General features: G+C 34.4%; 1 protein-coding gene across 1 annotated transcript; it reads left to right on the top strand.

Moving 5' to 3' along the window:
• The first annotated feature begins 29,801 nt into the window (after positions 1-29,801).
• Positions 29,802-57,429, top strand: NUS1 (NUS1 dehydrodolichyl diphosphate synthase subunit). The gene is made up of 5 exons (XM_074310014.1): positions 29,802-30,470; positions 45,487-45,612; positions 46,038-46,187; positions 52,894-52,993; positions 54,498-57,429. The coding sequence occupies exons 1-5, from the start codon at positions 30,023-30,025 to the stop codon at positions 54,586-54,588; spliced, it is 915 nt and encodes a 304-aa protein (XP_074166115.1). The 5' UTR covers positions 29,802-30,022; the 3' UTR covers positions 54,589-57,429.
• The last annotated feature ends 14,660 nt before the right edge of the window (positions 57,430-72,089 follow it).

The following is a 72,089-nucleotide window of genomic DNA, read 5'->3' as shown; positions in this document are numbered from 1 at the left end:
GGTGTGAGGACTCGGGACTACTCACCCTTTGTTGCTTGTCTGATTCACCCAGTTCTCAGTTTTGACTCCAAGAAGCTACAGTGTGCACAGCACCCTGGTAAACCATCATAGCAGAGAAGCTATACCAGCTGGGGAATAACCAACAAGCTTAAAACCTATTGGTGAATTTGATTTCCCAGCATGTGAAGACAATCGGTTCAACAGCCATGAAAGCAGCTGAAGAATATGTTATAGAGTGCTTACAACTTGGTCCAGCATCAGTGAAATCTTTGATTTTCTGAAATGATTGCCTTCTCTCTTCCATTCTTAGCCAAACTTCTAGAAAAAAAATAAATTGCCACCTTACTTTGATCTTCTCACCACTGGGATATGCTAGTAAATATTTAACAACTGGCTCTCTGAGGGAGAGGGAGGGAGAGGGGAAGAGGGGGAAAAAAAGAATATATAAACATTTTTTAAAAATCTAATAATCAGTTTTTAAAATTTTAAGTTTCAAATTCTCTTCCTTCCATCCATCTTATACCCATTAAGAAGACAGGCAGGGGACAGCTAGGTGGCGCAGTAAAGAGAGCACCAGCCCTGAAGTCAGGAGGACCTGAGTTCAAATCTGGTTTCAGACACTTAACACTTCTTAGCTGTGTGACCCTGGGCAAGTCACTTAACCAGAGCCTCAGGAAAAATAAATAAATAAATGAATTTCTAAAACAAATAATAATTTTAAAAAAAATAAGAAGACAGGCAGTATGTGATGGGATCTGGGTAGTAATTCCTAGTTTGAAATATGAGGTAAAGCACATGTGAAGAATTTACAATAGTGTTCTTGTGTGGGACAGGTATTAGACCTCTCTTTCCCAAATTAACTAATCAGAGCACCATCAGGTACAAAAAGAAAGCATTTATTTAGTCCCTGCAGGGAGAGGCCCAGCACATCCTGGAGACATCCCAGGTCCTGCCATGTGCTCCACCTGACCAGCAGGAAATAGAACCCTTGATTAAATAGGAAAAGCCCCAAACCTTTTCATTGGATAGACTAAAAGGACAAAACTATCCTTGACCAATGGTCACCAATGTTGTCTGTTTCCCACAGGTGACATCACTTCCTATAACTTCCTGAGGGTCTGATCTTTAGAGACCATATGACTCCTTGCAACCCAAGGTCCAAGACCTGATCTTCTGGCTCTGGGAATAGAGATCATGTGACTTAGTCTCAAACTGAAAAAATTTCATCCAGTCATCAGTCCCACTCATTCTCTTTGCCAAAAGGTATCTTTATTTTTTAAAAAGAAATTACAGACAAAATGAAGAGGTAAAATAGACACCAGGATTTGTAAATATGAAATGGATTCAAGAGAGCAATAGAAAGAGTGTTATAATTAAGAATATATCGATTGAAAGGCGAATCCTAAATGGAATTTAGCAAAGATAGCACAGGCTATGGGCAGATTTATTATTTTTTTTAAAAAAACTTGTGATCCACAACATAGTATTTTCACCTTTTTTTGTTGTTTGCTTGCATTTTGGTTTTTTTTTTTCTCATTTTTTTCCTTTTTTATCTGATTTTTTCTTGTGCTAGAATGATAAATGTGGAAATATGTATCGAATTGCACATGTTGAACATATATTGAATTTGCCATTTAGGAGAGGGGAGTGTTATAATTAGAATATTAGGAAAGGGAGGGAGGAACAAATTTGGAACACAAGGTTTTACAAGGGTGAATGTTGAAAATCATCTATGTATATGATTTGAAAATAAAGTTTTTTTAAAAAATAAGTTTCTAAAGACCTCCACAGGAGGTGACACTGTAATCCAAAATTCCACCTGGACAAAAGACCTACTTAAGAACAAAAGGCTTATTCTGGAGAGCAATTTGGAACTATGTTCAAAAAGTTATCAAACTGTGCATACCCTTTGACCTAGCAGTGTTACTACTGGGCTTATATCCCAAAGAGATCTTAAAGAGGGAAAGGGATGCACATGTGCAAGAATGTTTGTGGCAGCTCTTTTTTGTAGTGGCCAGAAACTGGAAATTGAGTGGATGCCCATCAGTTGGAGAATGGCTGAATAAACTGTGGTATATAAATATTATGGAATATTAATGTTCTGTAAGAAATGACCAGCAGGAGGATTTCAGAAAGGCCTGAAGAGACTTACATGAACTGATACTGGGTGAAATGAGCTGGACCAGGAGATCATTATATACTTCAACAACAATACTATATGATGATCAATTCTGATGGACATGACTCTCTTCAACAATGAGATGAACCAAATCAGTTACAACAGAGCAATAATGAATTGAACCAGCTACACCCAGCGAAAGAACTCTAAGAGATGACTATGAACCTCAACATAGAATTCCCAATCCCTCTATTTTTGTCTGCCTGCATTTTTTATTTCCTCCACAGGTTAATTGTACATTATTTCAAAGTCCGATTCTTCTTGTGCAGCAAAATAACTGTATGGACATGTATACATATATTGTATTTAATTTATACTTTAACATATTTAACATGGAGGGGCAGAGCCAAGATAGTGGAGAAGATACACGAGAATCTGTAAGCTCCCTTCTTCCCTCAATACCAATTAGTTAAATCAGCCTCAAAAATAATGCTGGACTGATAGAAACCACAAGGACTAGTAGCACAACTTACCAGCTGAAGAGAATCTGGAGTTTCAACAGAAAAGGTCAGTTCCAAGGGGAGGAAGAAAAAGGCCAGCACAGACGGTTAGGTGTTAGCACACTGTGCCGATTGGGCTGGGGAGAAATCTGGGATCAGAGAAGCCTCTATCAGAGATAGAGGAATCTGGCATAGGCTGTTAGCTCTTCTCTGCTTATAAAACAGCAGTTCAGAAGAGAAATCAAGCCACTTTAAAATATAAAGCCAGATCCTAGAACCACCCCAATCTGGAAGTTGTTAGGTTCTTACTAAGTGCTAAGTCGGTACTTAACAATTCTCTAGTTCTAGCCTTTACTGGGAGTTTTACTTGTGAACTCCTGGGGAGGAGCAAGTTCATTGGTTGAAGTAATTTTTCCCAGAAGCCCTTGTATTATCCCACGCCCATTCTCTGGAAAGATAAAAGAGGGTGGCACTCCAGAGATAGAGAGTCTCTGTTCTAGGTCAGAGTTAGAGCGACTCTTTGGAGGAGAGAGAGTCTCTGTTCTAGATCAGAGTTGTGGCAGCTCTCTGGAGGAAGAAGTCTCTCCTCTAGACCAGAGAGTGATCGGCAGTTTCTGGAGACAACAGCACATTACATATTGGCGTCCACAACGTGGGACAAGGACTTTTGCTTATCCTGACAAAGACTTATTCTGAGCCCATCAGAGGAGCTAGCCCGGATCATCGCAATTTGGAGCCCAAACAGGGACAGACAGGATCCTGATTCCAGTGGAAAAACCTCCGATTCATATTCCAGTGGAAAAGACTTTCTGATGCAGAAATAACTGTGAGTAACAAGGAAACTTTGTTAAAGATTAAGTGAGCATTCTAATAGACAAATAAAGAACTTAACTTGTTAAGGGCTAAACCAGCAATCTCTTATAGTGAAATGGGGCAAATGCCTTCTGTTCAAGGAAAATGTTTAGAGAGCATTATCAAGGTTATGAAAAGCCAAGGATTGATTATAATTTTGGAGGAGATTACTGAACTTTTAAAAACTGTGAAGGTCATATGTCCTTGTATTTCTCTGGAAGAAGAATTGGATCCAGATGAATGGAAATTAGTAGGAGAGCAATTAGGTGAACACTACAATTCCAGACCAGACTCAATTTCCAAAGATACACTTTACACTTACAACTAAATCCAAATGGCTTTAAAAATTGTTATTCTAAAGGAAGAGAAGAAGGAGCAAAATGGGGAAGTGTCAACTAAACTAGGTGAAAAGGATGAATCAGATAACAATGAAGTTAAGTACAATTCTGAGCAACAGGAGCATTTCCCATCTCCTCTCTCAATTAACCCTTCAGGGGTGGAGCAAGAAGGAGGAAGGGAAGAGGTAGAAACACAAACAGAATTGCCTGTGAAGCAGCCTAAGCCTATGACAAGATTAGAAAAAGCATTGGTTAAAGCTAAGAGAGAAGGACAGGATATAAGTGATTTTATACATGCATATCCTGTGATTGAAGATATTGACTCTGTAGGTCAAAAAAGGAGAAAATATACACTTTTAGATTTGAATAAAATTAAAGATTTGAAAAAAAGGTTGTACCCTTTATGGGGCTACATCAGCTTATGTTAAAATGTTACTAGATGGTTTGTCTTATGAAGTCCTAACCCCGAATGATTGGAAATCCATAGCAAGGACATGTCTAGAACCTGGACAAAATTTCTTATGGCTTGCGGAGTTTCATGAATTATGTAAAATCCAAGTCAGATGCAATTTGGAAATAGGAGTTAACATACAATTCACTTTTGAGCACTTAGCTAGTAAAGGCCTGAACTGGAGAATTGTTAAGTACCGAACTAGCACTTAGGAAAAACTTAATATCTCATTATCTCATTAGCACTTAGTAAGAACCTAACAGGAAGTGACCTAACAGATCTCAGCATGGCTGTGAAGCGGCCTTCTGCTGTCTGGGGCTTCACCTTGGGGTAGTTAAGAGCCTGAACAGTGGGACACAGCTGAGGCAATATCTAATCCACATAGTGCCCAGCTTAGCCTGAGGCAGTGGAACTCTAGCAGCTGCAGAATTCCCAGAGAAGTGGAACCTTTGAAATAGGGACCTCGGTTTCCGGGCAGACACTTCTAGTTTGAGAGCAGGGGATTTTCACGTCAGCTGCTGATATCCACGCCCCACAGGAAGCATTGGCTGGGGTTTGTGACTTCACTGTTCAGCCTTAAACCACAGGGCAGTCACTAGGCCACACAGCGGAGTGCTTCACTGGGCAACCCTCACAGCACAGCCATATCACCTCTGAGGCATTTCCAGGGAGGGGAAGGGGAACTCTCTCCCAGAGCTCTCTCTTAGCTCAGGCACAGGAGCCACTGCATCCATTTGGTCTGGGAGGAAGCTGCTAAAAAAATAAACAAATAAACTTCTTACCCCAAGGGCAGACCCCAACAGATTTTTAACAATGAATAAAAAGCTGAAGAGAACTATTGATACCTTCTACACAGAGAAAGAGCGGGTATCCAACCCCTAGGAAGTTAACAGCAGAGAGTCAGCAGATAACAGCCTAAAGGGGAATGATATCTGCCTCCCATGACATAACTCTCTCCTAGAAGAGACTATTAAAAAGTTAAGAGAGTTTGAAGAAAAATGGGAAAAGGAAAGAGAAGCTAGGATAGAGAATAACAACGTCCTGAAATTTGAGTTGGAAAAAATAAAGAATTCACAGGATATGCAGGGAAACAAAATTTGTGAATTAGAAAAGGTTAAAAAATCACAGGAAAGTAGGATTTCTGAATTGGAAAAGATAAAAAATTCTCAAGAAAGTAGGATTTCTGAATTGGAAAAGATAAAGTCTCAAGAAAGTAGGATTTCTGAATTGGAAAAAGAAAATAACTCTAAAAAAATTAGGGAAATGGAAAAAAATTCAATAGAGCAAAATAATTCATTTAAAAACTCAATTGGGCATATATAAAAAGAACTAAAAAATGTGAATGAAGAAAATAACTCATTAAAAATCAGTACGGAACAAATAGAAATGAATGATTCATTGAGAACCCAAGAATCAGTCAAACAAAAAAAAAATGAAAAGCTGGAGAATAACGTCAAATATTTACTGGGAAAATCTATAGACCTGGAAAATAGATCTAGAGAGATAATCTGAGGATCATTGGACTTCCCAAAAACTATGATCAAAAAAAGAGCCTACATTCTATTTTACAGGAAATCATCAAAGAGAACTGTCCAGAGATAATAGAAACAGAAGGGAAAATAGGCATTGAAAGAATTTATCGAACACTTTCTGAAAAAGACCCTAAAAAAAGAACTCCACAGAACAATGTGGCTAAGCTGCAGAACTACCAAACAAAGGAAAAAATATTGCAAGCAGCTAGAAAAAAAAAATTCAAATATCAAGGGGCCACAATAAGGATCACTCAAGATCTGGCTGCCTCCACATTAAAAGATCGAAGGGCCTGGAACCTGATATTCTGAAAGGCAAAAGATCAAGGATTGAAACCAAGAATAAACTACCCAGCTAAGTTTAGCATTTTCTTCCATGGAAGAAGATGGTCATTTAATGAAACAGAGGAATTCCATTTGTTTCTAAGAAAAAAACCAGACTTAAACAAAAAATTTGATCAACATCCACAAGACTGAAGAGAAACAGAAAAAGGTAAAAAGAACTCTTGAGAACTGTACCACTGTTGTGGATATACAGAAAGTCCGCATGGATAATTTGATTTTACTGATATAAAAAAAAGGGGAGTAGTAAAGGGAAGGGGGTAGTATCAGAAAAAGGGGAAGGAGTGATAAAAAGAGGGAAACTACATCCCAGGAAGAGGCATAGAAAATCTACCACATCTGAGGGAATTTAGAGAGGGGGAGAAACATTGTGTGAATCTTACTCTCATCAGAGTAGGCTCAAAGAATAAATAATTCACATATTTGTTTTTCAGAGAATTCTCTCTCACCTCATTAAGAGGGGGGAGAGGAAAAGGGAAAAGGAAAAGGGGAATAAGGGAAGGGTAGAACAAAAGGGAAGGGACTTGGAAGGAGGGGGAAGGGATACTAAAAAGGGAGGGCTGTGCGAAACAAGTGGGGTCTATAAATTAAATATTGGGGAAGGGGTTCAGGGGGAGTCAAGGGAAAAAAGCATAATCTGGGGATAATATGATGGCAGGAAATACAGAATTAGTAATTTTAACTGTAAATGTGAATGGGATGAACTCTCCCATCAAACGGAGACAGATAGCAGACTGGATCAAAGGTCAGAACCCTATAATATGTTGTTTATAGGAAACACACTTAAAGCAATATATTGAAAGTAAAAAAAAACTATTGAATTAATAAATAAAACCAAGAGTTGGTTTTATGAAAAAGCCAATAAAATAGATAAACCTTTGGTAAATCTGATCAGAAAAAGGAAAGAGAAAAATCAAATTGTTAGTCTTACAAATGAAAAGGGGGATCTTTCCACCAATGAAGAGGAAGTTAGAGAAATAATAAGGAGTTACTTTGCCCAACTTTATGCCAATAAATTTGATACTTTAAGTGAAATGGATGACTTCCTCCAAAAATATAGGCTTCCTAGATTAACAGAGGAGGAGATGAATTGCTTAAATAGTCCCATTTCAGAAAAAGAAATAGAACAAGCTATTAATCAACTCCCCAAGAAAAAATCCCAGGACCAGATGGATTTACATGTGAATTCTACCAAACATTTAAAGAACAACTAGCCCCAATGTTATATAAACTATTTGAAAAAAATAGGGGATGAAGGAGTATTGCCAAACTCCTTTTATGATACAGACATGGCACTGATACTTAAACCAGGTAGATCGAAAACTGAGAAAGAAAACTATAGACCAATTTCGTTAATGCATGTTGATGCTAAAATCTTAAATAAGATATTAGCTAAAAGACTTCAGAAAATCATCCCAAGGATAATACACTATGATCAAGTAGGATTTATACCAGGAATGCAGGGCTGGTTTAATATTAGGAAAACTATTAGTATAATTGACCATATTAATAATCAAATTAACAAAAACCATATGATCATCTCAATAGATGCAGAAAAAGAATTTGATAAAATCCAACATCCATTCTTACTAAAAACGCTTGAGAGTATAGGAATAAATGGACTATTCCTTAGAATAGTCAGGAGCATATATTTAAGACCATCAGTAAGCATAATATGGAATGGAAATAAACTGGAATCTTTCCCAATAAGATCAGGAGTGAAACAAGGTTGTCCACTATCACCCTTACTATTCAATATTGTATTAGAAATGCTAGCCTCAGCAATAAGAGTTGAGAAAGAGATTAAAGGAATAAGAGTAGGTAATGAGGAAATCAAACTGTCACTCTTTGCAGATGATATGATGGTATACTTAGAAAACTCCAGAGATTCTAATAAAAAGTTATTAGAAATAATTCACAACTTTAGCAATGTTGCTGGGTACAAAATAAATCCACATAAATCCTCAGCATTTTTATACATCACCAATAATTTGCAACAGCAAGAGATATAAAGAGAAGTTCCATTCCAAACAAATCTCGAGAGCATAAAATATTTGGGAATCCATCTACCAAACAAAAGTCAGGAATTATATGGACATAATTACAAAACACTTGCCACAAAAATAAAGTCAGATTTAAATAATTGGAAAGACGTCCAGTGCTTGTGGATAGGCCGAGCAAATATAATAAAGATGACAATACTCCCCAAACTAATCTATTTATTTAGTGCTATACCAATCAGACTCCCAAGAAACTATTTTAGTAACCCAGAAAAATAACAATAAAGTTCATATGAAAGAATAAAAGGTCGAGAATTTCAAGGGAATTAATGAAAAAAAAGTCAGATGAAGGTGGTCTAGGTATACCTGATCTAATATAGCAGCAGTCACCAAAACCATTTGGTATTGGCTAAGAAAATAAACCGGTTGATCAGTGAAACAGATTAGGTACAAAGGACAAAAAGGGGTACAACTGTAGCAATCCAGTGTTTGATAAACCCAAAGATACCAACATTAGGGATAAAAATTCATTATTTGAAAAAACCTGTTGGGAAAACTGGAAATTAGTATGGCAGAAATTAGATATGGATCCACACTTAACACCATATACCAAGATAAGATCAAAATGGGTCCATGATTTAGGCATAAAAAATGAGATCATAAATAGATTAGAGGAACAGAGGATAGTCTACCTCTCAGACCTTTGGAGGAGGAAGGAATTTATGACCAGAGGAGAACTAGATCTCATTATTGATCACAAAATAGAAGATTTTGATTACATCAAACTAAAAAGTTTCTGTACAAACAATACTAATGCAAACAAGATTAGAAGGGAAGTAACAAATTGGGAAAATATTTTTACAGTTAAAGGTTCTGATAAAGGTCTCATTTCCAAAATATATAGAGAATTGATCCTAATTTATAAGAAATCAAACCATTCTCCAATTGATAAATGGTCAAAGGATATGAACAGACAATTCTCAGATAATGAAATTGAAACTATATCCACTCATATGAAAGAGTGTCCCAAATCACTACTGATCAGAGAAATGCAAATTAAGACAAATCTGAGATATCACTACACACCTGTCAGATTGGCTAAGATGACAGGAACAAATGATGAATGTTGGAGGGCATGTGGGAAAACTGGGACATTAATACATTGTTGGTAGAGTTGTGAAAGAATCCGGTCATTCTGGAGAGCAATTTGGAACTATGCCCAACAAGTTATCAAACGGTGCATATCCTTTGATCCAGCAGTGCTACTACTGGGCTTATATCCCAAAGAAATACTAAAGAGGGGAAAGGGATCTGTGTGTGCCAAAATATTTGTAGCAGCTCTTTTCGTAGTGGCTAGAAACTGGAAGATGAATGGATGTCCATCAATTGAAGAATGATTGGGTAAATTATGGTATATGAAGGCTATGGAATATTATTGCTCTGTAAGAAATGACCAGAAGGATGAATTCAGAAAGGCTTGGAGAGACTTGCATGCATTGATACTGAGTGAAATGAGCAGAACCAAAAGATCACTATATACTTCAAGAACAATACTGTCTGAAGATGTATTCCGATGGAAGTGGATATCTTCAACATAAAGAAGATCCAACTCATTTCCAGCTGATCAATGATGGACAGAAACAACTAAACCCAGAGAAGGAACACTGGGAATGGAATGTAAAATATTATCACTACTGTCTATCTACCCAGGTTACATATACCTTCAGAATCCAATACTTAATGTGCAACAAGAAAATTGGATTTACACACATATATTATGTCTAGGTTATGCTGTAACACATGTAAAATGTATGGGATTGCCTGTCATCTAGAGGAGGAAGTAGAGGGAAGGAGGGGAAAATCTGGAAAAATGAATACAAGGGATAATGTTATTAAAAGATTACTCATGCATATATACTGTCAAAAATTATAATTATGAAATTAATAAAAAAAGAGATTAAAAACATTTTTTAAAAAAGAGAAAATTGAATGGGAATAGAGAGGATAGCACCTACATAAAATTGACCATGTATTATTACAGCATAAAAGCTTCACAACCAAAGTCAGAAAAGCAGAAATATTAAGTGCAATAAAAATTATATTCAATAAAGGACAGTGGAAAGATACATTATAAACTAGTTAAAACTAATAATGTAATCCTAAAGAATAAGTGGGTGAAAGAACAAATACTAGAAACAACAATTCCAATAACAAAAATGAGACAGTATATTTATGGAATGCAGACAAAGAAAAACTTGAAAGAAAATTTATATCTGTAAATAGAGAAAGAGCAGATTAATGAATTGAGAATGCAACAATAAAATCAAGCCTAAACCTAGGGGAAAAACCACATAACCCCCCCAAATAAACAGCAAATTAGAAATCCTGAAAACCAAGGTGAAAATTAATAAAATTGAAAATAATAAAACCATTGAATTATGAATTGGTTTTTATGGGGAAAAATAAGATAGAGAAACCATTTGTTAATTTGATTTAATAAAAAGAAAGAAGGAAAGCAAGATACCAGTATCAAAAAATGAGAAGTAAGTTCATCACAAAAGAAACAATTAGGAGCTTTTTTGTACAATTATATGCCAATAAATCTGATAGTCTAATGGATGTTTACAAATTTTGCTGATTAACAGAAGTGGAAATAGAATACTTAATTAAGCTACCTAGAAAAAAGAAATTGAACAATCCATCAATGAACTCTCTAAGAAAAAATCCTCAAGGCCAGATGGATTCATAAGAAAATTGTACCAAAAAATTAAAGAACAATTAATCTTAATATTTTATGCTCTTATTTGGAAGAACAAAGAAGGAGCCCTGCCAAATTCCCTTTATTATTATTATTATTATTTATTTATTGGAGATTATATTCATTTTTTTAATTAAAGCTTTTTATTTTCAAAAACATATGCAGAGGGGCAGCTAGGTAGTGCAATAAATTGAGCATCAGCCCTGAAGTCAAGAGGACCTGCGTTCAAATCTGGTCTCAGACACTTAACACTTCCTAGCTGTGTGATCCTGGGCAAATCACTTAACTCCAATTGCCTAAGAAAAAAAAAAATCATGGATAATTTTTCAACATTGATCTTTGAAAATCTTTGTGTTCTAATTTTCCCTCCTTTCCACTACCCTCTCCCCTTAATGGCAAGTAATCCAATATATGTTAAATATAGTAAAAATATATGGTCAATCTAATATAGACATAGATGTTTATACAATTATCTTGCTACCCAAGAAAAATCATATCAAAAAGTTTTGAAAAATGAGAAAAAATAAAATGCAAGCAAACAACAACAAAAAGAATGAAAATACTATGTTGTTATCCACACTCAGTTCCCACACTCTTGTAAGTCTCTCCAGGCCTTTCTGAAATCATCCTGCTGATCATTTCTTATAGAACAATAATATTCCATAGCATACATATACCATAATTTATTCAGCATTCTCCAATTGATGGGCATCCATTCAGTTTCCAGTTTCTTGCCACTACAAAAAGGGCTACCATAAATATTTTTGCACATATAGATCTCTTTCTCTCCTTTAAGATCTCTTTGGGATGTAAATCCAGTAGAGACACTGATGGGTCAATGGGTATTCACAGTTTGCTAGCCCTTTGGGCATAGTTCTAGATTGCTCTCCAGAATGGTTGTATCAGTTGACCACTCCACCAACAATGTATGTGTCCCACTTTTCCCACATCTCCTCCAACATTCGTCATTATCTTTTCTTGTCATTTTAGCCAATCTGAGAGGTATGCAGTGGTACTTTAGAGTTTTCTTAATTTTCATTTCTCTGATCAATAGTGATTTAGAATACCTTTTCATATGACTAGAAATTTTTTCAATTTCTTCATTTGAAAATTATTTGTTCATATCATTTGACCATTTATCAGTTGAAGAATGACTTGAATTTTTATAGATCTGAATCAGTTCTCTATATATTTAAAAAATGAGGCTTTTATCAGAACCTTTGAATGTAAAAATGTTTTCCCAGCTTATTGCTTCCCTTCTAATCTTGTCTGCATTAGTTTTGTTTGTACAAAACCTTTTTAACTTAATATAATCAAAATTATCTATTTTGTTTTCAGTAATGAACTCAGTTCTTCTATGGCTACAAATTGTTTCCTTCTCCACAGATCTGAGAGGTAAACTATCTTTTTTTCTTCTAATTTGCTCATAACATCACTATGCTTAAATCATGAACTCATTTCAACCTTATCTTGGTAGAGGTGTTAGATGTGAGTCAATACCTAGTTTCTGCTTAGTTTTTCCAATTTTCCCAGCAGTTTTTGTCAAATAGTGAGTTCTTATCCCAAAATCTGGGATCTTTGGGTTTGCTAAACACTAAAGTACTATAATCATTGACTATTCCACTGATTAACTATTCTATTCCTTAGCCAGTACCAAAGGATTTTGATGACCACTGCTTTATAATATAATTTTAGGTCTGGCACAGCTAGATTGCATTTTTTTCATTAATTCCCTTGAAATTTTTGATCTTTTGTTCTTCCAAATCAACTTTGTTATTATTTTTTCTAGCTCTGTAAAATAATTTCTTGGGAGTTTGATTGGTATAGCATTAAATAAGTAGAATAATTTAGGTAGTATTGTCACCAAATTCCTTTTATAACACAAATATGGTACTGTTACCCAAGCCAAGAAGAGCCAAATCAGAGGGGAAAAAAGATCAATTTTCCTAATGAATATTGATGGAAAAGTTTAAATAAAAAGCTAAAAAAGAAATTACAGCAAATAAGAATCAAGCCTTATAACCATGTAGAATTTATACTAGAAATGCAGGGCTGATTCAATATTAAGAAAACTATCAGTATAACTGATCATATCAATAACAATATTAACAGAAATAATATGATTATTTCAACTGTTTCAGAACAAGACTCTGACAAAATACAACATCTTTAAAATTAAAGGATTTTTAAAAATCCTTGTTAAACTATTAAAAACACTACAGAACATATGAATAAATGGAGCTTCCCTTAAAATAATAAGTAACATATATCTAAAAATATCAGTAAACATTATCTGTAATGGAAATTAGTAGAAGTCTTCTCAATAAGATCACGGTGAAACAAGGATGCCATTATTACCCCATTATTCAATATTATATTAGAAATATTAACTATAGCATTAAGAAAAGAAAAAAAATTGAAGAAATTAGAATAGGCAATGAGGAAATGAACTTATCATTCTTTGCAGATGATATGATAGTATATTTGGAAATTCCTAAATAATCAACAACAACAAAAAAGAATCAACCAAAAAACTAGTTGAAATAATTAACAACTTTAGAAAAGTTGAAGATATATAGTTAATCCCCATAAATCATCAGTATTTTTATATATTACCAACAAAGTCCAGCAGCAAAATATAGAAAGAATTTCATTTAAAATAACCATAGACAATATAAACTATTTAGGAGTCTACCTACCATGAAAAAACTCAGGAATGAGCATAATTATACAATACTTTTCAAGCAAATAAGGTCAGATTTAAAAAAAAAAAAATATATATATATATATATATATATATATATATATATGTATTTGTGGGGGGGGTTGTGAATCTATTATTGTGCATCTATTATGCTTAATTATAGCTTTCTTGGGAGAGGTGAAGGCAGATAAAATGGAAAAAAGAATAAAGTAAAAAATAGTACACAGCAGAGATCAAAAGAATAACCTACAAGAAAGAAAAAAAAAAGATGAACACTCATGAATAACTAATTGGGAATGCAAATGCAAATACACATATATAAATGACGATTTGGTAGAGGATAAAAAACAATAACATTAAAAGAAAATATGATTTCTCTACAAGCAAATGCAATTGATTTTCAAGACAAGATATATAGAAACAACTAAAGGATTAATGGTGGAACTAAAGGATTAATGGTCTCCTAGATAGAAGAACATAAGTTAAAAAACCGGAACATCATAATGCAAGAAAACTACACAAAACTTCTAAGTACAGAAAAGAAAATATCAGTTGAAAAAACATCTATAATTCACCTCTAAGGGAGAAAAACAAAACTCTGCAACATTAGAAACAATCATGACTCTGAATAAGAGATATCTGAAAACACATTTAACCTTTTGTAGAGGTAAGGAGTTCACAAATGTGGTATAATGCACATATTTTCAGTCTTTTTTGTTATGTCATTCAGTTTTGCTGATTTTTTTCTCTCTCTTTTTTAAATTGTTATATGGAATAATTGTGATGGAGAAGGAAAAGTATACTGGGGAAATTTTTGCTGTTTAAAAATTTAATATATCAACAAAAATATTTTTTAAAGAAGAATGACAGATATAAAATTTATAGGAACTACAAATTATTTAATGTGAAGAGAGTATAGCAGATAGAATAATTTTTCATAATGTTTGAGGCTGAGCTTCTCTCATTTGGAGACATTTCTTTAATAATATGTCTCAGAAGGTAAATGGTCTATGAGCCTAAAAAGGAGGGGGGGAAATCACATGACAAGGTGAGCACTTTGATTAATATAGAATATTTTACTTGAAAATAGGCTTGAAAAGCAGAATTTAACAGAACTAATACATAAGTGTAAAGATACTGAAATGGAATGACCAGTTCATAATATTCCGGAACCACGGTAAGAAATTGCAGTTTTTCTACTACTTTACTGCACGTTACTTCTGGGAAAGAAACTCCAATAGGCAAATAATAATATAATCTAATTATTTGCTTCCACAGTTATGACTCTTTCAGCTAGTTGGAAAATCTAGTGGAATTAAATTTGAATTAGACAAAACCCTCTAAAAGCATAGGAGATTGCTCCCTTTTGTGTGAAAAAAAAAAGTTTATAATTATTACTTGGTTTCCTTCTTTATTATTTATTTTTCTTCATTTCTAAATTGAATGCTTTTGTTATTGGAACCATGTTTTGCTTTTGTAGCTTATCAATAAAGAGGAAATACATGTTAGATAGCAAGTTGAGTAGTTGATAACCAAATCAGATATAATGAGCCCACCTGGAAATGGTGAGGGGCACTACACTTTTTGTGTTTAGCCTGTAATGTCTTGTCTCCTCAAATCTGCTGAATTCTTATCCATTTTTAAAGTTTAACTTAAATAATACTATCTGTAGAAAGGATCCCTTGATGTTCTCTGTAGTAACTTTGTTTCCCAAGCATGTTACGGCATTTTGTTTTGTACTTCTTTGTTTTCACATAATAATGTATATTAATCTTTATTGAAAAAGACCATGACATCAAAGAGTGATGTCTTGTTGGATATGAGCCATTATGCTGGACATTGGGGAAAAGACAGTTTAGATCAGATGTACCTTTTGCTCTCACAATTTTCAGCCTACTAAGGGAATCACGCATAGGATATCTTACTCTTAGTGGGCGCTCTGCTCAAATTAATGTAAATTTTATTTTATTTTTAATGCTGAAACCTTTTTATCTTGGGTTTAATTGCCAGATTTTTTCTTTTTTTAAAATTTTTATTTATAATTTTTTGACAGTATATATGCATGAGTAATTTTTTTTTTACAAAATTATCCCTTGTATTCATTTTTCCAAATTATCCCCTCCCTCCCTCTATTCCCTCCCCTTGATGACAGGCAATCCCATACATTTTACATGTGTTACAATATAATCTAGATACAATATATGTGTGTAAATACCATTTTCTTGTTGCACATTAAGTATTAGATTCCAAAGATATAAGTAACCTGGGTAGATAGACAGTAGTGCTAACAATTTACATTCACTTCCCAGTGTTCCTTCTCTGGGTGTAGTTGTTTCTGTCCATCATTGATCAACTGGAAGTGAGTTGGATCTTCTTTATGTTGAAGATATCCACTTCCATCAGAATACATCTTCATACAGCATTGAAGTGTACAGCGATCCTCTGGTTCTATTCATTTCACTCAGTATCAGTTGATGGAAGTCTCTCCAAGCCTCTCTGTATTTCTCCTGCTGGTCATTTCTTACAAAGCAATAATATTCCATAACCTTCATATACCACAATTTACCCAACCATTCTCCGATTGATGGACATCCATTCATTTTCCAGTTTCTAGCCACTACGAAAAGAGTTGCCACAAACATTTTGGCACATACAGGTCCCTTTCCCCTCCTCAGTATTTTTTTGGAATATAAGCCCAATAGCAGCAATGCTGGGTCAAAGGGTATGCAGTTTGATAACTTTTGGGGCATAGTTCCAAATTGCTCTCCAGAATGGCTGGATTCTTTCACAACTCCACCAACAATGTATTAGTGTCCCAGTTTTCCCACATCCCCTCCAACATTCATCATTATTTGTTCCTGTCATCTTAGCCAAGCCAGATTTCTTCTTAAGGATCAAATCTTAAATTCAAATCACTTATTCTCTCATGGATTGACTAATAGGTCCTAGGCCAAGCCCCAGTTAGTCATTTTTTGGGCCCTGATTGATTCAGAGTGAGTATAAATAGAAACTATTTTGTTTTGGCCAGAAACTCCAAGAGTCCTTCTCTCGCAGTTGGATTTTTTCTTTCTGAGTAGGTAAAAGATGCCATTCTTCTCCTCAGTTCTTACTATTTTTAATCACTGAATGGGTGTTGCCTGAGTGAAATAGACCTGTTAGAGACCTTAGCTTAAAAAGGTCAAAGTCTCTCAAGGCATCCAGAGCCATCCTCTGGGTCATCCCCATATGTTTCTTGCCACTGGACCTAGGTGGCTCTGGAGAGGAAAGTGGACTGGTGACTTTGTACAGTCCTCCCTCACTGAAATCCAACTCATTTTCATGTCATGGTAGTACATCTCTGCTGGCATAATCCTTTTTGGGAATGAAGGACAACAATCACATACAAAATAGCACATGTTTAACAAATGTTTGCTGGTTTATTTATCCAACTTTTGTTATTTCAAAGTGATGTATGAAAAAAAAATCCAGTTTTGTCCCTAAGAGAAAAATACTTTATAGAAATCTTGATTAATATTTGATCAACATTTAATCATCAGTTTCAAAGCAGCTTTTAAAATGACCCAAAGTAAAAAAGAATTAAACTACTCAAAGTGACAGTTTTGAGGTTCCTCAGGCAATTTATGAACTATCCCTGACAAGTCATCAGAATATAGTGAATCACCTTTTAAAGCAGTCTCTAAATCTTTTTTTTTCTTTTTTGCTAGCTTTAGGAACCTGAATAACCACTAAGTCACAGTAAAAAGAATTGTTTTATGAGGTGTCATAAGTTAGTTATACCACTCAACAAAGTGTCAGTTTCCTTTGCTAATTAGACATATCTCCTTAACTAATTAACTTATATCAAACATATATGCAAATGATTGGCACAGTTAGGTGCTGGTGTTTTTGTTTGGTTGGTTTTTTGGGAGTATGTAATTTTAACAAGTCAGCTATCAACTAGATGTGGCTTTTTATGCATATTTGGCTCAATACAGGTAACATTACTGGATCCTTGTCAAGTCACCAGTCAAAATGTCAGCACATTGTAAAAGAGTCTGAAACCAGTTTTTGCATGAATGGACTAATGGTTATAATCATTGTCAATCACAGCTGCAAGAGTGAAATCTTTCTATAATTTATTCCAGGTATCTGCCTAGACTCCCAGATTGTCATTCCTTTAAATATATTCTTTGACATGTAAGGACTAGTATGACAGATTTTTCCATCTTTTTTGCAATATGCTTCTCAAAATTCTTATAGATTTCTATAAAGAATTGTCATTAGAAATCCAAAATAGGAATTCAGTTATTAGTTAGTTGAAAGGAAGCATTGTGTCAAAATCCTCACTGTTTTTGTCTTCAAAGTTATATGATGAATTAATTTCTCCAACTTTGTCCCCAAAAAAGCACTCTTCTGAGGACAGCTTTTTCTACATAATAAGTCAGTTTTAAGGTCAGAGATTGGAGGACTATTTCTGCTTCATATATTAAAGCTCAAACTAGCTCAAACTCATACTAGAACTGGAGTTTTAACATGTGTCCCCATTTACAATATCAGATGATTCTGTACTTCCTTACTGGCAATAGAATAGCTTGACTGCAATCCATCATAGCTTCATCTGAAGCAATATTATGAAAATTAAAAAAAAAATAAATGAGGCAAAGTTTACGTACAACTTCAACATAAGGTATAAAGGAATATAATGGAAGTGTTAAGGAGTTTTCTTATAACAAGCCTCATTGCCCCTCTACGGGGGTCTCATTCTATGATTTCTGTGAGCTTTGACTAATCTTATTCTTTAATTCCTGGAGACATTACTTTTTTATATAGGATAGAGTAGCATGAATACTTCTCTTAGGCAAACACAAAATGGATCTTTTCTGGTTGTCTTCAATAACTAAGGCTCTATAATTTTCTCAACTTTGTTAAGGAAATTCCTCAATTTAAGAAAAAATTCTGGACTTAACACTAATAAAATGTTCATTTACATATAAATACAAGAGTTGAAAAAAAGATTATATATAAAATTGTATATAGCTTGTTTTTCAATTATATGCTTTACATATTACATATAACATATATATAATACTTATATTTAATATTATATGCATATATACTAAGGATATTAAAAATATGGAATAGTATAGTCATCTTATACAACTATATCTTATTACCACATATATAATCCATCATAACACTTTTTTGTTATATGTATAATAGTATTATACATATACATATATGGCTTGTGAATGTAATATATTCACCATATAAATTTTAAAGCTGTCTTTTTTATCTGTGATTCCTTTGACATTAAATTCTTACTTTGTCATAAGTTGTAGGAAAACTCTTCAAATACCAATTTTCATGTAAAAATAAGAAAATTAACAAACTATTAAGTGCTTATTCTGTACAGGGCCTTCTATGTTGAATATGACTGGATAAGACAAATACTAGGCTGTTTAAATTTGAACATGATTATTGTTTATAGTGCCTCTTAAAATTACAGATTTTTTTATAGAAATGAATACCAACAAATATCTAAGTAATTAGTTTCTTTAAACGTTACCTAATCCTGTGAATTCTTTCTTTAAGTTGTCTTTCATGTAAAACCCCTTCCTTTCCCTTCCTCTCTATAACTTTTTGCTTATAAAGCCTTGTAACTGATTTATTCCAACAGCTCTTGAGTAATTTTGTTTTGTTTTCATTTGGACCAAATTTTTTATTTCACTGATGCAAGAAACTTTTCTTCTAATGGATATTGGCAACTGCTCTTCAATTTATAGTCTTCATAGTTACTGGAATTAAATCATATATTCCTGATTCCAAGATTGGATCTCTAAACACTTAATAGCATATGATTCCTTAAAAATATTGCATTTATCCCTTTGGAGAGAGATAGCAGATTCCTGAAGAAAAGAAGCTGCCATAAATGTTTGTTTCAGTCTCTTTGAATTGTAAAAATGTAGGACTATCCATCCATTATCTCTTGTTGAAGAGTTTTCAGGGACAGGCATAGATTATAAGATTATATATTGTATAGAGAAACAACATGACCTCATGGATGAACATTGTCTTAGAAGGATCCTAATGTGATACTTCTAGGACATTTCAGCCAAGAGAGCTTCCAGAATATAGAAGAATTCTTCCCTTAAGAATACTTAGTTAAAGTTGTACAAAGACAGCTATCACCACTAACAAAAATTTGCCTTAGAGACGTTTATTAGCAATATACTATAGCTAACTTTGGTCAAATATACTTTGACAGATTGGAATATTGATAGTAGCTTATCTCTTTTGTTAAAAGTTTCTCATATTCTCAAGGACTGAAAATGAGGGGAAGGATGAAAGAGAACAAGAGACTCCTCTTAGAAAGTCTTTGATCTTTGGTACTGATCATTCTTAATGATTTCCAAATTGTGTTACTTAAATTATTCCCATAAATTTACCTTTTCCCACTCTGTTCACAATGGTTCAGCATAGGCAGATGGCTTAAAAGTCCAACTGGACTTTATTACATTATTTAAAAAAAAGTTCAGGATATAAATTATCTGTAGATGAAATACATATTGAAAATAATTTCAAAATTTTCATTTAGTTTGGCTCACATTTAGAGCTGTGGACAGTTTGTTCCAAGAACTTCCTGTTGCCACTTCCCCTTGTAAGCTTTTCCTTTATGGTTCTATTGAATTTCTGAACAGGATAATTTGATTCCTCCTCACAACTTTAGGTCAAGCTTCTAAAACAGTTCTCAACTTTTTTGTATGTCATGGACTTTTTTTGCCTACATATCCCTTCTCAGAAAGATGCTCTTAAAAACACAGAAAAAAATAAAGAAACCCATTATAGTGTAATACAGTTATCAAAATATCCTATTACTGATTTGCTTTGTTATTATGGAAAATCACTTAGCATTTCTGATGATTCCCTTTTCTCTAACATAAATGAAATCATTTCTATAAGGCAGTAGATGATTTCAAAAAGATATGGAAAGACATATAAATTGATGCAGAGTGAAGTAAGCAGGACTAGAAGAACAATTTAGATTATTTTTTCAATATCACAAAAAAAACAATTTTGAAGATTTTTTGTGAACTAATAATGAAAAAAGCAAAAACTGAAGAAAAATTTATGCAACAACAAAACTATAAATTATATCCAATGACCATCTTACCCAGAAAATAATGGGATTTTTACTGTCTATAGCAATTCTGATGAAATTCTTTTCTTGTTTTGTCGCCAAATATATTAATTTTCTGGTAGAAACTAACTTGGCTAGTTTCATAGATTGAATAATTCTGAAGGACATTAGGAAATCTATTGTGTTGTAAGAAGTGAGGAAATAAATAATTTCAAAAAGACATGGAAAGACACACAAACTGATATAGTGAAGTAAGCAGAGCCAGAGGGACAATTTATACTACATCAATATTATGAAAATAAACAATTATGAGTTTTTATTAATAAACTGTAAAACTTAATTTAAAGTTAAAATTAATTAGTCATTAAGATGACTATAATAAGCTTTTATTAACTAATAATAAAATGAGCAAATTCTGAAGACTACTTTATAATGAATATTCATAATTCTAGAGGACCAATGAGATATATAGGCAATGCAGAGGCAATGAGGCACGCAGAATGAGGCATATATGCATATGTATATATAATATTATATATGTATATATAATATATATGTAACATATCACACATATACATACATACATATATACACATATAATATGAACATATATTGCAAAATAAATATATACTTATATAACATATACATATATATGATAGAGGGATTAGAGAAATTTGCTTTCTTTACTATGCATATTTGTTACAAGAAATTTCTTTTTCTTTTTTTTTTAATGCAGTAGAAGTGGAAAGAGCAGAAAACAGGGTTCTCTCTTTTTTTTTAATAGAGAGATGAGGGGTAAGTACTACAGATGTAAGATGTTATGTGTAAGTCAGATAAGTCAGTGATTATTAGGGTGTTTTTTTTTGTTTTTTGTTTTTTGTTTTTTTTTTACTACATACTTTGTTTCAAGACCTTAAGAAATGGGAGTAACTTGTAAATATTTTGTTAAAAAGAAAACATCAATAAATATAAGGACAAAAACAAGTATACCTAGTCCAGCAAAACAAATAGTCATTGTTGGCTATATCTAAAAATGTGTCTTAATCTGCATTTTGAGCATTTTGAGCAGGAGATAGCATGTTTCACGTTCAGCCCTCTGAACTCATTTTACCAACATTTTTATCATTTTTCCAATCTTATTAAAATAAGTTACTTAGGATTTGATTTGGATTGGGTTTTTGTTTAAGTTATCAGAGTAATGCCTTTCATGCTCCATTATCAATTTTGCTTTAAATTTGCAATTAAATTTGCTTTCAAAACTGCTTTAGTTCATTAGGAGGGGAATTTCATTTTCTTAAAAATTTCCCCTTTGATATGTATATCTAGGAAATCTATATTTCACACTAGAAGAAAAATAACCACTAAGTGATTGATTGCAAATCACCCTCTCCAAACAAGGGATTATGTTGATAATGCCATTTATTTTAACTAAACCTTCTAGAAAGAAAAGAGACAGTGGGGGGGGGGGGAAGAGAAGTGGGAATGATGAATAATACTATTTTACTGGAACAAGGCATATGGGAGAAGGAATGTGAAAGTTGGTATATTCTGCATGTAAATTTAAATAAATAAGGTGACAATATATGCCCTTGTCATGCTCCTTTCCCAATACTGAACCAAATAGTTTTTCCACATTGGGTTCTGTTTCTTGATCCTTATATAGGTTCCTCAGGAGACAAGATATGATCTGGTATTCCTATATTTTTGAGATCTTGCTACAGTCTACATTCCTTTGCCATTTGGTGGAAACAATATGTCTTTATATTATCTTTGTATCTATTTTTTACATGTGGGAAAGGGAACAATATTATATAGCACGTGGGCCTTTTACAAACTAAGATAGGAACTTTAGGTCTGTTTTTGACCCAAAGGTTTGCACAATTGCATATGAGAAAATATAATTAGAATTGCATATTGAAAAAAATAATCATTCTGATCTTCCTTAACCTTTGTTCTTTTCCCTAACAATTGTCTTCTTTGTCAACCTCAGACCATATTTTATGATGCAAGAGTTTTAAAAACAAGTTGCTACTGAAATAATGGGTGCACTTGCTATTAAGAATGGTGCCCAGAAAAACTAACCCTCAGTCATGGCCTGGATCCCTTAACCCAGCTAACTATTTTATAGTGCATGCTATCAATTACAAGTATAATTTAAAGTGACTCAGACTAGCAAATTCAAATTTTGAGGGAAACAGCCCTATAAGAGAACTCAGACTTTAAAACAGATTCTATAGGAGGAAGATGAGTCAAAGACAAAAACTCAAGTGTTCTCCATTCACCAGACATTATCATCCTCTCAAGTTATTGTCTTATATCTCTCTTTTTTTAATCAAACACTTTGAAAAAGTTATGTGAAATCAGGATCTTTATTTCCTCTCTTTTATCACACCCAATTGCTTTAGTAATATGGTTTTGTATCTCAACTGAAACTGCTTTTTCCCCAAATTACCAATGATCCAATTACCAAATCTGCCTAATTTTCATCCATTAAAATAGTGATAATAGTGAGATAATAATACCTATCTTCCAATCTCGAAGGGGTGTTGCGCAGAGATAGCAATATAAATGAAAGTTCTTTGTTAACTGTGAAATGCCAAATTAATATAAAATATTATTAATTTTTAAAAAGATAATTCTGATGTAGCAGGAACCATGAACTCTGAGTAAAAAGACAAGAGTTCAAATTCTGACTGTCACTCACTAGTCAATCAGCTGACATTTATTAAACAGTAATTGTTAGGTACAGTGGGTTGGACACAAAGAAAGACAACTAGTCGGTAACCTCTACTAAATTACTTAATTTGGAAGAGCACTAGTTTTGTCATCTAATAAATAGGGATTATAAAATTTACACTACCTACTTCACAGAATTGTGGTTAAAATCAAATTACAAAATACATTTTAAATACTTTATTAACTTTAAACCACTATGAAAGCAATAGTCATGATACCAAAAGGCAGGGACTAGCTCTAAGTAGTTCTTTTTTTTTTTTTTTTTTAGCCACAGAAATTGCTTTTAGTAAATGTCTTTTTTATTATTTTTTTTTAATTTTTATAATTATAACATTTTTTGACAGTTCATATGCATAGGTAATTTTTTTTTTACAACATTATCCCTTGTACTCCTTTCTGTTCCGAATTTTCCCCCTCCTTCCCTCCATCCCCTCCCCAAAATGGCAGGCATTCCCATACATATTAAATATCTTATAGTATAACCTAGGTACAATATATATGTGCAGAACCAAATTTTGTTGTTGTTATTGTTGCAAAGGAAGAATTGGATTCGGAAGGTAAAAATAATCTGGGAAGAAAAACAAAAAAAAGTGCTCATAGTTTACACTCATTTCCCAGTGTTCCTTTTCTGGATGTAGTTGATTCTGTCCATCATTGATCAATTGGAATTGGATTAGCTCTTCTCTATGTTGAAGATATCCACTTCCATCAGAATAGATCCTCATACAGTATCATTGTTGAAGTATATAATGATCTCCTAGTTCTACTTGTTTCACTCAGCATCAGTTGATGTAAGTCTCTCCAAGCCTCTCTGTATTTCTCCTGTTGGTCATTTCTTATAGAACAATAACATTCCATAACATTCATATATCATAGTTTACCCAACCATTCTCCAATTGATGGGCATCCGTTCATTTTCCAGTTTCTAGCCACTACAAAAAGGGCTGCCACAAACATTTTGGCACATACAGGTCCCTTTCCCTTCTTTAGTATTTCCTTGGGATATTTAAATATCTTATTGCCAGTAGTAGCACTGCTGGATGAAAGGGTATGCACATTTTGATAACTTTTTGGGCATAATTCCAGATTGCTCTCCAGAATGGTTGGATTCTTTCACAACTCCACCAACAATGCATCAGTGTCCCAGTTTTCCCACAGCCCCTCCAACATTCATCATTATTTGTTCCTGTCATCTTAGCCAATCTGACAGGTGTGTAATGATATCTCAGAGTTGTCTTAATTTGCATTTCTCTGATCAATAGTGATTTGGAACACTCTTTCATATGAGTGGAAATAGTTTCAATTTCAACATCTGAAAATTGTCTGTTCATATCCTTTGACCATTTATCAATTGGAGAATGGCTTGATTTCTTATAAATTAAAATCAATTCTCTGTATATTTTGGAGATGAGGCCTTTATCTGAACCTTTAACTGTAAAAATGTTTTCCCAATTTGTTACTTCCCTTCTAATCTTGTTTGCATTAGTTTTGTTTGTGCAGAAACTTTTTAATTTAGTGTAATCAAAATTTTCTATTTTGTGATCAATAATGGTCTCTAGTTCTCCTTTGGACACAAATTCCTTCCTCCTCCACAAGTCTGAGAGGTAAACTATCCTATGTTCCTCTAATTTATTTATGATTTCGTTGTTTATGCCTAAATCTTGGACCCATTTTGGTCTTATCTTAGTATGTGGTGCTAAATGTAGGTCCATGCCTAGTTTCTTCCATACTAATTTCCAGTTTTCCCAGCAGTTTTTGTCAAATAATGAATTCTTATCCCAAAAGTTGGGATCTTTGGGTTTGTCAAACACTAGATTGCTATTTTTATTCACTATCTTGACCTGTGAACCTAACCTATTCCACTGATCAACTAGTCTATTTCTTAGCCAATACCAAATGGTTTTGGTGACTGTTGCTTTATAATATAGTTCTAGGTCAGGTACAGCTAGACCACCTTCACTTAATTTTTTTTTTTTATTACTTCCCTTGAAATTCTCAACCTTTTGTTGTTCCATATGAATTCTGTTGTTATTTTTTCTAGGTCATTAAAATAGTTTCTTGGGAGTCTGATTGGTATAGCACTAAATAAATAGATTAGTTTAGGGAGTATTATCATCTTAATTATATTCGCTCGACCTATCCAAGAGCACTCAATGTCTTTCCAGTTATTTAAATCTGACTTTATTTTTGTGGCAAGTGTTTTGTAATTTTGCTCATATAATTCCCGACTTTCCTTTGGTAGATATATTCCCAAATATTTTATACTATCGACTGTTATTGTGAATGGAATTTCTCTTTGTATCTCTTGCTCTTGGATTGTGTTGGTAATGTATAAAAATGCTGAGGATTTATATGGATTTATTTTGTATCCTGCAACTTTGCTAAAGTTCTGAATTATTTCTAATAGCTTTTTAGCAGTCTTTGGGGTTCTCTAAGTATACCACCATGTCATCTGCAAAAAGTGATAGTTTGATTTCCTCATTTCCTACTCTAATTCCTTGAATCTCTTTCTCAACTCTTATTGCCAAGGCTAGCATTTCTAGTACTATATTGAATAGTAATGGTGATAGTGGGCAACCTTGTTTCACTCCTGATCTTACAGGGAAAGGTTCCAGTTTATCGCCATTACATATGATGTTTACTCACGGTTTTAAATATATGCTCATCATTATTTTAAGGAATAGTCCATTTATTCCTATACTCTCAAGCGTTTTTAGTAGGAATGGATGTTGGATTTTATCAAATGCTTTTTCTGCATCTATTGAGATGATCATATGGTTTTTTATTAATTTGATTATTAATATGGTTAATTATACTAATAGTTTTCCTAATATTAAACCAACCCTGTATTCCTGGTATAAATCCTATTTGATCATTGTGTATTATGCTGGGGATGATCTTGTGAAGTCTTTTTACTAATATCTTATTTAAAATTTTAGCATCAATATTCATTATGGAAATTGGTCTATAGTTTTCTTTCTCAGTTTTCAATCTACCTGGTTTAGGTATCAGTACCATGTCTGTGTCATAAAAAGAATTTGGTAGGACTCCTTCAATCCCTATTTTTTCAAATAGTTTATATAATATTGGGGCTAGTTGTTCTTTAAATGTTTGGTAGAATTCACATGTAAATCCATCTGGTCCTGGGGTAGCAAATGTCTTTAAAAAATATTTAATAGTTTTTTTTTTTCAAAATACATGCAAAGACAGTTTTCAACATTCATTCTTGTAAAACTTTATGTTCTAAATTTTTCTTCCTCCCATCTCTCTACCCTAGATAGCCAGTATTTCAATTAAACATGTACAATTCTTCTAAATATATTTTACATTTATCACAAGAAAAATCAAAAGAAAAAAAAACAATCAAGCAAACATCAACAACAAAAAAGTAAAAATACTATGTTGTGATCCCCATTTAGTCCCCGTAGTCCTCTCTCCATCACAAGTCTATTGGAATTGCCCTGAAAAATCCATTGTTGAAAAGAGCCAACTCTTGATTGTTGCTGTGTACAATGTTCTCTTGATTCTAGTCACTTAGTATCAGTTCCTATAAGTCTCTCCAGGCCTTTCTGAAACCATCCTGCTGATTGTTTCTTGTAGAACAATAATATTCCATTATATTCATAACCCATAACTTATCAGCTTATTCCCCAACTGATAGGTGTCCACTCCTTTTCTAGTTCTTTGCCACCATAAAAAGGGCTACTACAAACATTCTTGCACATGTGGGTTCTTTTCCCTTTTTTATGATCTCTTTGGGATATAGATAAATGTCATTTGAAAAGGAAGAGGATATCAGAGGTGGTGATAAGTTGGACTTACTTGCTTATTGTCTTCTGTCACAGCTCATTTTCTTCCACAATGACTCCCTTCCACACATTTTGAAAAGTAAACGAAGAAAAATATTATCTCTGCATAACTCTTCTTGTACACACTTATATTTCTGTCTTTAAAGCAGCAACTGTTGCTCCTTACAGAAACTTCTCCAGCAGTAAGTAGAGCCCTCTTTTTTGAAGTAAAAAATATCTAAGATTTGCTTTCAAATATTTGAAGATCTGTCATGTGGGAGACTCCTTTTCTTTGATTATACAAGGTTACTAGAGACAATGTGTAGAAATGGAAAGAAGGTAGATTTTGGTTTCATGTAACTAAAAACTTTCTGGTATTTAGAGAAATACAAAAGTAGAATGGGCTGTCATATGAAGCAATGAGTTCTTTTCTTTCAGTCTTCATGGAGATCTTACACATGGTTATTTCTAGTGTGGAACTAAAAGTCTGAGATTCCTTTCCATATGAGATTCCACAGAATCCTCCTGACTCAAAAAAAAAAAAAAAAAAAAAAAAAAAAGCCAAATAACAAAACCCCACTAAATTTTAAAGAACAGTATTTTTACAAATGACAAATCTAGAAAATTTAAAGAATTGAAGTCCTGTACAATTTGAAACCATTGTCACCTATCTCTAATTTGCCAATCTTGGTTTAATCTCACTCTGGTTTTATACCCAGAACTAACTGAAAATCTCCATTCTGAATCATCAGATCCTAGAGTTAGAGCTGGAGGGAACCTTTAGGGGCATCTCCTTTAACCCTGTTATTTACTTGTGAAAAACTGTCTTGAGTGCTTATCTTAAAGTCAGAAACTCCGGGTTGGAGTTTGGAAGATTTCAAACCAGTTCTTATCTGATCTTAGGCAAATCACTTCATCTCTCTGGATTTCATGGGCTTTGTTAACAAAATAAAAGATTCTGAATAGATTTTAAAGGTGTACAACTATCACTTTTCAGGGTGGTAGTGATGTGGATAGAGTGCTGGGCCTAAAGTCTTCCTAAATCTTCCTAAATTCCAATGTGGCATCAGACACTCTGTAAAGTGAGCTGCAGAAGGAAATTGCAAACCACTCCAGTTTCTTTATTAAAGGGTCATAAAGAGTTGGACATGACTGAACAACAGTAATCTTTCTCCTTTCTGTCCTTAGTTATTAATTCTTTATTTCTGAAGAGCAGTGAACTCTTGACCAGCTCGTGAAATTTTTTTTAATATTCCTTTTTATTTTTCAAAATATATGCAAAGATAATTTTCAACATTCACTTTTTTTACCAGGTGGTCCAAAACACACCAAAACATGAAATTGACTTAATTAAGTACAGCTGCTCAGAGTTGTTAGTTTCATTTTCTTTTCCAGACTTTATCAAGTCCAGCAGGAAGACAAAAAGTCAGAATGACTCACAGCTGGGGAGCAGTGAAGGACACTGGCATATTTGATGTCTCACTTGGCCTTTCTCACCTGTCCATTCAATGGGGGCTGATCTTCCCATTGGTGGGGCAGACAACTCGGTAATTCACCAACAGGTTTGAAACTATTGTCTAGAGCAGTGGTCCTCAAACTTTTTAAATAGGAGCCAGTTCACTGTCCCTCAGACTGTGGGAGGGCCGGACTATAGGAAAAACAAAACCTCACACTGTCTCCGCCCCTCAGTTCATTTGCCCCTGCGCATAACCGACCTCAGCGGCTGTAGTTTGAGAACCCCTGCTCTAAAGGATCACGAAGAGTCCACACACCTGAGCAACTGAAAAAACAACGAACCTAATTCTCCTGAAATTCTGGTTTCACCATTGTGCTAAATAGGAGGAAACTTCCAAGGTCTAACAGAGGGAACATGACGCCATCTGGAATCAGAAGGCTTTACCTTATCTAAAGTCTTCGTTGGCAGGGAGAGGGCCTTTTCTTAGATTGCACTTTGGCACCTCTATAAGATAGGCTTGGCCTAGATAGCAGACCACCTTTCACAGTGCTTCTCTTTAAGGCTTTAGGCTTGGTAAAATGATCTGCTTTCATCCCCTCATCTAGTAATTCACAACGATCTTTGACCTTGTAACACAGCACCCTGCCCACTTTACAGATGAGGTTGAAGTGGCTAATTAAAATCCTATCACCGTAGGGACCCTAAGGGTGGCAGCCAACCGATATTCAGATTGGCAATTAACCATAAGCCCCTGGCTCCCCTTCTCCAAAACTTTTGGAAGGGCAGAGTGAGGCCTGCTCGAAAGAGTTACACATCAGAACAAAATGCAAGCGGGTTTGTTCTACCCGGTACATTTAAGAAGCGCGCCAGGGAAAAGGGACACCTTTCCTAGGCTCTTCCTCTCTCTCTCTCTCCTCGACCTCCAAGCGTCCAGGGGGCGCTACTGTTTTCCAGCTGGGGCCGTGCTCGCCGGCTTATGCGCGCCTGCCCTCTCTCCGCCTCGGGCTCTTGCCACATCCTCCGCCCTCCGACCCAGAAGTCGCGTCAGAGCTCGACCCGGACCAATCAGCGCCTTCCATGTATCAGCAGAGGTGGGGCAATAAGCGGGAGGAGGTGGAGGGGGAAGATGGCGGCGGGGGCGAGGTGAGGTGTTGGCAGTAGCTAGGGGCTCGGGTGAGGGGGGGAGGGGGGGACATCCGGAGATGGCTCATGCCCGCGGCCGGTGAGGATAAGTGGCACTCGCGCCGCAGGTGTGGCGGCCGCAGCGGTGGTGGCGAGAGCGGGAGGAGGGCCCGGGGCAGCGGCGGCTGACGGGATCCGAGTTTCGCGAGCATGACCGGTCTGTACGAGCTGGTGTGGCGCGTGCTGCACGCGCTGCTCTGCCTCCACCGCACGCTCGCGTCTTGGCTCCGCGTCCGCTTCGGCACCTGGAACTGGATCTGGCGGCGGTGGTGCCGCGTCGCCTCCTCCGCGGTCCTAGCGCCGCTCGGCTTTACTTTTCGCAAGCCCCCAACGGCGGGCAGGAACCACCACCATCACCACCATCACCATCACTATTACCACCACCATGCCCACGGTCGCGGGGCGCCCGGCGCGGCCTCTGCCGCCACCCACCCCCGGCTCCGCTGGCGCTCGGACGGCAAGTCGCTGGAGAAATTGCCGGTGCACATGGGCTTGGTGGTCACCGAGGAGGAGGAGCCCAGCTTTTCGGACATTGCAAGCCTCGTGGTGTGGTGTATGGCCGTGGGCATCTCCTACATCAGCGTCTACGACCATCAAGGTGAGGCGCGGTCGGCGGGAGTGGGATGGGTGCGGGACTGGGGAAAGAGGAGGCATCCCCGGCGAAAGAGCAGCTTCGGAATTGGGGGTGGGCAGGGCACCGGGCTTGTCGGTCTGCCCCCGGACGGCCCTGTTCGGACTGGAGTCTGCCTCGGCTTTCCCCGGAGGTGAGCCCTTCACTACCCCGTAGCTCTTGAAGGTTTACTGAGTGACCTCTCCCAGCGGTCATGCGTAGTAGATCGCGTGTGATGAAGCCGCCTTTTACAGGTGAGAAAACCGAGGTTGGAAAAGACAGGGGGCTGTTAGGACGTGGTCACGCTGCGCCTAAAGGGAACTCTAGTCTGCTGACTGCAGATTCAGTTCCGTGTCTGGGGCCGAGGGACCCACGCCGGGGAGCCCGGGGGTGTTTCCTAGGTGCGAAATGCAGTGCAGTCAGTGTGAATGGGGGTGAAAGTGTCTGTATGCTGAGGGCACAGCCCCCTAAAATTCACCGGGCTTTGATCGGGGGAAGCAGGAAAAGCAGCCACGCAAGGCTAAACGTGTACAAGGAAGTACGAGTCACAGTTTCTGTTCTGTGTATCTCAGAGGTCCGATGGGTACTAGACTTAAGCCACGGAAAAGTTGACTGACAGAGCTCACTCCCTGTTACTCGGACTGTGCCCCACACTCCCAGAATGTGAAGTGAGGGAGAGGATGGGCAGCTTCGGCGTGGCTGAGAGAGGGTTAACGAGCAATCCGAGCCTACTGTCTGAAGAACCCGGAAACCGAAAGATCAGTTTGAATGAAGGGTTCTTTAAGGCAGCTGAGTGTCGGTGGATGGAGGGCTGGACCTGAAGTTAGCAAAATCTGCTTTAGAAATTTACTAGTTGTGAGCTTAGCAACTCATTAACCTCCATCCACCGCGGTGTAATAAATGGACATAATAGCACCTAAATCCCCGGGTTGTTTGAGGATGAAATGAAATACCATTTGTAAAATGCTTTGCACACCTTAAAGCAATACTTAAATCAGCGGTTCTCAAAACTACCGCCCTCGGGCCACATACCGCCGCTGTGGACATTTATGCACCCGCCGGGTTACGGCTAATGGGCTGAGGGGCGGAGACAGCGTGTGAGCTTTTGTTTTACTATAGTCCGGCCCTCCCACTGTCTGAGGGACTGTGAACTGGCCCCTCATTTAAAAAGTCTGAGGACCACTGACTTAAATGCTAGCTGTGCATTGTTATTATCATCGCATTACAATTCAAAATTTGGCCCAGGTAACACAAGACCTTGAATGGTTGGGCAATTGAGAAGTTTGAAATCTTTAGTTACTAGGGAGCCGGATAAATTTTGGGGGGGAGTGGAAAAAGTGACAATGAAAGGTACTTTTTGGAAAAGATTAAACCTGGACTGGTGACTGCTAGTTTCAGCATAAGTTATAAGGATAGGGATAGGGACTAGATATTGGAGGGTCTTGATGATAGGAAGGATTTTGAAAGAGTAGAAAATTAATTGGAGAAGGGATAGACGAAGTACAGAAACCAGTTAGATGGCAATTAAAATGGTCCGTGTGAGTTACAAATCAATACCTTAGGTAGTGTGTTGTAGTTTGGAGCACTTAGAGTAATAGTAAATCAAAAATAAAATTCAGTTCAGTAAACATTTATGAAGAGCAGTATGCTAGGCACAGCAGGAGACACAAATACTGGGAATTCTTGTCATGCAGCTCAGAATCTATCGAGGATAAAATACAGGCACAGATAACACGATGGGTGTCCTGAGAATGGCATCTCACTCACTCTCGGCTCTTGGCCCTGCCTCTAGCCCATCCTCAGTACCCTCTCCACAAGGGCTGCTTTTCTGAATGAAAGTTTCAGGGGCTTCTACCATCCCTTCCATTGCCACCATCATTTATTACTTCCTTACCAGGCAGACCCTGATGATAACAATCAAGACTTGCTCAAAAGCCCTAAGAATAGCTGTGTTTCACCTGGCTACCAGCCATAGTTCTAGTCCAGCCTCTTCTGCTACTTCCTCTGTGAACAAGAAAATGCTTCATCCCTGACATCCTTCCAGCTACCAGTAGCAACTGCAGAACTGCAGCAATTCATTCCCAAGATCTTTGGGTACAAGCATTTCTCTCCATTCTTCCCCTAATTCCCTTGCTCTCTGTCCCCTCCCTTTCCCTTCAACTCCCCATCTCTACCTTTGTTTCCAGTCTGGTTCTGAAACCTTCATTCAGAGAAATAGCCCTTGTGGAGATGCAACCTTGAAATAAAAGCAGCATAATAATGAAAAGAACAATGATCTGGAGTCATAGACCTGTGTTTAAGTTACACCTCTAATACTACTACCACCAACTGTATGACCTTAGCAAGTACCTTCTTTCCTCTGGGCCTGTTTCCTTATCAATAAGTTGAGAGGGCTGAGCTACATGACTTTCAATGTTCCTTCTAGCTCTATATTTATAATCCTGTGAACTGCCTCAGTGTGGGATCTTAAAACTTCCTGCCTTCTCTGCAGCCATAGGTACTAAAAAAGACCTCAGACTGTCAGTTCAAAATCAGAAATAGTTTTATTAGTAATAAGAAAAATTTTTTTTGTCATTTATTAAACATTTATTAAGCATCTGCCATATTCCAGGCACTACACTAAATGCTGAAGATACCATCCCCTAATCTTCCTTCTCTCCTCCCCCCACAAAAAGACAGTTCCTGCCCTCAAGGAGCTTAATATCCTTAAATTCCAATGGGGACAGATGGAAGCTGAAAAAGCCAGGGAAGAAGGTATGGGAAGAAGGAATCCACTGCAGGAGTGTGACACAGAAGTTAGTCAAAGAAGCCCCTAAGTAGTTCAGCCAGGTGAGATGAGCATGGAACAGAGTTCATGGCTTCTCCCTTGCATAAGAGGCAGAGAATCAAGGTGGATGAGATGCTCACAAGGTGAACTTCCTAAACTAAACTATTAAAGTAGTTCAGCCATTATGAACTTCCTAAGGCATAGAGGAGACATAGTAAAGTAGTTCAGCCCAGTAAAAAATGAGTTTAGTGGAAATGATACTAACTTGATACTATGTGTTGTGCTGCTGCAGCTTGAGACTGCTGGCCTTTACTTTCTGCTCTACAGTTGAAACATACTTTGTCTCTATTAGACTGGGATCTCTTTAAACAGAACTGTTTTCTTGAAATGTTCTAGATTTGTCATGGGCATTCATTACATAAAGTAACTATCCTATAAAGTTTAGTGATATTTTGTTTTAACATTTTTTGTTTTAAAAAGTGTTAGATTTGGAGTCAAAAGATCACAGAATCTTAGGTAGGGAAAAAACCTCAGACTCCATAAGTACCACATACAAGATCTCAAATGGGGGCCCATGTAGCTTCTCAGTGAAGAAATAAAGAGAACTTACTGCTTCCCCTGGCAGGCCATTCTGCTTTTTGTATTGCTCTTTTTATTTTTCTTGCTACAGAGATAAACACCATGATTTAAACAGTAAGCATTAATAATTTTTTTTTTTTAATTCACTTATTGTAGAGGCCAGACCAAGTAATGTGTGTGATTTGAGGATGAAGAAATATTACTAACTGCAGGGATCAAGGAAGGCTTCAGCTGGTACAGTGCCTAGTGTTGGACTTAGAGTCCGGAACATTTGAGTTTAAGTTAGAACCTCACACATTTACGAGACATGTGATCCTGAGCAAGTTAGTCTCTCAGTCTTAGTTTCCTTATTTGTAAATGAGAGTAATAGTAATCTTACAGGGTTGTTGTGAAGAGTAAGATAACTTGTAAAGGGTTTTGAAAACCTTAAAGTGATATGATGATGATATTAAAAGAGGACAGCTGAGTGGCACGGTAGTGGAGAGAATGCTGGGTTTGGAGTCAGGAAGACCAGATAGTTACTAGCTCTTTGCCACTGGGTAAGTCACTTTGTTTGCCTCACTTTATTCATCTGTAAAATGGGGATAATAATAGCACCTGCTTCCTGAGATTGGCATGACAAAAAAAAGAGATAATAATTGTTAAATGCCTGGCATATAGTAAATGTTTTATAAATCTTAGCTGTTGTTATTTCAGTGGGAGAGAGCATGAAGGCAAAATTATGAGTAATTACGAGGCAAAAGAACACGGAACATGGGTAGAGGAAGGGTACTGGTATTGGAATCCCAGGGGGAACATGACCTTCTGTACCCAGAGCTCATAAAGTACTTGGTTTTGTATCTCTCATGAGTTTCTGTAATATTTTGGGCTGTTGTTTATCTGATTCTCTCACCTGTTCTTTTGGAGGCAGGATTTTATCATTTGTAAGCATTCTGTCTTTCCCCCAAAACTAGCACAGTTTAGACATAATAGTCATTCCATTGGTTGAATGTGGATGAAAACATGGAATGTCTAAGACACCTGGTCTGAGGAGTTAACTTTGTTATGAGGCAATGGGGAATTATTGAGAGGTTTTGAGAGGAATTATGGGACAAACACATATGTATGTGTATGGAAGTTACCTTGGCAAAGTTTAAATGAGTGGGAAAGGGATACTCATTAGACCACTACAATAGTTTAAGTCAGTGACAGTGATTAACTAGAGGAGAGAACAGATATAAGGACAATTCATTGGCTTTGGGAAGTGAAGGAGAGGGGGAAGAATCAAGAGTTTCAAGAAAATATGGACGTACCTTAATGGTTGGAGGAACATGGTTACCCTAGACAAGTCACTTAACTTCTTTTTGCCTCAGTTTCTTCTACTGTAAAATGAGGATAACAACACCCCTCCCATCTCCGAAGGTGGTTATGAGGTTCAAATGAGATAATAATTGAAAAGTGTTCAGCACAGTACCCAGCACATAGTGCTTATTTCATTTTCTTTCTTCTTTGGTAAAAAATACAGAAGTTAGGAGGAGGAGGAGGAGGAGGAGGGAGGTGTTAGAGGAGAGTTTGGTTTTGGACTTACTGACTTTGAGGTGCCACATAGAGAGATTTCCATGTATAAAAGTTACATTATATATTATCCTCGAGTCTGTCTTTGACCCATTTGTCTGCCAGATTAATAGATATAGGTATAATTTGATTTTCAAAGAGGGTCACTAGTGTGACTGATGTGTTTTCCTTATGTTTGTATTTAGAGAATACATTTTATGGTTTATTAGAGTAATTTCTTTTCATTAGCACAAACAGCAACAAGTAGGATGAAACAAAAAATTCTTAGTGATTAGTCATTTTATAGAAATAATTGAATGAACCTATTGCAGTAAAAACTGCATGATTTTTAGGCATAGAGAAATTTAACATATTTCAAGAATATTATGTAAAGCAAAAGTAGAAATTAAGTGCCTTAAGCTCTTTTAAAATAAATAACTGGGATTACTTATGCCCAGTTAATATTTGTTGAAAAAGGTGCCTTCTCTAGTGAAGTAATTGAAAATCATAGAGCTGCAAATACTTCCTTGTTCTGACAACTTCTCATTGCTATTGAATTGCTAAAGTATCCTGTCATTTTTATTTTTAAAAACAGTGAGGAAAAGAGACAGAGTGATATCACTTATAAAGAAAACAAGGAGACTTTCAAAAATATTTTCAAACTATAGAGTTAGAATATTTTTTGCCTAACTTTACTGGAATAAAATCTGATCTTTCTCTAATTATAAGAAGTAAACTTTTTATTTTTACTCTGTAATTATTCTAAGAAGTAGAACATTTCACCACAAGTTTGATCATTAGTAAGATTTTGGAATGAAAGCCAGAGTAAATGAGTTTTGCTCAAGTAATATTTGTCTAGTAGAGTGGTGGGAGTTAAATTCATAGAAAATTTGGAGAAGATTGAGTTAGTGCATTAACATATTAAAACATGAGTTTTGCCCTTAAGGAACCTATAGGTTGAGAGACCACACAAATATTTGTTAAAAGATTAATACCACACAAATTGTGTAGATAATTACTGACATAGTTAAACACTTGAAAGATCACGGGTGGGTGGGCTAGGGTGATCAAGAATAATTTCTTCTCAGGAAGTAAGCTAAGCCTTGAAGGTTGGATAGATGGTGGAAGGTAAAGAGAGAATGTTCAGGTAGAGGGATGGGTTTCAGCAAGTACATGTGGATAGAGGGATACATGCTTTGTTCACAGGAGAGCAAATAAGCTAATTTGATTGGAATTGAATATTTGTCTAGTAGAGTGGTGGGAGTTAAATTCATAGGATTAAATTGGAGATTGAAAGGTCAATTCAAGGAAAAAAAAATGCAAGCAAACAATAACAGAAATAATGTAGATGCTATGTTGTGGTTCACACTCATTTCCCAGTGTTCTTTGGCTGGATGTAGCTAGTTCTGTTCATTACTGATCAATTGGAACTGATTTTGATCCTCTCATTGTTGAAAATAGCCACTTTTATCAGACTACATTCTCATACAGTATTGTTGAAGTGTAAAATGATCTCTGGTTCTGCTCATTTTACTCAGCATCAGTTCATGTAAGTCTCTCCAAGCCTTTCTGTATTCATCCTGCTTGTCATTTCTTACAGAACAATAATATTCCATAACATTCATATGCCATAATTTATTCAGCCATTCTCCAATTGATGGGGATCCATTCAATTTCCAGTTTCTAGCCACCACAAAAAGCTTATTATACTGTACTTTTAGGTAGTGAGTTAGATTCTAAAGCTGTGCTTGTATTATGCACACATGCATGCATACACACACATATAAAAACATGTATATGTGTATACATGTGAGCATGTGTACACACACATATATATTAAATAAATTTCACAGTCATAGCCAGAAAAAAAAACATATATACTTTTTAATTTTTATTTATTTATTTTATTTTTTTCCTGAGGCTGGGGTTAAGTGACTTGCCCAGGGTCACACAGCTAGGAAGTGTTAATGTCTGAAACCAGATTTGAACTTGGGTCCTCCTGCGTTCAAGGCTGGTGCTCTATCCACTTCGCCATCTAGCTGCCACCTAGCTGCCCGCTAAACATATATACATTTTAAGTCCCTTCCCTTTATACTGTAATAATACAATCTCAAACTTTCACATATTTTATAGAATCAGAGTTAGAAGAATCATTATCTAGTTTAATCTTCTACTAAAAGCAACAGTTCTTTGTATAAGTATCCTTGTCAGATTATTTAATTTTATTTTTATAATTGTGTAAAGTAGTTAGGACAGGTATCTGCATCTTATAAGTAAAGAAAACAAATCTCAATGAATTGCTGGATAATTGGCAGCTATTAAATGGCAGAATTCAATTTTTAAAATAAGTTTTATCTTCTACCTCTTGGTCTAAAATATCATACTTTCTTTAAGTCTGTTTCCATATTCTCTTCTTCAGTAAGCTAATTCCACTTGAAATTTTATACTCGAGACGGTTCACAGAAACATGTGTCCCAATAAAACTTTATTGGCATATAAAATTTGTTTTGTAATAGATCTCTTGATTATGTGTAATTTTAGTGATAACATTATTGATTATAATCTTGCTAATTTAAATGACAATTTCATAACCAAAGGAAGTTGTTCTTTTTCCTTCCCCAAATATTTTTCCAAATAGAACTTTTTTTTTTTTTTTTTATTATATATATATATATATATATATTTTATAATATTATCCCTTGTATTCATTTTTCCAATTTACCCCCCCTCCCTCTATTCCCTCCCCCCGACGACAGGCAATACCATACATTTTACATGTGTTACAATATAGTCTAGGTACAATACATGTGTGCGAATATCATTTTCTTGTTGCACAATAAACATTAGAATCCGAAGGTACATGCAACCTGGGCAGACAGATATTAGTGCTAACAATTTTCATTCCCCTCCCAGTGTTTCTTCTCTGGGTGCAGCTACCTCTGTCCATCATTGATCAACTGGAAGTGAGTTGGATCTCTTTATGTTGAAGATTTCCACTTCCATCAGAATACATCCTCATACAGTATTGTTGTTGAAGTGTACAGTGATCTTCTGGTTCTGCTCATTTCACTCAGCATCAGTTGATTTAAGTCTCTCCAGGCCTCTCTATATTCCTCCTGCTGGTCATTTCTTACCGAGCAATAATATTCCATAACCTTCATATACCACAATTTACCCAACCATTCTCCCCAAATAGAACTTTAATTGGGTTTTTTAATAAATAGAGGGATGATGATGAGTCACTGGGTAATTTAGTCAGATGCTTTAAAAAATTTAGTGTATTTTTAAAAGCATTCTTTGAAGGGTATTTTTATTGATGGATAATTGGATATTTACAATATCAAGGTAATCTTATTTGTGATTTTTAATTACCTCCTACATAATAGTGACCACAAATGCTAATTCTGTTCTTACTTATTCACTTTTTATATTGAAGATCTGCTTGCTTAGAGATTGTTCCCTTGTGATGAGAGAGAGGGAGAAGGGGAGGGGGGGGGGAGAGGGAAGAGAAAATTTATAATTTTGGCGTTACTTTGGTTCAGATTCCAGTTCCATCACTATTACTTTCTGTGAGTTGGCAGGCCTTTCTGAACTTTAGTTTGTAAAAACCCAGCAAATACTTCTCAATCTTGCAGTTTGGAGATTCAAAAAGTCTGTAAAACACTTAGGAATTTTAAGTGTAATATTTAAAGAGTCCTTTCTTAATATCATAAAATATCATTAAAATGATTTTTCCTTTTATTTGTTGATAACACAAAGCACTGTGGCTTTTAAAAATATTCTGTAATACTTTTGGATTGATCAATAAACAATGGAAGTCTTTGTTTTCCCTTTTTTTGTTTATTAGCTTATTTATGTCCATTGATCTTCTCTCCATTAATCCTTATCTTTCCCTTTCCATTCATAATATCTACAAACCGCATTTGAGAGAGAGATATCTGTGAAGAACTAAAGAGAACACAATAAAAATTTGTAATTACGCATTTTAAGAAAGACTAAATATATACTTAACCTAATTATGTCAACTTAATGCTTGATTACATTTTAAAAAGCTGTATTACATAATCAGATTTGAGATTTACTCTGAATTTGTTGTTGTTGTTGTTGACTATACTTCTCAGAGTCAAGAGTTAGTAATCACTTACTAAGACTATGCCAAGCCTGGGCATACAAAGAAAGGCATAAATGTAACCCCTGCTCTCAAGTAGCTTATAGTTCAAGAGAGGGGGAAAGTAATGTATGAAAGAAGTGCTGGGTCAAAGGGAGATAATTTGAGAGAATATGATTTTTTGAGTTGATTTCTTCATGCAGAATACAGATTTTCTAAAGATAATGAAAGTCACCAAAGTGTCTCTAGAAAATGATGTGAATTTCCTGTGAGGTCTCCATATGTGGATGAAGAAACAATTCTTTTAAAAAGGCCTAATTTAAAACAAACAAACAAACAAACTTCATTTAAAAAAAAAAAAGTTTAGGTTGAGGAAGGAGTTGATTTCATCCCTTATTGAGTCAGTCTCTAAGTGTAAATGTTAGTATGGTCGAAATGTCTACTGAACACTTTCATATGAGTGGAAATAGTTTTAATTTCATCATCTGAAAATTCAGACTTATCTTTCAAAGTTGTTTTTGCTTTACCATGTCCATAAAAATTATTCTTCTGATAATTCTCATTTCTCTCCATATGAGTTTAGCATTCAGGATTATCAGAAATTATCTCTCCATTTCTTAGGGCGCAATAATATTCTATTATATTCATATAGGGAAATTTGTTCAGCCATTTCCCAATTTTCTTAAGAGTTAATGTGAGGCATGTCCTTAGATTCTTTTTTTTTTTTTTTTTTTTCCCCTTCTCAGGTTCCCTTGTCTCTACCCTCCAGCCTCTTAACTTCTTTATTCTTCCTTCAGGAATCAGGAATGTTCCTTTGCTTGTGACTATTTCCTTTCTGATATTATCCTTCCTCTTAACCTCTTCTTCTCCCTTGCTTGTTTCCCAGGCAAGTTTGAGATTTTTCTACATCAGACTATTTGCCTATGTATGTCTGATTTACCCTTGTTTGAGGTGAATGACATATATTCCATGTTTACCTCCACCCCTTATTTTCATTTTTGTATTCTTTTATACATCCCAATTTTGAGAAGTAGCAAATTCCACTCCTTTTTCCTGTTTCATTTTTTCTTTTTTCTCTTTCAAACTTCTGAACAGAAACAATCCATCTCTAGAATCTCTCAATGTCCTTTGAAGACATGAAGATTCTAAGGGGATAATTCTTTCCTCTTCCACTTTTAGAATGTTAATAGAACATGTTGGTTAAATCATTACCTTTCTATGCTTCTCTGCACTTTTCTGTTGGCATGAACCAAGAATAGTTAATTTTTTCCCCCTCTATAAGATTATACTCAGCTTTGTAGGTTAATTGTTCTTGGTTACAAGATTCTCTCTTTTGCCCTTTGGAATATCGACTTTTGAGATCTCTGTAGTGAAACAGGTTTGTCATTTTGACTGGAGTTCCTTGCTTCTTAAATAAGAATTCTTTCCAGATGCTTAAGTTATTTTTTTCTTTGATGTGGGAGTTCTAGATTTTTCCTAGGACTTCTTGGGGTTCTTAGCTTTTAGATTTTTTTTTTTTTAAGCTAGTGATTTGTGGATTGTCTATATTTTGTTCTTTGGTTCTTGTAAATATGAGCCGTTTTCATGTGTGATTTATTGAAATAATGATAGTAATGATAATAACTATCATTTATATGGCACATACTGTGTACTTTACAGTTTTCTCATTTGATCTTTACAACAGCCCTGAAGGATCGGTGCTATTATTATTCCCATTTTACAGCTGAGAAAACTGAGGTAAAAAGTTGAGTGACTGTTTTCTGAGGCCACATTTGAAGTCTTCTTGGGTCTAGTTCTGATCTCTGCCTTCTGTGCCTTCTAGCCAACTATTATCATAGTTTTAGGGTATCTAAGGATTCTTAAATTAGCTCTTCTTGACCTATTTTCTAGGTAACTTGTTTCTATCAAATATCTTACACTTTTCTTATTTTTTTGATTTTGTTTCCAACATTCTTGCTGTTTTAGGGAGTTATTGATCTCTCTTAGGTCTCTTGTAGTTCAGGTAGTATTTGAGTAAGGTTTATCTCTCTTCTAAGCCATTTATCCTTTTTCTTAAATATGAGTTTTTTAAAATCTCTTCATCTAGGTACTTATGAAAATCTCTTTGAGAGTTGTTAATAGAGTTACTTATAATTCTTGATTTGCAATAATTCTTTCATGCTGGTCATTGTTTTCTTTGATTTTTTTCCTTCAAAGTTTTAAATTTATTATACTTTAATCCTGAATTGGGACTCAGAGCCACTTCAGATTCTGTTGGCTTTTCTTGATATTGCCCTGGATCCCTTAAGTTCCTGAGCAGACCATCACCTCCTCTAGGTTAGATCCTTATGAATTTTGGGGGTTATGAATCTTTGGCAGGTTAAAACCATGTTAGGGATATTAGAACCTTAGATTTTGAACTGTCCAAATCAGTGTTGGATCACCTGTCTGTTCTTTTCTTGGGTCCCTATCTTGGGACTTTCTCAGAGAAGAACTAACTGATACTGCTGTTTTAAGCCATAGAGCCTTTGTCCCGGTAAACTTGACAAAGGTTTTGCTGAGTGGCTTGGCTCCATTTCTTATAGGTTTGGGTTTCTGGTTTTTTGTGTGTGTAATTTTGGTTTGAAAGAAGGCACTTACTGTATCTTTTCATTGTATTTCTTGATCCTTATTCAGTATGAGAATATATTATGGGAATGGGTGGGAGTTGAGGGATCTGCTTCCATTTTGGCCAGAGCCAATCTAGCAATTTCCTTTAAGCTGGAAAGGCTTTGGTTTAGAGGCCTTAATATTTGCTAGGTCTGCTTAAATACCAGTGTAATTAAGATTGTAGAGGATTATTATCACTCTAATTTGATGAGATTTTTGGCCAAAGAAACCGTAACCACGACTGTTAGCTACTAAGTAATATAGAGGCACAAAAGTATTCATATCTACATTGACCTACACAAGCCCTTTGGGCATACAAGTTCTGTTTCTAAGTCATGTTTAATTTTAAAATCTTTATCATGTATACTTTAAAAATCTTAGTAAAACATAAGGCACAGCACAAGTCTTAGTGCAGTTTTAAACTACTAAAGCTTTTAGTCCATTTGAAAGTGTGCTTTCACCATTTTATCTGTTCAATGTGAGGTAAGAAAGTAAATAGTTTTAAAATGTTTATGAAGGATTTCTATGCTTTTACCATCTGAAAAATTAGGAAAAGCAAATCCCACCCAAACATCTTGAACAAATAGCCTAACAGTGATTAAAAATTTAGTACTATTTTTAATCTAAAAAAAATTAAGAACTGTGAACAAACTATTCCCAATGTCAAAAAAAAGTGAAAACATAAAAATCAAACATAAATACCTATATGTAATGTAATATTATAATGTATGTATAAACCATACTTTTTACTAAGATCTAATTTTATTCTATTATTATAATGTTTATGATTGGGCTTTCAGATAAAATGAATATATATAAAATTGTATTTTATTTGCAGTCTGTTTTTATTTTTTAATTAAATTTAATTTTTTGCCTTTAAATTATAATTTAATCTTTCTTTTTATTATTATTATTATTATATCTTTTTATTTACAAAACATATGCATGGGTACTTTTTTCAGCATTGACCCTTGCAAAACCTTATGTTTCAAATTTTCCCCTCTTTCCCCCAACTCCCTCCCCTAGATAGCAGGTAGTCCAATACATGTTAAATATGTTAAAATATGTTAAATCCAATATATGTATACATATTTATACAGTTATCTTTTGCAGCCTATTTTTAATAAATTATATATATATATATTTTCTTTTAAACCTTAGTAACTTAAAACTGCATTAAGATTTTTAGGGTATTTTATAGTAAAAGAATAATATTGGCATGGATTTTTCTTTAAATTATATTTACAATTTTCAGTATATTTCACAGGGTATTTTTGTCTTTTCCCTTTTGAATCTATTGTTTCTAAATTGATCTTACTACAAACCTATTCTGTAAAAAATGAGATTTGTCCATAATTTAAGATCATAACTTGCTTTTAATTGGCAAATTCCTCTTAAAACTTGATTGAACACAAGAAAAATCAAAGAAGAAATATCAGAGGGAAAGAGAATAAAAAGTTAGATATTTGTATGGGAACAAACTCTTTAAAATTTAGTCATCTCTTGAGTATGATCCCAGTTTATCAAGATAAGTATAATGCAATATTTAAATTGTAATGCCTGGAGGAAATTATGCAAAATTTTACAAGTGTCAGACCTCAAACATAATAAGTCTTTCATTGTTAATCTTGCTACTTCCTCATTTCCTAGAAGCCATCTTCCTGCCTCTATCCTTTCATTAAATTAATCAAGTCAGAGGCCTATTTGAAATATTTTTGTGAATCAGTCAAGTTTATTTAGAAGGTACCTTGGAAAAGTATCTGTAATTTCTTTTCCCCTTTTAACAAAATTCTCTCCTTTTTAAAAATTAGACAATCTCTGAATTCTCTGAAACCTATTGAAAAAGTGGGTCTGTAGTTCTGCCCCTCTACTCTAATTACCCATTTTAGCCACTAGATGGCATTTGTGTATTAGTATGATGGAAAAAAATTGAAGTCCAAGGTATTATCTGCAATTGGTTCATGGTCAAAGATCAGGAAAACTACAGAATGGAGTGTTAGGAGACAAAAAGTGAAATGCAGCTTTATTTTTTTCTTTCCAGAATTCATAATATGCCTTAAGTAAACTTGTAAAGTAACTAAAAACTGGAGATAAAATACAGAATATTCCAAAGGCAAAAACTACATGTAGATTTTTGGGACTCCTTGGTGTGTGTGTGTGTACATATATATGAGTCCCCCACCAAACCAAAATATAAAAAAAATATATATATATATAATGCAACCTTAATACCCATGATTACCTCTTTATAATTTCTCTATTCACTTCTAGCTGCTAGATAATTTTCCAAATCCATTGAATGCACTCAGTAAATATTTTTTGATAAAGGCCAAAGATAACAGTGTATTATAGGAATTGTCACTTATGACACTGAAAAATATATAAAAATCCAATGAGTAAATCTTTTTTTTAAACACATTTATTAGTTTTTTCACTTTGGCACTTACATGGCATGGTGGATACAATATTTGCTGGACCTGGAGTTGAGACCTAAGTTCACCTCAGACACTTGATAATTATGTAGGCCTGAGCATGTCACTATATATTGGACATAATAGTACTCATCTCCTAGAGTAGTTAAGATAAAGTGAGAATAAAATAATGAGGATAAAATATTAGGATAACATATTTGGAGAGCTCTTTGCAAACCTTACAGCACTATAAAAATGCTACTCATCAGAATTGTCATCATTTTGTCTTGCTTTTGAATTTTTAGGCCTGAGTTAAAGTCTTCACTTTCTTCAGGTACAGTAAATTTAAAAAGTAATGGCTATAAAAATTTTAGCGGACTCTTTTTAGGTTTGTTAGCAATGACAATGTCCTTTGATTATTTTGCACGTGATTTACTTTACGTATGTGTTATATGTTATTTTATACACTACAGGTATATAAAATAGCATGCACATTATTTTAAACACATAATTTGTTGTTATGGAAATATATGAAGGAACCTTGGAAATCTGTATTTCCTTTTTTATGTTAATAGTGTAAAACAATAAATTCTTAAAGTTGAGAGATATGATTCAAATGATGTATGAAGGAATTTTGTAATTATCATATATTATTATACTATTATTATGGCACACATACAACAAAAGGATAATTTTCTTATTTTTTTCTCTTGAATTCATGACTATTATGTTTATGTTCTAATTTAAGAGCCTGTGGGTCATTTTGTAGGGGGGCTTTATGCCAAAACCAGAATCTGATAGTAATTGGGTTTGAGTTTAATACTGATTTCAGTGATTCTTGTTTAAGGCTGGCCTTTGCTGTTTTATCCTGAATTCTCATACCACTCTGGTGTTTTCACAACAAACATACATTGTTTTTGGAAAAGGAAAAAGGAACCCAATTCTGATATGTGGCTTTTTTTTTTTTTTTTTTTGTAGGTATTTTCAAAAGAAATAATTCCAGACTGATGGATGAAATTTTAAAACAGCAACAAGAACTCCTGGGCCTAGATTGTCCAAAATACTCACCAGAGTTTGTGAATAGTAATGACAAAGAAGATCAAGGTAGTTATGTGGGTAAAAATGTACATAAAATATGCACATGTATACTTTGTCTAAAAATGTGTCTAATTTTATCAGATTTAGTAGTCTTTTTCTTTTGTCATTCATGTCTTTCCCTCTACCCCCTTCGCTTCCCCTCCCCTCACTTCCCCATAACTTTAAATACCACATTGTGTAAAGGTTTGCAATCAGGTTATAACTGCTGACATTTTATTGTGAAAAATGTTACTCCTTACAATTAGGTTTCTTACTTTTTTCCACATTAATTCCTTCCAAACTTAATGTCAAGCCTAAAGATTTTGGAAAGAAAGTAATACTATAAATCTAACACACACGTGCAGTTTTATATGTTTGTGCGTATATGTACAGTTTTTCACATAACTTTAAAAGATGATATTTTATATTTTACTTAATTTTTTTTCTGCCAGTTTTAAATTGCCAATCATCAGTGAAGGTGCTGTCTCCAGAAGATGGAAAAGAAGATATTGTTAGAGCTGCTCGAGACTTCTGCCAGTTAGTGGCTCAGCAGCAAAAGAGATCAACAGATATGGATGTGAATGTTTTAGACAATTTACTCAGTAAGTTAATTAATTACACTTTTAAAAAATTGCAATGGACAAATGTACAGTATGAAAAATAGTAATAACTAAAAGTAAACTCAAATGAAAAAGCAATTGTTAGTAAATTTAATTATGTGTTATGAATTTAAGTATGTGTTAGTATTAAAAATTAAATGGATTATATGTAGGCAATTTTTTTAGACTGGACTAATGACAAATACAGATTTTGATTTTTTTGCCGGGGGAGGAGGGAAGATGGGTTGCTAAAAACTTAAGTTTCTTCTTATGCCCCTCCCTTTAAAATGGGAATTTTATATATGTTTTTGTTATTGTTATTATTATTATTATTATTATTATTATCATGTCTCACACTTTAAAAAACCCAAATGTTAATATTTTAGTTACTTAGGAAGAATATTAATAAGTCTAAATTAGGATTTTAGAGATGGAAGTATCTAATTCAACCAGCCATTTGATATAAGAAACTGAATCCCCTCCCCCTGTACACACACACAGCGGTTATAAGCAGCAATGAGAATTTGAACTCATTCATATATTCTCATTCCAGAGTCTGTATCTACCTGATTATAAATTTGACTTTGCTTTTTAGAATTCCTTCCATCATATCCAAGTTGAACTTTTGGAATGGCTTATCATTTCTGTATTAGTGTCTGTGAGTGAGAGAGTTCTCAACATTAATTTTGCAATTCTAATTTTTTTTCTCTCCCTCTTCTACTATCCTCTTCCCCAAAACAGCCAGCAGTCTGATAGAAGTTAAACATGTGCAATTCTTTTAGATATATTTTCTATATTTATCAGGCTGTGCAAGAAAAATCAGGTGAGAAGCAGGGGAAAAACACGAATAAGTAAAAAAAAAAAAAAAAATAGCAACAAGCAAATAACAACAAAAAGGCAAAAATAGTCTAATCCACATTCAGACTCCATAGTTCTCTCTGGCTGTGGATGGCACTTTCCATCCCAACCTGTTGAAATTGCCTTGAATCACTTCATTGTTGAAAAGAGCCAAGAACCTGACAGTTTATCATCACATAATCTTATTATTACTGTATGGAATGTTTTCTTGGTTCTGCTCACTTTACTCAGCATCAACTCATATAAGTCTTTCCAAGCTTTTCTAAAAGCTTTTTCTTATAGAATAATAACGTTCCATTGCTTTCATATATCATACTGATGGACATCCATTTAGTTTGTAGTTCCTTGCCACTATAAACAAACATTTTTTGCACATTTGGGTCCTTTTTCCCCTTTTATGTTCTCTTTGGGATACAGAACCAGTAGAGACACTGTTAGATCAAAGGGTATACACAGTTTCATAGCCCTTTGGGCATAGTTCCAAATTGCTCTCCAGAATTATTGGATCAGTCCATAACTTCACCAAGTTGTTTACTTTCTTAAAATTAAAAAAAACAAAACAAAAGAATTAATCGAGAAGACCAAAATGCCACCTTAAATACTCTTGTCCAGTAATGTGCTAACATGTACATATACATGCTAAAGTTCTGTAAGAATCTTTTAAAGATATAACAACAGCTCTTATTTTTGATCTTTTTGTTATATTGATTATGTATAATCTATAATTATCAGTAAAATGTGAAACAAGGAGATGTGAGCTTATCAAAAATATTTGCTACTGTGATGGAAGGATGTCTAGGGGAGTCTAAATGGCAAAGGATTTTTTGTAGATGGGGCTATTTTCTAGTGCTTCTGTTTGTGTTATTAATTAAGCCCCAGAGTATTACGTCTTCAATTTGAGATCCATATTCATTGAAAATAGTTTGGCCTATTTATTCACACAAGAAAAAACAAATAAAGAATGTTTGATAGACTACAATATGCAGTTAAATGGACAGGCTATAAAGCTAATCCACTAGTATATTTATGTTAAAAACTGTTGATGAATTATAATTGTGTTTAAGAAATTTACAGCTTTTAACATAGAAATTTTCCATGGAGTTGACTCTTGTTTTAAATACCAATATTCTTCTAGTGATGGTATGTGGCAGTGTGTCACGGCATAACATAGTTTCCAAAGAATTAAAGTAGGATCACTGAAAGAACCATGAAAATCAATAGCTGAGACTTGCGTAAGGGAAGGAGACAGTTTAAAGGATATCATCAGAAACATCTGTCACCTGAAGGAAAGAAGTGTAGATGTGATAAGAGCAGTAATTAATTGATGGACAAACATTTTCTTTTGATAGACCATGTCAAAGGAATTAGTAAGGGTGTCTATCATATTTAGTGGACCCATTATAGAGAATTTATTGGAGGATATGGATATAAGTTCCATAGGATGAGAAGGCATAGATCTGTTGTGATTTGTATTTTTGGAGGGAGAGTATTTAACACCAGTGAGATCATTTAAAAATTTTTTTATTTTAATATTTTCTTCTTAAATTACATATAAAAAATTTAAAACATTCTTTTTTTTTTTTTTTCAAAATTTGAGTTTCAAGTTTTCTTCTCCTATCCTTATTGAGAAGGCAAGTAATTTCAACATAGGTTATACATATGTAGTCATGTAAAACACATTTCCATGTAGGACATGCTGTGAAAGAAAACACAAACAAAATAAAATTAAGAAAAATTAAGTAAAGTATAACTTCTATCATATTTAGGCTTCACAGTTCATTCTCTCTATATATAGGCAGTATGTTTAAATCCTTCAGAATTGTCTAAGATCATTATATTGCTGAAAATAGGTAAATTATTCACAATAGATCATCAAATCAGATTACTGTTAATATGTACAAGGTTCTCCTAATTCTTTTTATTTCACTTTGCATCAATTTATATAAATCTTTCCATACTTTTTTTGAGAGAAAAATCATTCAGTATAGTACTGTGGTGTTCTATCACAATCAGCTACAGCTATTTGTGCAACTATTATCCAATTAATGGACATCTTCTAAATTTCTTTTCTACCATTAAAAGAATTACTAGAAACAGTTTTGTACATTTAGGTCCTTTTCCTTTTTCTTTTTGTTTATGAAATCTCTTTGGGATATAGATCTAGTAGTGGTATTGCTTGGTCAAAGGATATGCATGGGTTTTATAAAGCTTTTTAGGCATAGTTCCTAATTGCTCCAGTGAGATCATTTAATATTGTACATAGTATATGCAAGATTGTGTTAAGAATTTTATTTCTTGTTGAGATGTTTCTGATTATTTAATGCCTGGTCAGAGAACCCCAGTAATGTAAAGTTATGTTGGTAGAGTTGGGCTGCTCCCTTCTTGACCTAACTTGCTTTTTGAGAGGAATCAAAATCTTTATACTCTTCCCCCTACCCCATGTAGTCTAAGCTTCCTTGGGAGAATAGGCAGAGGAGCTGGATTTGGAGATAGAGGCTGTGGTGCGGTGCCCTCCGTTGCCCAGAAATCCTGGGTCATTGGCTACTTCCTTCTTGCTTGAACCACTGACATTGCTCCTGTTACTGCTGCTTCTCCTGCTGGGTTCACAGGCTGCTCTGTGCCCCTTCCTGTACTACTGTTTTGGGAGTTGGGAGACCATGTACTGCAGCCACATCATCCTGAAGGAACTGCCTTGTAGCCTGCCTGCATCGTGGTTACCAATTTGACAGTCCTGTGTACAGCCATCTTTGTTGGAGAGGTGCTGTTCACAGCTGAGGGCAATAGCAGCAGCAGCAGCCATGGTCAGCCAAGAGTGATTAGTGCTGAGCAAGCATCAAGGGCTGAAGAATATTTTTTCTTGTTAAAATTCATCAAATTGTATTCAGTGAATTTTGAAGTAGATGAATGCCAAGATAAACTTTCTCAGTTACAAAGAAGAATCAGGACACCTTACTATGAATATTTTAAAATCACAGTTTCATCTGTCATAATACTGTACTTCTTCCTCTCATTAATTTCTGTTGGTATCATTTTAGATAGAGGCTTTGAAGAAACATGAGATTAATAATCTGAGGTTCATACAGAGATTGTATCCTTTGTTCCTTTTTAAGGATTTTGAAAGCTGATGATGAATCAGCGAACACTGCAAAGTCTTAGGTTATTTTTTTCTTTTTTAAATTAAAATAGTAATTTTGTGTAATCAGTAGTGGGAAATTTAATTTCACCTGTAGAGTAGTAGATTGAGAGGTCTGATTTTTACAATCTCTTGAGGAAAACTGGTGTAAAATTTTGAACAATTAGTTTAAAAGTCTATAACTTGGAAGAGCAAGAAAGTTTCTCATAAAAAATGATCAGGGTATATTTTAAGTCAGTTTTAAAGATGCTAAGGATATCTGTGGCATTAATTAAGGCATAGAGTTTCCCGAAGATTGAGACTAATGACATAGGAAGGATCTAAGCAGTTTTGATGATAATAGATCTTCTCAAACAGATTGTTTTTAATCTGGCCGAAAATATCTTATTTCAAGAATGCACATAAGCAGTAAAAGGTTAATTATCAAATAACTAATAATTTTGGTTATAAATGAAAGGAAAATTATCTTCATATTTAACCTTTTGACTAATTTATGTAAATTGGTGGTAAGTGGATTAATTGTTTTTCTCTTTAATTTATAGGTATCCCTAGAGAAATGTCTCTTAGTAACAGTTTTCTCATTTTAAATTTATTATGGATAAAACTTTGGCAGAGACACTGTTAATACTAATATTCAAATCTGAAATTATTTCTTTTGTTCTTCCAAAATATAAAGTTTGGAAAATTGCTTTCATTATTTTTAACACTATATGTGTTAGTTTTGCATGTTTTAAAAGCATGTTTATTAGATTTTAACAGACAATTTCAAAGACAATCCCTGTCTTTGAGGACAAAGACTATTTAATCTTTGTACCTTTCTCAATATTTAAGTGTTCTGTATACACTTTATTGAATGAATAATAGATTAATTTCCTCCTCTTTTCCTCCAAACATCGATCAAAATTTTCAGGAAGAAAAAGATTTCCTTAGAGGTAAACTAGGCAGTTTAGAAGCAAGCCACCCTTTTCCCTCTATCAATATTAGTTTGACAAAGGGCTGAATGAAAAAGGAAGGTGAAAGCTTAAACAGAAAAGTTAAAGGATAAGGGGATCTTTGCTCCCCTGTCCTGCCACTTTTTAGAACAAGATTTTTGCTTAATGAGAATTGTTCCAATACACCTTCAGGATCACCAAAAAATTCAGTTATTTTCCATTTGGGGTTAGTTGATTTCACAGATAATGAATTTTACCACAGGGTTTGGTATACCTAATTTATATCCTAAAATGTCACATAGTTCATTTCCAAATACCATGCATTAGTTCACTCTGAGAGAAAGACTTGTTAATCAACCAAACTGATGAAGAATTTATTATATTCTGTAACTAAAGTGAATGTGCTAGAGGTAAGAACCTACCTAAAAAGCAAGGTTATTAGCTAAAAGGAAATTTGAATGAGACTAGTATCTAGAAATCACTCAAAGTGTTGTTGGAATAAAAATAAGCTAATAAGATGAGATTCTCAGTAATGTATTTTGGGTAAAGAAAAAACTAGGTAGATGGATAGACATTAGTTGGGAATTTGGTTAGTGAAATTGTTGTGAATTTATATTAGGTCATTTTCTCCTCAAACCTCCTCTTGATGACCTCTCTTTCTCCCCCCCAAAAGAACAAATAACAACAAACAACCTAACATGGATCAGGATTAGAAATAATTAGGATTTTGTTCTATGTACTTGGCAACTCTGAAAGCTAGGCCTGAAACTTTCAGATTAGTTTGTCAAAAGTCTGGATAAGGGAAATGAAGCCTCCATTTTTATCCTGCTAGAATTATCTATAAAGCTTCAGTGTTTGATATTTTTAAAATAATAATTATGTTAGTGAATATAGTAACTAGGAGATTAACAATAGTTTCTAAAAGGAAGAAATTGTAGTAAAGTGAAAAGAATCACTAAGGACTATGAATCTTTACAGATGAAAGAATCCAAGGCTACAAAACCATTTACTCATAGGAAACAATTTTATTTTATTTTTTGAGGCTGGGGTTAAGTGACTTGCCCCAGGGTCACACAGCTAGGAAGTGTCAAGTGTCTGAGACCAGATTTGAACTTGGGTCCTCCTGAATTCAAGGCTGGTGCTCTATCCACTGCGCCACCTAGTTGCCCCCATAGGAAACAATTTTTAGGCCTTGACTTTGCAGGTTAAGGTTAAGGAAGTCTTTAACTTTTCCTCAGGACAAAAGTTTGTGAACTATAGACTAAAAAAGGATAGTGACTACCATAAATCAGTTGGAGAAGCAACCCCTATGTGTACTTTCTTATACACAAAAACAAGTATGTCCATTATAGACTCTTGCTTTACTTGTTGATGATACCTCTCTATATACATTTCTTTATCCCACAATCAACAAACATAATTTCTCCACATTTCACCCCTGCCAGTTGGCCCCACTGGATAGCACACTATATTTTTAGACATTTTTCTAGACGTGGTTTCAGTGGTCAATGTTGCCGTTGCTAATCAAGCAGATTGTTTTAGAAGGGTAGTCTTACAGATAATAATCATTTTCTGCATTGAGACAGAAATCACATGTTAAATTGCATTTCTTCACTTTGTTCCTATTTTGGTTGAGTGGAAAAATTTTAAATGATCCAATAAAGAGTGTGACAAAACCTTTTAATTAAGTATTTATACTATGAAATCTTTTTTTTTTTTTTTTTTTTTTGGTATGCTGGAAATAAATAATGCATGTTTGTTTTATATGTATTTCTTTATTTCCAAGGTTTGAATGGTTTCCCTGACCCCGATTTAGTATTGAAGTTTGGTCCTGTGGACAGCACATTAGGATATCTTCCCTGGCACATCAGATTGACTGAGATTATGTAAGTAATTAAAGTAGTGTGCTCATTTGAGTTTAAGATAGTAAATATACTATGAAATACTTACTCTGAGCCTAGTACATCTAGATGCAATGGGGCAAAACAAAGTATTCTTAAGTAGCCCTAACAAAGAAAAGGCACATATGAAAAAAATTAGTAAGGAACAGTGTGGCAAAGATATAGTTACCTGGCTTCAAAGACCTGGATTCAAATCATTTAAGCTCTCAATATTCTAGGAAACTTTCTAAGTTTGAAATGTGCCAACCTTCATTGACATAGAGAGTTCTCTGTATTAGTGAAATCACAAGTCCTGTGTCTCTTTTATAGACAAAATGTCATAGGCGTCGTACAATAGATGATATTGTTGCTAGATCCTAGAAACTCTTGAAAGTCAGGTTACTAATTAACCCTCAGACCAAGAAATAACAAAATAAAAAAATATTTTCAGGAAAATGGGGGGGGTGAGAGCATAGTGTAAAGAATGGTATTTTGGGGAGGGGGCAAGTGTGATGAAATAAGTTAAAGAGGCTTTGTAATAATTTAGGTGAGAGGAGGATGAGAAGTACAGTGAAAATTGGGATGGGAGTGGGACAAATTCTAGAAACCTCAATAAGGAAGGATTGATGGGACTGATTCTATATAAGGGGAGGACAGAAAAAAATAAAAAATTAATAGAGGAAACTATGCTACAAACAACATTGGGAAATTGAGAGTAATTGATGCTAAGTTTGCAGGAAAGATGGACAATTCAGTTTTGGACAAAATGTAGAGGATAGTTTTTTCTTTAACCAAAAATTTTATCACCCTGTGGTGGACAGCCTGGGAATGAGCTGCTCCAAACTTAGTGAGGTTGGTTCTTGGACAGATCCCTGGGTCTGTTGATGAAGACATTCCATCTTCTAGATCTTTCTATGATCCACTGGTGTAGTCTTTAAAAATATAGTCACCTCCATGCTGTAGTGAAATAAGTGGGACATTAGTGAGGAATTTTCATTTTATTTTCAAGGAAATGTCAGAAAGATTGCATATAAAGCACTTTCCATTTATTAGTTCCTTGCCAAACTGCTTCAGGATCCAACCACATGAAAATTGACCTGCTCATGGGACCATAACAAGACCTGCACTGGTATTCATACTATTCTTAGGTTGTCCTATTCTTAGATTGCAAATATTGAACACTTTATGCCTAGCCTTGAACAAGAAGTATGTTCTTGGGAAACCTTTGGTTGAAGTAGTTAGTCTATAAAAAAGAGAATTTGCTTGTCTCATTTTGTGGAGGAAGAACAGGTGTAAAGAGATTTACAGTCTACCAGTACAGTTACTTTAGCATGCGAGAGTTGTCTTTAAAAACCATTTATTGATATATTTTGCTTTTTTGCTTTACTTTTATTTCTCAATAGATCTCTTGACATGCTCTTTAATATCCTCTTACAATGATTGTTTTGTCTTTTGCTTTTTAAACACTGCTCCCATCTTTTAACTTTTATTTTCTGTATTTTCTTCTCAGCTCTTTGCCTTCACACCTAAACATCAGTTATGAGGACTTTTTCTCTGCCCTCCGTCGGTATGCAGCTTGTGAGCAACGTTTGGGAAAATGATCGTTGATTGCACTGCTTGAATTCAAGCTTTTGGAGGAAAGGACCCAAGGGATTCTGATGTTTACAAGCACCTGTGATCAATTCTGTATACACCCAGTTCACAATCCTCCTCATAATTTATCAACAAACTCAAAAAAGTGTCTTACTTGAGAGCGAGTGTGTGCCTGTATGTGTGTGTGTGCATGTGATTGTGAGTATGAAAGTAAATTTATAAATGGGAAGTGTTGGAGAAGGAACTAATGGACCTGCAGCTTTGAGAAAATAACACTATCCAAGTCTGAAATATAGGCTTCTCAAAAACTTCAGCCTCAATCTCTTCTCTATTTTTGTGGAGAGGGCAGAAGAGGGATGATTGAAGCTGTTTGGTTATTGTTTGGGGACTTTGAGGGAGGGAGGGTAGAGGCAGGGTTTGGTGGGGTTTTTTTTCCTAGTGACCAAAATTTTAAGTTTTAAGAATAATGTATTGACTCTCTCTATTAAGTGGAAGCATTCTAAGTTTGAGAACTCTCCAGCCTAACAGTTTGGCGCGGTTGCTCACATATTATAAGCATGCATCTTTGGAGCAAAGAGGGAATTTCATCTGTCATCATATGTCCGTCCATTCCTGTCCCTTACTGCATCATGAACCAGCTGGGTCACTTTAGAACCCTTGACCTTGTGTGCTTGTTTATGGTATGGACCATGAAGATCAGGGACAAAAATGTTTTGCTACTTTGGAAATGAAAAGTTGAAAAATTCCTAAAATGTTTTCTAAAAGGAAGTGGTTGTCTAACAAGAGTTTGTGAAATGAAGGGATAGTAAGTTCCCTGAGACTAAAGAAAGCAGCTTTGGTCTCTTCTTATTTTGGGGGGGGGAGTTTGTTTTTAAGCAGCAACCAAGTATTTATATTAGACCAAAAGTGTCTAACTGACCATTTGTGAATAGCAAGCAAGTGAGGGAAGTTAACAAAGGCAGCTGGTTATCTCCTCCAAAAGTGATCTAACATCTTCAGAATTCTTCCTTCCTTGGGGTAGCATATTTAAGTTCCTATGTATGGAGCTTTAAACAGAGTTTTTATATGGCATTAATTGGAATTTTTAATTTTTTTAAAAGGACTGTAGCTTCTGCAGGGAGTTAAATATTACCAAAGTCTACAAAATGATTGGGCTTGGGTTTTTTGTTTCCTTTCTTGAGAGAGAAAATAGCTCTGGTTCCATTTTTATTTTTAAAACTATGAATATCCACTTTTTAAAGGCATTTAATCATTGCCTCTTCCCTCACTCCTGCTCTTAAATTAGGCATAAGTCACTGTTTGGATTTGCTATGTTAGTTTTGGGGAGAACCTGTCTACAAGTGTACAATGTTTGGATAGGAATTGGGCATTTGAAATATGGTCATTATTTAAAATTTAGATTTCAGAAGCCTGTGAAGTAGTGGTTGAAGACTGGATTTCAGAGAGCATGGTCTGTAATTGTCCATCAAGTTCTGAAGTTATGAAGAATAAATGTATTTCAGCAATGGGTAATAAAATCCCCAAAAATGATTTTGAAAATACACTTGAAATAAAATCCATTAAAAACTGAAATTTGGTCAAGTGATATTACTTTGCACTTCATGTTATTTATATGTTGAAACACTCTGGGTTTTTAAAATATTAATTTATTGCTGAAAGTTTTGTCTTGATTGAAGTTACAGCATACCTCTTACTTATCCTTTGCTGATGAACTGTAGATTAGTATTCCAATGCTGTGTTCCAGGTTCTGCTAAAACTTTTTTTTGCCTTCATTACAACTGTAATATTTCTGTTAACTTAGAAATAAGCTGGAAATGTTATATTTTATTTTAAAGAAAAAAAGAACTTAAGGGAACATACCTAAATGAAGGGAATTAATATAACAGTGCATTGCATATTAAGTTGATACAGTAATAGTCGAATATTACGTGCAATGGATCATTAAAATGATATAGTTTAAATTGAAGAAAGTTACAAGCCTGCTTTATTTTATTTTTTTTTACTCCTTCCATTTCTTAAAGAATTGTATGTCTTGCATCTAAAATAAAGGATTAAGCTGTGACCTGAGTAGTTTGTATATTCCTTGAGGGAAGGATTTAGAGTTGCTTGAAGCTCTGAGTTTAGATATCTACATCCAAAATCTCATCAGTGTGAGCTGGACTGTACTACATTTTTTTTCCTTTTTTTTCTTTTCTAGCATTGACTTTTAATTACTAGTTATTATTCCCATCAAAATCCCAATAAGTTGTGCAGTCTGTGCTCCCAAAAGGAAATAGAAAATTCAAAGAAAAGGGTTACTTATTTTTCTGGGCAACTAAAGATATTTAAATATTATTCTTTTTATAATCCCTGCAGTGGTAATATCCAAATTAAATCATTCATGGCTAGCAATAACTTGGAGCACAGCAGGAAGTTGGATATTTGAATTTAGTTGTGTTCTTGTGTTACCAATTTCTTACAGAATCCCCATTACTAAGTTATGAAGTTGGGGAACTGTTTTGGGTTCTGATAGCAAATTACTACATATTATGACTAAAGTTTAAGAATTCCTGTCTTTGGGAGGCAGATAATAACTTTACGAACAGTGCCAAATACACTGTGTATATCTACAACTTGATCTTTGAATGTATGTCCTTTGGTTAGCCCTTCCCATTCTGTGTGTTGGTACCATGTGTAGAGCCAATCAAGTCCTCGTGATATTCTGTATGGCTGTAGACTTTGGAAACATGTAAATAATGTGTAAAGCAAGTTTTTATGATTAAGGAATCAAATTTATTGAATTTTATTATTGAAAGTTGAACCTGAACCTGTATGGAAAAAAAAGAAACCAATAAAAGAATATAATCTTTCCATGGGCTGCAGTGTTATGTGAACACTACATTGATTCCATTAAATAGCTAGAATGTTAATGGCTACCATTTTTTATATAGTGCTTTAAGTTTTTCTGAGCATTTTATATTATCTCTTTTGAGGCTTAAAACAATCCTAAGAGGTAGTTGCTATTATTTCCATTTTATAAGCTGGTAGAAGTCAAGTAGCTGCAGATAATCACACAACTAGTTGGTATCTAAGGCAGTGCTTCCTTATTCTAAGACCAACTCTAATTACTATGTCATTTTAGTGCCTCTGTATACAAGAGTTTATGCCCATACTTTAGCCAGCAAGGAATTTTCTGTACTTCTGCATCAATAATGTGTGTGGCCAAACATCTGTATCATTATGTATTATAACATTGGTTCTAAAAATATTCTCATTGATTTATTAAACTTTCTATGGGCTTAAGTCCCATTAGGTTATGAGGTCCTTGAAAATGCATTATTTTTGGGGGGGAGGGAGGGAGAGCGGTAATCTCCAGCATTTAGGATGGAGCCTGCAAGGCACATGGTTGTCATTTAGTAAATTTTTATTGGTTGGCTTGTGTCTTCCATATTCAATACTAGCAAAGCCAAACAAAGTCCTTTCATCTGAAGAGATGAATTCAAATTACAGAAAATTTTCACATAGTTTTATTAAATGCATATAACAAATATTGTCTTAAAAGTTCAGTATGGATCTCTCAATAAGAGTTAAATATTGGGGACACCTAGGTGGCACAGTGGATAGAGCACCAGCCCTGAACTCAGGAGGACCTGAGTTCAAATGTGATCTCATGACACTTAATACCTCGTAGCTGTGTGACCCTGGGCAAGTCACTTAACCCCAGCCTCAGGAAAAAAAAAAAAAAAAAGTTAAATATAGTTATAATGTGTTGGTATGTATACTAAAGATGATAAAACATACAACCTATCAGCCGCATGATATGAAATGGTGCAGACAGAACCAGATTAAAATGTAATTGGAAAATACCCAAGAAAACAAATATAAAACAGGTAATGTTAGATATTAAAATCAAATTAATGTGGGCTCTACAGGGATCCCTTATATGGTTTAGTGGTCCTTGTTTCTTTGAGTTTGACAACATGGGTGTACACTGGAGACTTAAATTCTTTTGTAAGATTGTAGAGGTAAAGTTTAGCTAAGTCCTAATGTTGGGAATTGTCTAAAATATTTTTATTACTGAAGTTCAATGAGTGAATTTTTCTATCTTCAATTTGTATCTTGCAAAGTAAGTAAATATTCTCTTTCCAATAAGTCTCTCTATAATGTTTTACATGATTTTTGAGTAGGCTTAAAACTAGGTAATTATGTAGAGCAAATTCAAGTTCATTTTTTTTTTTTGAAGTCTTGAAAAAAAGATTGGAGACATCTTTCTGATTTTGTTTTTTAAATTGTTAATGTGGTTTTCTTTTTTTAAGTACCATTTTATTCCCCCCCAATTATATGTAGATAAATTAGAGCATATTTTTTATTTTTCAAAATATATGTAAAAAATATATATGCAAAGATAAATTTCAATATTCGCCCTTGCAAAACTGTTCCAAAATTTTCTCCCTGCCTTCCTCCTTCCCCCCTCCCTGAGCAATCAAGCAATCCAATATAGTTTGTATATGTGCAATTCTATACATATTTTCATGTCATAGCATTAATTTTATAAGACTTTTGTGTTCCCAATTTTTCTCCCTCCTTTCTTCCCCCTCATTCTAAAATAGCAATGCTTTCCCCCCCCCCCCCCCCCTTTGGCACTTAGTTTTTCCTTTTTGATCTCATTTTTTTTGTATAACATGATAAATTTGGAAATATGTGTATTAGAATTGCACATGTTTAATATTGAATTATTTGTTGTCTAGAGAAAGAGTAGGGGAAGGGAGGGAGAAAAATTTGCAAGGCAAGGGTGAATGTTGAAAACTATCTTTGTGTGTATTTTGAAAATAAAAATCTGTTATTAAAAACTTTAAAAAGTAAGCAATTTGATATATGCAATCATGTAAAACATTTTCATGGTAGTCAACGTTGTGAAAGAAGTAACAGAACAAAAGGGAAAAAATAAGTAAATAAAAAGTATGCTTCAATCTGATATGGGTAGCATTTTCCATTTTGAGTACTTTGCATTTATTTGGACCACTGTTGCTAAGAAGAATGAAATCATTCTTAGTTGATCATCACACGATGTTGCTGCTACTATATTCAATGTTTTCCTGGTTCTACTTATTTCACTTTGCATCACTTCATACGAGTCTTGGCAAGTTTTTCTGAAATCTTGCTTTTCATTGTTTCTTATTGTACAATAGTATTCTCGTACATTTATGCCATAACTTGTTCAGCCATTCCTCAATTAAGGGATATCCCTTCAATTTCCAATGTTTTTGTTACCATGAAAACAGCTGCTATAAATATTTTTGCACATATAGGTGGATCCTTTTGGTGGATCCTTTTTCCTTTTTTATAATCTCTGGAATAAACAGTAGTGATATTGCTGGATCAAAGGATATGCACAGTTTGATTGTCCTTTGATCATAGTTCCAAATTGCCCTCCAGAATGACAGAAGCAGTTCATAACTACCAAACAATGCATTAGTATCACTGTTTTCCCATATCCTCTCCAATATTTATTTTCCTTTTTGTCATATTAGTCAATTTGAGAAGTATAAAGTGGTACTAAAGAATTTTAAATTTGTATTTCATCAGAAGTTATTTGGAACACTTCATATGACTACAAATAGCTTTGATTTCACCTGAAAACTGGCTGTTGATATCCTTTGGCCATTTGTCAAATTGGCGAATGATTTGTATTATAAATATAGCTCAAATAATGTGCAACAAGAAAATGGTATTTACACACATATATTGTATCTAGGTTATATTGTAACACATGTAAAATGTATGGGATTACCTGTCATGGGGGGAGGGAGTGGAGGGAGGGAGGGCATAATTTGGAAAAATGAATAAAAATAAATAAATAAATAAATAAAATATAGCTCAAATCTCTATATATTTGATAAATAAGGTCTTTATCAGAGGCATTTGCTGTTTAGGCTGTTTCCTAACTTAATTTCCTCCTAATCTTGGTTGCATAGGTTTTGTTTGTATAAAAACTTTAATGTAATCAAATAAATGTAATTTAATGTGATCAGAATTATTTAAATTTTTTTTTTTTTTAGTAATGTTTTCTATCTCTTATTTGGTCATAAGTTCTCCCTAAATGGATGTCCATCAATTGGAGATTGGTTGAATAAATTATGGTATATGGATATTATGGAATATTATTGTTCTGTAAGAAATGACCAACAGGATGATTTCAGAGAGGCCTGGAAAGACTTAAATGAACTGAGGCTGAGTGAAATGAGCAGAACCAGGAGATCATTATATACTTCAACAACAATACTATATGAGGATCAATTCTGATGAAACTGGCTTTCTTCACCAATGAGAGGATCCAAATCGGCTCCAATTGTTCAGTAAAGAAAGAACCAGCGAAAGAACTATGAGAAATGAGTGGACCACAACATAGCATTTCCACTTCCTCTGTTATTGTGCACTTGCATTTTTGTTTTCCTTCTCAGGTTATTTTTATCTTATTTCTAAATCCGGTTTTTCTTGTGCAGCAAGATAAATGTATAAATATGTATACATATATTGCATTTAACATATACTTTTAACATATTTAACATGCATTGGTCTACCTGCCATCTAGGGTACGGGGTGAGGGGGAAAGAAGGGAAACATTGGAACAGAAGGTTTTGCAAAGGTCAATGCTAAAAAATTACCCATGCATATATCTTGCAAATAAAAAGCTATAATAAAAAAAAAAGTCCTTCCTAGATATAATAGATAGCCTATTATTTACTCTTATTTGCTTATATCAACCTTTATAAATCATGCTTGTTTCACCACAAAATATATTTGCTTTTAGCTTACCTTCCTATATGGTGTGAGGTATTGATCTAACCCTAGTTTTTGCTAGTTTTCCAGTTTTATAAGCAGTTTTTGCCAGTGTTCTTATTTCAGAAATTGGGGGATCTTTGGGTTTATCAAACTCCAAGTTAAAATGATCAACTACCACTGGATCTTGTGTACCTAATCTCTTCCACTGATCCACCATTCTATTTTTAAGCTAGAACTAGAAAGTTTTGATGATTACTACTTTATAATATAATTTGATATCCAGTATTGGTAGGCTACCTTCCTTTGTTTTTTTGTTTTGTTTTGTTTTTTTCTTTTATTTATTTCTTTAGTATACTTGATCTTTTGTCTTTGAAATAAATTTTGTAATTTTTTTTCTACCTCTATCAAATAATTTTTTAATGGTTTGATATGACATTGAATAAGTAAGTTAGGCAGAATTGTCATTTTCATTATTTTGGCTCTGGCTACCCATAAGCAACTGATATTTTTGCCTTATTTAGATTTGACATTATTTGTGAGTGTTTTATAATTGTGTTGATATAGTTCCTCAGTTTCTTTTGGCAGGTAAGACTCCCAAATATTTTTTATTTTATTGTTAGCAGTTATTTTAAAATGGAATTTCTCTTTATTTCTTGTTGCTGGTCTTCGTTTGATTTTGTTTTGTTTTGGTCACATATAAGAATGCTGATGACTTATGTGGGTTTATCTTATATCTTGCAGCTTTAATTGTTTCAAGTAGTTTTTCATCGATTCTCTAGAATTCTTTAAGTATACCATCACATCATTTGTAAAGAGTTATAATTTTGCTTGTTGTTTATTTTAATTCCTTCAACTTCTTTTTCTTCTTATTACAGCTAACATTTCTATTATTATATTGAATAATAGTAGTGTTAATGGGCATGCTTGTTTCACCTATGACCTTATTGAGAAGACTTCTAACTTATTCCCATTACAAATAATTGCTTGCTTATGGCTTTAGATAGATAATGCTTATAATTTTAAGGAATACTCCCTTTATTGTGCTCTCTAGTGTTTTTTTTTTTTTTTTTTTTTTTTTTGTTAATAGGAATGGATACTTTATTTTGTCAAGCTTTTTCAGAATCTGTTGAGATAATCATATGATTTCCGTTGATTTTGTTATTGATACGATCAGGCATGTTGATAATTTTCCTGATATTGAACCAATCCTGAATTCCTGGTATAAATCCCACCTAGTCATAATGTATGATCTTTGTGATATATTGCTAAAATATCCTTGCTTGTTTTTTATTTAAAATGTTATTATTACTATACATTAGGGAAATTTGGTTATAATTTTCTGTTTTTATTTTTGCTCTTCTTTCTTTAGATATCAGCACCATATTTCTATCCTAAAAGGAATTTGGTATGACCCCCCCCCCCACCTTCCCACAAGAAATGTTTATAGTATTAAAATTAATTATTCTTTTAAGTGTTGGTAGACTTTACTTGTAAACCCATCTAGCCCTAGGGATTTTTTCTTAGGGGACTCATTAATAGCTTGTTCAGTATATTTTTCTAAAATGGGGTTAGTTAAGAATTCTAGTTCTTCCTCTGGTAATCTGGGAAATGTTTTTTTTTTTTTTTTTTCTTTTTTGTAATATTCATTTTTATTACTTAGGTTGTCAGATTTATTGGCATATAATTGGATGAAATAGTTCCTACTAATTGTTTTAATTTCTACTTTATTGGTTATGAGCTTGTCCCTTTAATTTTTGATACTGCTATTTTGGTTTTCTTTTTTAAAAAAATCAAATTAGCAGATGATTTATCTATCTTACTATTTTTTGTTTATTTTGGTAAAAATCAGTTTTCAGTTTTATTTATTAGTACAATAGTTTTCTTTCAATTGCATTAATCTCACCACCTTTAGTTTTTAGGATTTCCAATTTGGTGCTCAATTGGGGATGTTTAATTTGTTCTTTACCTGTTTTTGTTTGTTTGTTTGTTTGTTTTTTGTTTTTTAATTGCATGCCCAATTCATTGATCTTGTTCTTTTTCTGTTTTGTTGATGTAAAAATTTAGAAAATTAGATTTTCCTCTAACTACTGCTTTGGTTGTATCCCATGGTGCTTCATTGTTGTTATTCTCTTTAAATGAAATTATTGTTTCTCTATTTTGTTCTTTGAGTTATCCTTTAGGATTAGATTTAGTTTTAAATTAATTTTTAAATTATCTTCCCACTGCCGTTTATGGAATGTACCTTTGCATTATGATCTGAAAAGGATACATTTAATATTTTGCTTTATTATATTTGACTATATTATACCTTTATACATGATCAATTTTTATCTAGGTGCTATGTACTACAGAAAAATATTCTCTTTAGTTCCCATTCATTTTTCTTCAAAGGTCTATCATACTTAATTTTTCTAAGATTTTATTCATTTCCGTAGTTTCTTGATTGTTTTTTGTTTGGATTTATCATGTCTAAGAGGGATATTTGAAGTCTCCAGTAATATAGTTTTTCTGTTTATTTCTTCCTTTATCTCACTTAACTTCTCCTTTAGGAATTTGGATGCTACACTACTTGATGAATATATTTAGTATTGATATTACTTCATTGTCTTTGGCACCTTTTAGCAAGTTGTAATTTTCTTCCTTTTCTCTTTTACTTAGATCTATTATTGCTTTTGTTTTGTCTGAGATCAGGTTTGCTTTAGATTCTACTTTCTTGGAGATATGTTGATGAGCAAATGAACAAGATGGGAACAATAACCAGTTGCAAGATTTAAGTGGTAATGTACCATGTAATCAATCAATTAGTAAACATTTATTAAGTTCCTATGGTCCATAGATATTTTGTGATCATTTATGAATGCTGAAATCCTCTAATGGACAGAAATACAAGAGGGACACTCTTTGCAACTCTGATTATAGTACAAAAATGTTGAGCTCTGATGATAATGGATATTTCAAGGGGATGATGCTGGACACAGTAGGAGGCAGATGTAAAAGATATGTGAAATAAAATCAGCAATTGATTAACTTGGGGTCAAGAATTAAAGATACTTTTAAATTTTTTGACATTGGAAGTCTGAGAGAATGATAATTATATCCATAGAAATAGGCAAATAAAATGGAGCAATGAGGTTTAGATATGATCCTGGGAAAGTTACCTTTCTTGCTTTCAATTTCTGTAGAACGAAAGGGTTAGTTCTGATAACTTCTAAGTTTTCTAAATTCTCTATTTCTGTAGTCCTGTGATGAGTTTGAATTGGGGGCATGTTGACTGAAGCTAGAAGTTTGGGGGAGTACTTAAAGCTTAGGAAACAGAAAAGAAAATCAGCCTAATTAATGACTAGAGGGTTGGCTAGAGAAGACAAAACTAGGAGATTATTGAAACACAAAAACAGCCATCGAGGAAGTGGACAGTGTCAGATCTTGTGGAAAGGTCAAGAAAGATGACAAAAACTGATTGGACTTTACCATTAGGAGATCATTTCAGTTCTAAAGTGGGGAAAGGTACAGATTATAAGGAATTGAAATAGGAGCAAAAGTGGAGCAATGAATTTAGCTGTGAAAGAGAGGAGATATGGGGATGGGCATTTGGGAAGATCTGAACATGTTTTTAATCAGAGAAGAAAAAGACCAATGTACAGGGAAAAACTGAAGATGTGAGAGAGGTGAATGTGAAATAACAGAACATGCAGAGAGATAAGCCTTTAGCATAAAGTTGGCCATCTCAGACAAGAGGGGAATAGGTTTGAAAAGAAGAAAAGTTGACTAGTTGAAGAGGAAAGGTAAGAGACTTCATACTGAAAAAGCTGAGTGTTCCTACAGAAATAGAAAGCATGATCAACTACTGAGGGTGGGGAAAGGGACTGAGAAGAATGAAAATGAATAGTTGTGAGGAACAGGGTAGGAAGTTCATAAAAGTGATGGCATCTTAGCTGCTGCCCTAGCTCCAATATCATGACTCTACCTTTTCCCAAGTATATTTAGCTACTATATCTGGACTCTTTAGAATAAAAAAGGTCTTTTCTTTTACTTTTTTCCATGCTTATATAGTTGCTGATTCAGTTTACTCACTACAACAAAAGAACTTTTTCCAGGTATATCCAATCCAATCTAATCAGAGATTTTCCCCATACCTGTCTTATCTGAGATTGCCCAATTTCCCTACTTTACACAATTCTCCTGGTTTTTCTTATTCTTCTCAATATAATCCCTTATTTTACTATGCTAGACAGTTCTCTCCTTTTTGAAGGTGGTCCACAGGGTATGTGACCCCAATAAATGCTCATGCTTGATTTAGAGATGGTTGGAACCTGAATTCTTTCAAAGATGACACCACAACACAAACACTGGTACCCCAGCATTTTTCACATACTCCCACAAAGGAATAGATGATTTCAAAATCCTTTTTTTTTTGTGCAAGATTTTATGATTGCTTGCCTTGAACTGATGAAATAGCTTGAATCTTTAAGTGGCCTAGCCTGAACAGTTTCATTACTTCTTTTGTAACAAAACTCAACTGATCTCTGAGACAATATGTAATGAAGAGCAACAAAGGTTGTGAATTGATAAGGAAGGCATGGCAGAAGAGGTTGAGATACAATGGAGTGATGGGGCATGAGGATATATACTCCCAAAATATATTGAGGTTTCAGAACTCTCACCATACCATCCAGCAGATCTTGAGGAGAGGGCATTTAACTCCAAAAGTATATAGCGGTTTGAGACCAGTATTGTGAGGTGACGCAAAAGAATTTGTAGGCTTAGACCATCTCCAAATCAAGAGGCAAAGATTTTAGTCATTAACAAAAGGAAAGATATGACTAAGTTCTCTAGTGGAACTCACAATTAACCATGGGGAAGATACCATAAGGCAGGCAAAGTTAATTTGATGGCATAAGGTGGGCAGTTCCTAATCAAACCTCAAAGAAATGGGGGATTGTACTCTTGGTAGACTAAAAAGTTAGCAAGGAAGTGAGGGTACAATTAAGCTCTTTTTAGAGGAGAAAAATGATCTTGGGGATTAACATCATAACAGCTTCGTGATTGTATAATAACTAGGGTTTGTCAATGGAAGGAACTGAACAAGGAATTCAGTCAGGGCCTTCTTAGGATAACAGAAGGTCTAATCAAAATCAACAGGTCCACTTACAGACATAATCATATCAGTATTCTTCCATGTTTTCTTCAGGGGATAACCTGACCCCAGATTGCTTGCCATAATGCCCCATCATCAGCAAGAATAGTGTAGTGGGGAGACAAATGAAACCAGAATGCTGAAGAACTGGGAGAATGTAGAAAGATCAACGAACAGGAGATCCTAAAGAAAGTGAACAACAGGTTAGGAGATAAAAAGAAGAGGGTTATCAGAGAATAAGGTCTGAATTTGAAATTTTGGAGATGGAGCAATTGAGGTTGCCTTACTAGGCAGCTAGAGTAGAATAGAGGCAAAGGCTGCTAAAGATAAGGAAACACTGGAGCTAGGTAACCTGGGTGTTGAGTAGTCCATCAGGTCAGTAGACAACAATACTGAGTTCTAATCATATCTTAGATGTTTACTTATTTGAATAACTGGACAAATCATTTAACATTTCTTTGCCTTAGTTTCTTCATCTATAAAATAGGGATAACAATATCTACTTAGTTTTTCTGATGATCAAATATAAACTTATATAAAGGACATTACAGATTTAAACCTTATATAATTTATGTCGAGGATGTTAATTATGATCATTGTTATTTATGAATATGATTTAAATGTCAGCTTTGATATCAGTTCCCTCATCTGTAAAATGAGGGGTTTTGACTAATGATCTCTAAATTTCCTTCAAACTCTAAATTCATAATCCTATGATTTCATAGATTTTTAGTCTGGAAAATGCAATGTATGAGGTGAAGAATTCAAAAGAGAACTAGACTTCTTACTGTGCTGCCTCCCCGTAAAATCTTTTGGGGTTTGCTTTAAATAATTTTCAAGCCCATGTATACTTTGATTAAACCTGTATAAATGTGTGTGTGTGCGCGTGTGTGTTTGTGTGTGTATGTATGTACTGTTACTTCCAGGACTTCAGTGGGTAAAACATAATTTTGAAAACAAAAGACATATTAGTATTCATGGAATTAGTGAGGATATACAAACAATTCTCTAAGCTAATGGTTCCATTCAACATTCATTTATCAAGTGCTTGAAAGTTAAAGCATACACACACACACACACACACACACACACACACACATAAATATAGATAAGACCAAACCACATGAAAAGGAAAAGCCAGGGGCTTTTTAGAGTTCATTGTTCACCAATTAGACTATAAAGAAAGTCATCATGCTCACAGCTTACCAATTCTCATTTTGAGGATGTTTTAAGTCTTTTAAAGATACTTTCACAGCAACCAATCAAGAAATGAAGTGTCCACTAGGTGCTAGACACTATATTGGCTACTACAAAAACAAGGAAGCACTTTGCTCTTTTTGTTACAGAAGAAAAAAAAACTAACACAGCAGATTATTTATATAGTTGGCTTAAGGAGATGGATCTTCCAACCATTCTGGAGAGCAATTTGGAACTATACTCAAAAAATTATCAAACTATGCATACCGTTTGATACAGCAGTGTTAGTACGGGACTTATATCCCGAAGAGATATTAAAGAAGGGAAAGGGACCTGTATGTGCAAGAATGTTTGTGGCAGCCCCTCTTTATAGTGGCCAGAAACTGGAAATTGAATGGATGCCCATCAATTGAAGAATGGCTTAGTAAATTGTGGTATATGAATGTTATGGAATATTATTGTTTTGTAAGAAATAATCAGCAGCATGATTTCAGAGAGGACTAGAGAGACTTACATGAACTGATGCTAAGTGAAATGAGCAGAACTAGGAGATCATTATATACATCAACAATACTAAAAAAAATAATAATAAAAAAATACTATATAAGGATCAATTCTGATGGAAGTGGCTATCTTCAACAATGAGAGGATCCAGATCAGTTCCAATTGATCAGTAATGAACAGAACCAGCTACACCCAGCGAAACAATACTGGGAAATGAGTATGGACCACAACATAGCATTTCCACTCTTTCTGTTATTATTTGCTTGCTTTTTGTTTTTCTTCTCAGGTTATTTTTCCCTTCTTTCTAAATCTGATTTTTCTTGTGCAGCCAGACAACTGAAAATATGTATACTGTATTTAACATATACTTTAACATATTTAACATGTATGGAACTACCTGCCATCTAGGAGAAGAGGTGGAGGAAAGGAGGGGAAAAGTTGGAACAGAAGTTTTTGCAAGAGTCAGTGTTGAAAAATTACCCATGCATATGTTTTGTCAATAAAAAGCTGCTATAATAATAAAAAAACAACCACCACCAAAAAAAGAAGGTGGATCTTAGTCAATTTATTCAAAGAGAGAGATTGAAGGGCTAAAGTGTTGTTCATCAGCCTGTTGTGTGCACTCAGAGCAGACTTGATTTTATGCCAGGAAATTAATGTTAGGTAACTGGGAGTATCATTGAAGAGTATCTCTTACTAGTTAGTTGGTACTTTGACTATTCTTTGGCTTCAAGATTCACACTAGAATAGTGTTTGTTAGCTATGGGTATTTAGTATGGTGGATAAAAGGGATCCTTCTCCTCCTCCCCCACTCTTTTTCAGGCTAAAACTTTTGACTTTGAGTCATCTCTAACATTTCCATATCTGATTCTATTCCTGTGTCCCCTTTCTCTAATCAGTGAGTTCTTCCTGGAACTTCCCTCCATTTTGCGGGAGATTCCAGACTACCCATCCTTGATTCTCCAGTCTCAGTCTACAAGACTTTATCTAGGTATCTCCTCCCTCAATTCCCTACCCTTTTCAGCCCCTTTCGTGTTTTGTTATCCCCATTAGAATGTAAACTCCTTAAGGGCAATGCTCAGCATAGAGCCCAGTCCATTGTAAGTGCTTAATAAATGCATGATGACAAAGAGCTATTGACATCTTTATGCTATTCTAGTAGAGATAGTAAAATTGTAAGAATATAAAAGAGAGCCAGAAGAGAACCTAGAGGTCATTTGGCCCACCTGTCTTATTTTATGTTTGTGGAAACAGGTCCAAAGACATTAAATGAATTGTCCAGTGGCACACAAATATTAAGTAGCAAATCCAGGATTTTACTCAGGAACTGCCTCTTAAGTCCGATGCCTTTCTGTTATACCATATTTTTTTTTTCTGTAAGGGAGATAAGGTAAACAGTTATATAGAGTATAATACACATGAGATACTTAATAGTCTATGTGAACAATTTAATATGCTTTTCAATGAAACTTTTTTTGAATGTGGAGAGGAGCTCAATAAATATTTGCTGAATGAATAAATGCATATAACTCAATAGAGAATATAGCTTCCAGGAAAGTATCTGGAGTGGCAGCATCAACATAACAAAGTTGGGAGATGATTATTTTTCATTTTCTCTGCTGGTATACTAGTCTGCTAAATAATTATGATTCATTCTCCCCTTCCATATTCAGCAACAACATTTGAAGAATTAAAGAAAAATATATAAAGATCATCAGCAAAATATAAGGTCATAAAATCACAGACTTTGATCTTAGAAACCATTGAGTCCAACCTCCTCGTTTTGCAGATGACTAAATTTAGGCATATAAAGGTTAAATGGCTTATCAAGGATCACAGAACTGAGGCAAAATTTAAACATTGACCTTCTGAGTCCAGTGCTCTAGAACCATTTTGCCATTTAGCTGCATCTAGATATACCAAGAAGGATAGCTGTCATTAGATAATTAGATTTTTTTTCTTGGATGCTAGATTCTTTCTATCAGTAAATTAAGATTCATTTCTCTCCTCATCCCCAGAGAACCACAGAGAGTATAACATCTACAGAATTTCAATTTGGCCAAGCATTTGACAAAGTCTTTCATATTGTAATAATACTTATAGGTAGATTTGTACTAATTAAGTCATTACAGTTATCCCTTCCACATCTTGGGGAGTGCAGAACATATATGACGTGGAAAATCTGTGAAAAAAAATTTTGGTTCTCTCTTCATACCACAGAAATCTGATTTTTTTTTTCTTTTATGGGGTATTTACAGTACCTTATTATAAAGTTTGGATTAAATATTTGTCATAGGCTATTATGTATACATCACTGCTGACTTCACATATAGAATGTGACCTCCACAAAATTCCCCCCAAATTTCCATTTCTTTTGCTGACCCATGAGATAGTAACTGTGATTGGGAAAGTCATAATGTAAAAGGGACAGTTGTAGGCTGGTCCCAAGAGTCATTAGTGGGTTGGGATCCAACTAGAGGAAAACCCCTTTGTTAGATGTCTTAGTAATCTATCTTTGACCTTGTATGTATGACTAAATATTTTTATTAATGAATTGGATAAAGGACTACATGATGTACCTGTCAAAGGACTTGAAAAGGAGACAAAATATGAAGAGTGTGCCAATACTGTGGATTAAAATCTTAAAAGAGCTCGGCAGGTTAGATTAACAAACCAAAAGGAATAAGATAAACTTTAAAAGGAACAAATATAAACTATTTTGCTTGTGTTTAAAAATTAACTTCATAAATTCAGGATGAATCCATTAAACCTGGTCATTTCTTGAAGAAAAAGCGATTTTAGTAAACTGTAACTTCAATATGAATCTATAGTATGACACTGGGAATAAGGGGAAAACTGCTAATGTTATCCTAGGTTATATTAATGGAGTGAAATAAGGAAGTAAATTGTTCTTCTCTATCACACCTTAGTCAGATCACATCTGTAACACTGTTTAGTTCTAGGAACAGTATTTTAGGAAACATGTAGACAAACTGAAGCATAATCATAAGAAGGCATTAAGGGCGGCATTAGAACCAGAGAACATGGTAATATTAAGTGGCACAGTCAGGATTTGAACTCAGGAACTGTGATATCAAGCTCAGTGACTTTCCACTGTGCCACATTGCCTCTTGCGTAGGCAAGTTGGGCAGCCATTCAAGATACAATATATAAACTATACTGATACAAACAATTATTAGTTGAAAGAACTGGGGATACTTAGTCTCAAGAAAAGAATGTTAGAGAGAACATGGCAGCTTTTTTATTTATTTATTTTTTTTATTAAGCTATTTGAAGGGCTTTAATACAGAAAAGAGATTAGACGATTCTGTTTGGCCCCAAGAGGGGAGAACCAGGAGCATTGAATGTAAATTGGCTCTATGTTTAAAAAAAAAAAACAAAAACCTTCAAAAATCGATCTATTGCAAAGTAGATTGACCTGCAGGAAATAGTGAGATCCCTCTCATTTTTTTCATTCAGTGAAATTCTTCATGCAAAGGCTGGATGACCACTTGTAAAGAAGTAATAGAAAGGCCTTCATTACCCCCCTTTAACTCTTAGATTCTAAGAACCTCTTTAAGCTTTATTATTTTTGAAAATCACTTGGATGTCTATGCCAAAACAATATCCATCAATTTTGTTTTCTGTTAATAGCAATGGACTGGGTTAATAGCAAATAGCATGGGTTAACATAACCATAGAGAAACAACCTGCAGGAAATAGTGAGATCCCTCTCATTTTTTTCATTCAGTGAAATTCTTCATGCAAAGGCTGGATGACCACTTGTAAAGAAGTAATAGAAAGGCCTTCATTACCCCCCTTTAACTCTTAGATTCTAAGAACCTCTTTAAGCTTTATTATTTTTGAAAATCACTTGGATGTCTATGCCAAAACAATATCCATCAATTTTGT

This window comes from Sminthopsis crassicaudata, chromosome 4 (assembly GCF_048593235.1).
Source record: "Sminthopsis crassicaudata isolate SCR6 chromosome 4, ASM4859323v1, whole genome shotgun sequence".
Taxonomy (NCBI): Eukaryota; Metazoa; Chordata; class Mammalia; order Dasyuromorphia; family Dasyuridae; genus Sminthopsis; species Sminthopsis crassicaudata.
This window is presented reverse-complemented; position numbering and strand designations above follow the sequence as displayed.

What these genes read in the sequence shown, in the direction of transcription:
- NUS1 (XM_074310014.1), top strand. Translation starts at nt 30,023, where the DNA reads ATGACCGGTCTGTACGAGCTGGTGTGGCGCGTGCTGCACGCGCTGCTC. An exon ending in TGTTTTAGACAATTTACTCA is followed by an intron (nt 46,188 to 52,893) that starts GTAAGTTAATTA and finishes TTTATTTCCAAG; the next exon opens with GTTTGAATGGTTTCCCTGAC. An exon ending in ATCAGATTGACTGAGATTAT is followed by an intron (nt 52,994 to 54,497) that starts GTAAGTAATTAA and finishes TTTTCTTCTCAG; the next exon opens with CTCTTTGCCTTCACACCTAA.